We start from the raw sequence: 72,089 nt of genomic DNA, 5'->3' as shown, positions 1-72,089 counted from the left end.
CGGTTAACTTTTCTCATAGAAACACGCCATTATAATTTACTTTGTCAATTTAATATTAATCCTAAATATATTGTCTGTAAGAATTGTTTCAAGTATTGTTGAGGGGAATAAATGGTTATTTACTCAAACACGCATCCACCTTCGATTCATTGAAGTCCATCCATCTACCTACCTTATACTCACTCCCCTTACCAATAAATATAACGAAAGTTTTACGAGGGAGGAACATTTTTGTAGCAACAAGGAATTGACACTATAAAATAAACGCACCACATGGCCACAAACTTAACGTTTGTGTATGATTTCTGAGGAGGGTCTAGGAATTAAACTCGCAATTTCCTCCTTAATTTTGATGTATATTTTCACATATTCACGCTTATACAAGGGAATCTAATACTAATAATTACAACTAAATCCACTTCACTACGCCGTATCTTTCATCGCCACGAGTGTCAAAGGCTTTCCATTCGACGTCCCAAAGAACACTGATTGAATAGCGAATGCCTCGGAATTAGGAGCTGCTACCCGAGCCGGTCATATTTCCAGAACCCCGGCCACTCAGCTCCTTGACCGTGGCCTTGGTTCATTTTCATTCTGTGCTACCCGCATTTTTATCTACGATCCGCATCCTGTCCGTCGTTCAAAAGCGTACCTTAGCCGGTTCTTGGCTGAATTCTTTTTATTTTTCTTAAATTTATTTCGCCGATAGATCCTCCAATGAGGACCGTGGGATTTATAAAGTTTATAATGCTAGCTAACAGGAGCGGTGTTTGCGAATTTACAAGTCCAGTTGACTAATAGGCTTTAGGTCAAAGGTTAGGTGGTCTAGTGCAGTGCTCCGCAACCGGTGTGCCGCCAGACGATGCTAGGTGTGCCGCGGTGCAATTGCCAAAATTTCATATATGGCTGGTAATATATTTGAGCACCTGCATGAACTTAATAAAACAATGTAAGGTCAGAATGAAAATACATTGATGTGCTCTGATAAATTAGAAGAAGTCAAAAATAAAATGGTACTTTAGCAGAAGCAGTTAAGACAAGGATCTCTACAAATGTTCCATAGGAACTACCAGACCACTATTGAAAACAAGCAATTAAGTTTATATCCGTCTCAAAAACATTTAACTTTGCTGAAAAAGAAATTTTATCAGTTCTTTCATACAATAAATGCGACAGGATACGAAACCCTTTTGCAACCAATGCCGAAAATTCTATAGAAGCGCTTTTACTATAAATTCGAGATGAATTTGTTGAATTGATAAACGACGGGACGCTAAAACTGAAAATCGCCGATGTTCCATTGGCTGTTTTCTGGATTTCGGTTGATAAAAAATATCCTCGGATTTCCGACAAGACTATCGCAGTTCAGCTCCCATTTTCGAATCAAAAAAAGTCGATGCGGCGCTATTTTACTACGCTAGTATTAATATTTTTAAACATGTGATTGCAGGACACAATTTAATATTATTGTATCAATAATCGAGAAATAATTATTCCTAACCCGACAACTAACCTAAATTATATTAATAGAATATAACCATACAAAAAATCGCTAAACATAAAATCAATACCATTAATTTTACCTCGAACACTATTGAAAAACGCTATTTTAGAGTATCACACTGTCTTTACCCTTAGCGATAGGTAGGGGAGCCCGCCAAAGATCTTGGGCTAGGGTCCCCCTTCAGGGTGTGGAGTCCATATTTTGGTGCATAAATTGTTTTACGTATGGTGTGCCGCGGAATTCTGGGAAGACCTTTGGTGTGCCGTGCGTTGGAAAAGGTTGCGGAGCACTGGTCTAGTGCTCCAGAGAAGTCGTTGCTATTGAGGTTAATCAAATTTTCATGTGACGCTAATGATACAGTGTGTGCTTATTGTTCTTTATTTGGAAATCCTATTAGATTTTGACAACATGGCCAAGTGTGGTAATACGATACATCATGCATCCAAAGTTTAGGCAGTAAATGGATAAGGTACTCTTTTCTTATATATTTTTAGAAATCTGTTAGTTACTTTGGTACCAAATAAATAATATTAAAAGTAAGGTTCGCATGCATTGCTTCGGAGTAGCACAATAAACAAAATTAAAAGAGTATAATATGAAGGGAGGAACTCAACTAATATAACTTTCCAGAATAGATTCTGTGTTACATTTTGTTATGTAGAATCTCCAATTTAATTTTGAATATCTTATTGAAGATTTTAATAGGATGCATTTGGAATCAAGAAAGGCCTGCGACGACGCACGCAAATTGCAGTGTCATGTGTATTCAATTCAATTCATTTTATTTATTTTTTTACATATTGTGGACATTACAAATTATAAGTTTAAGACGTTCACAACATGACATAAAAAAAGAGATAAATAGTATGTTATTAAACAATAGAAATAAATGTACATACAAAAATATTAATTATATAGGTACATGGAAATACACCGGATGAGTTAAGCAGGGTCTTAAAATAGGGTCTATTTTAAAAATTTATAAAATAACGTCCACCTATACTCATCCTCACGTAGGTGGAATATATCAACACCCGAAGCAATTTCGTTGAACGTAGTTATCGCCCTCCCAATTGGCATTACCAGTGGCAGGTTGGTTCTGCACCTTGGGAGAATAATCAACTGATGTTGTGTATGAGCATCAAAACAGTCAGCAGAGGCCGTATTAAAATCATCTTTCCTGAGGGTTCACATCCTGGCATAATTAACTGTCTGAATACGACACAGCACATTAATCATCACTTTTTGATTGGAGTTTATTGATAGGTTAGAATAGTTCTGCTTTCGTAACATGTCTGTGTGGGGTCTGTGTAACCTAAAAATGAAATAAAAGTCAATACAAAGTAATTGTTTGTAATGTCATAGAGCGGAATGCACAATCTAAGATTTCGTTCCTAAGGATAAGTCGCCGAAAAGCATGACTTAACTATAGACAATCCTGAGTATAGAGTTAAGGAATCCTTAACCATAGACTACTTTTGTTATGAACACGCCCCCTTCTGTATTACCATTTACCACTGACAGCTGCTGTCAAAATAAATTCGCATGTCTATAACATAGTCCATACACTCAAATTCATTTGACAATGTATCTCAATATGGATATTGATAGTGTTAATTCGTTTGGCATGTACTTGCAGAATATTATTTTATTTTTATACGCCAGCCCGCAGAAATACAAAATACCAGATGAAGAATGACACTTGATGCTAGTGTTACCATGTTAAAAAAAAATCTTGTGGTGCCTGTGGAATCACGTATAATGACTTATAACGGAAACATAAGAGTATTATAATTAAATATTAATATGTATTTATAGTTATTGCATTTATAAAATGCAGTTGTCATATTTTTGTCATCGTTTAACGATTATAAAATAATTTACCTAATTTACCTAACGAGAATTTTTAAATATGGTATTATTTTCAATAAAAATGATCTTAACTAAGGACAGTGTTTCTGCATAGTGTTTTCTGCTAAGGAAATTTTAGTTATGACAAATGTTTCTGCATTCCGCTCATAGACTGCCATGCAGAACCGTACTTAGAAGTGTTAGTCCTTAAAATAGGCATCCATATTCAGGTGGCGGCGACGTCAGAGATTGCGGTGATTTTTTTGTGTATGCGCCTGATACATAATAATTTGTAATGCGCAAGAACACTGGCGGGTGACAGGAATTCTTGGAGGTGCTGTGAGGTGTCCATATATGGCCGATGAAGATATATTTGATGTCTTTTCAAACTATGGGCATAGTGTCAGAATTTTACATTCTCAATGTTATTTTACTTTTTGTTGAATAATAAAAAAATCAGTATATTATTCTATATTTATTTTGGTTAATGTATTTATAATGGTTTAATATACCTATTATAGTCTCAAAGTCCATTCTTTCTCATTTAATGTAGGTTTTAAAAAAAATCCACAATAAATATATATCAAATATTTTAAACATCTTTTAGGGTAAATATGAAGAGGCGGTACTCCTTTTTCTACAAGCGCTTGAGATCTACGAAGTGAAATTGAAACCAGACGATCCAAAACTCGCCGAGATCAAACGTGAATTGGGCATCACTTACCATAAACAGGTAAGTACTAACAATAATTATTATTGTACATTGATCTTAGATTGTCGTCAAATAAAATAAGGATATTAGGAAACTTTTTTGTTCTCAATTGCTGGAGTTAGGTGTCATTATTTGCGGTCATATATGAACGACACTGTCTTTGCAAAATTGTTGTGACCTTCCCACAAAATTAATATCCACTTTTCATGTCTGCGTGAGAGTTTACCTAAACGTCTTAAATTTTTAGGTCGAAGTCTTGGCCATTTTACAATACATTATCATTTAATGTAGGTATCCAAAAAAATCTACAATTAATATAATACAAATATTTTAAACATCTTTTAGGGTAAATATGAAAAGGCTATACGCCAGAAACGACAAGCGCTTGAGATCTATGAAATGAAATTGAAACAAGACGATTCAAAACTCGCCGAGATCAAACGTAGTTTGGCCATCACTTACCATGAACAGGTACTAACAATTATTATTATTGTACATTGATCTTAGATTGTTGTCAAATAAAATAAGGATATTAGGAAACTTTTTTGTTCTCAATTGCTGGAGTTAGGTCTCACTATTTGCGGTCATATATGAATGACACTGTCTTTTCAGTGTTGTTGTGATTTTTCAACTGACTTAATATCCACTTTTTATGTCTGCTTGAGAGTTTACTTAAACATCTTAAATTTTTAGGTCGAAGTCTTGGCCATTTTGCATTACATTATCATTTAATGTAGTTATTCAAAAAAAAATCTACAATTAATATAATACAAATATTTTAAACATCTTTTAGGGTAAATATGAAGAGGCGATAAGCCAGGAACGACAAGCGCTTGAGATCTTTGAAATAAAATTGAAACCAGACGATCCAAAACTTGCTGACATCATACATAGTTTGGGCATCACTTACCATGGACAGGTACTAACAATAATTATTATTGTACATTGATTTTAGATTGTCGTCAAATAAAATAAGGATATTAGGAAACTTTTTTGTTTTCAATTGCTGGAGTTAGGTCTCACTATTTGCGGTCATATTTAAATGACACTGTCTTTCCAGTGTTGTTGTGTTTTTCCAACTCACCTAATATCCACTTTTCATGTCTGCGTGAGAGTTTACCTAAACGTCTTAAATTTTTAGGTCGAAGTCTTGGCCATTTTGCAATAAATTATCATTTAATGTAGGTATTCAGAAAAATCTTACAATTTATATAATACAAATATTTTAAACATCTTTTAGGGTAAATATGAAGAGGCGATACGCCAGAAACGACAAGCGCTTGAGATCTATGAAATGAAATTGAAACCAGACGATCCAAAACTCGCTGACATCATACATAGTTTGGGCATTACTTACCATGGACAGGTACTAACAATATTTATTATTGTGCATTGATTTTGGATTGTCGTCAAATAAAATAAGGATATTAGGAAACCTTTTTTGTTCTCAATTGCTGGAGTTAGGTCTCACTATTTGCGGTCATATATGAATGACACTGTTTTTCCAGTGTTGTTGTGATTTTCCAACTCACCTAATATCCACTTTTCATGTCTGCGTGAGAGTTTACCTAAACGTCTTAAATTTTTAGGTCGAAGTCTTGGCCATTTTGCAATAAATTATCATTTAATGTAGGTATTCAGAAAAATCTACAATTAATATAATACAAATATTTTAAACATCTTTTAGGGTGAATATGAAGAGGCGACACGCCAGAAACGACAAGCGCTTGAGATCTATGAAATGAAATTGAAACCAGACGATCCAAAACTCGCTGACATCAAACATAGTTTGGGCATCACTTACCATAAACAGGTTCTAACAATAATTATTATTGTGCATTGATTTTAGATTGTCGTTAAATAAAATAAGGATATTAGGAAACTTTTTTGTTCTCAATTGCTGGAGTTAGGTGTCATTACTTGCCGTCATATATGAATGACACTGTCTTTGGAAAATTGTTGTGATTTTCCTACAAAATTATATCCACTTTTCATGTCTGCATGAGAGTTTCACCTAATTTTTTGGTCGAAGTCTTGACCATTTTGCAATAAATAATTGTCGTCGAAGGTAAAATCCAAAAGACTATCACATGTATCGCGTTCTATTTAGAGCCCTACTTGCAATTAGTGGGATCTTCGAAGCATATCAACTTCTTTATTTTATTCAATCCAACACGCATTTTGATGAAATCCCCTAAAATGTGGCGTCTTGTATGCAGCGCTCGAAATTTAAAGCACGTACAAATTAACGTAACATACACCAGAGATTCTCAACTGATTTGCGGAACCCTGAAATATCTTAAAGTGAAAAACTACAATGTTTTGAAATTTTAGGTAAGATATTGCGTCATAGTTAATATATCGAAAGTTTTACAAAGGAGGAACATTTAAGGAGGAGTTCTGAGGAAGGTCTAGGAATTAAACTCGCAATTTCTACTGCTACTCTTTTCTTATATATTTTTATAAATCTGTTAGTTACTTAGGTACCTAATAATTAATATTAAGAGTAAGGTTCGCATGCATTGCTTCGTTAGCACAATAAACAAAATTAAAAGAGTATAATATGAAGGGAGGACCTAATATAACTTTTCGGAATAGATTCTGTGTTATATTTTGTTTTGTAGAATCTCCAATTTAATTTTGTGTATCTTATTGAAGATTTTCATACGATGCATTTGGAATCAAGTAAGACCTGCGACGACGCACGCAAATTGCAGTATCATGTGTCTGAGCGTCAAAACAGTCAGGAGAGGCCGTATTACACTCTTGAGGGTTCACATCCTGGGATAATTAACTGTCTGAATACGACACAGCACATTAATCATCACTTTTTGATTGGAGTTTAGTGATAGATTAGAATAGTCCTGCTTTCGTAACATGTCTGTGTGGGGTTTCACCTAAAAATGAAATAAAGGTCAATACAAAGTTATTGTCTGTAATGTCATAGACTGCCATGCAGAACCGTACTTAGAAGTGTTAGTCCTTAAAAAATAGGCATCCATATTCAGGTGGCGGCGACGTCAGAGATTGCGGTGATTTCTTTGTGTGTGCGCCTGATACATAATAATTTTGTATGGCGAAAGAGCACTGGCGGGTGACATGAATTCTTGGAGGTGCTGTGAGGTGTCCATATAATATGGCCGATGATGTCTTTTCAAACTAATTATACAAAGCCATTTGTATAATTGTTTGTCAAATAATAAAATAAAATCAGTTTCTCAAAATCAATTCTGACACCCCGGCAAAGGGTGGGTGAAATGGCAGACACGTCGGTCATGACGCAGCAGTCATTACGCATGCTCTTTACCAAGACCTATTATTGACACACTGATGGTACGCGTGTCGGCGGTCATACCGTGTAAAATACACGGTCGCCTTCAATTCTTTGGTCTAGTTCAGTAAGTTGTAGGTTTTCAAGAGTGGGTCATTTGAAGGGGATAAGTTGGTAGAGCACGTTAGTGTGCGGCCACTGTTGACAGTTGAGTCCGTATGTATATGATGATGACAGGTGGTAAATGTGTTGGCACATAAAATCAGGATGACAGCTGATGATGAAATGATGAACGCACAAATTATTAGAAGCAATGGTCAATAGATTTATTTTATTTATTTTTGTTCAAGATAAAGTTTATAGACACAGAGAAAAATAAATAGTCCGACGATTTGCGTCACTTAATCGAGATTGAAAGTTTTATACGTAGACGAACACACATGGAACTTTGAAAGATTTCTATGCTTGGAGGGTAGACTGACCGGGTCGATTTCTATCGATACAAAATTGTTTGAAAAGTAAAACTGCAAAATTATCATTCGGGGAGTTGGTACACAGTGAGATACGCTGTCCACTTTTCCCAAGAAACGACCCCGTCTTACTAACTTCTCCCTGTTTTTCGACTCCTTGTATCTACTTAGATGGATTGGGCGCAAGATGTCGGACCTCCCTGATTGGACCATCAGCTAAGCGTACCTACGTGAAGAAACGTTGTTCATCAATTTTAGACTAGTTGTATGCCTCCGAAGTGCGACTTACGTCATCGGATTTTAAAAAAAAATATTATACTGGTCGCGTTACTTTACTAATTCGTTGAGAATTAATAGCGCGAAAAATCGCGTCGGGAATATTTTTTCCACAATAATAGGATTACTCCGAGCGCGGTGCATCATCCCGAATGCATTTCTTAGAAATTCCGCCCATAAGCTCACCCATCCAAGCGCGTCTAGGGCTGTTGACTGTACCCGATTCGTGTTCGGCAGGGGTATAAAATGCTGGGTTTGTCTTAGCGCACGAAGACTTTTTGAATACATTTCCTTTTACGAGATTTTATATACAGCAGATCACAAAAAAATAAAATAATACCTATTTCATGTAAAAATATTTATCAGAAAAACACTTTCGTAAGGAAATTCCGTGATACATAATATGAGATACTTATCAACCTTGAGCACCATAGACACATAGATTTAATTATACTTTCACATGGCAATATTGAGTAACACCGCTGAGAATAAAAAAATACCATCTGCTATGGAATCCACGACAGATACCAGGTATTACCCGGCGAACAACAAGTTGACAGAATTTATGATTGGAATAGACCTTATTCATGGCGGTCATCGTGTTCAATTTCACTTTTCATTATCAGTGTTTTTAATATTGGAATACCTGAAAGAACAGTTATTATTACTATAATCGAATACGGCACAGCCGTCGGCTTCGATTGGAAGTTATCAAAATTAACATTGGTAATCCAATAATACTCGGAAATAGTGATTTATTAACTTATTTTCATCTGGAAGAATTCTGGACAAATTTTTATCGCGCTCGGTAGACGAGTGCAAGCCAAAACAATTTCTTAATTGAGGGTGCTAGTTTTTGATACTACTTCTGTGAGATTGATTACAATAAAAAGTATCAAGAGATCCTCACTTTACAAAAGCCCCCGATTAAAAGTGATATTCTCTAGTTATATGCACGAAAGATTCATATTACAGACATCAATGAAGCAATGAAAATTCACCAAAAGAATGTAACCTATAATAATCATAAATTATCAGTTAGTTGAAAAATATATTAAAACCAAATGTAAAAAAAAACATAATAAAACATTTCACTTATAAAGTTTTCGTGTCCACAGAAATGAAGGAGAACCGGCAATGTTTCATCATCATCAGCCGGGGTCAATCCACTGCTGGATGAAGGCCTCCCCAAGCTTTCTCCAACTCTCTCGGTCCTGTGTCGTTCGCTGCCACGTATTTCCGCCGAATTTTACCAGTTCGTCAATCCAGCGGCTTTTAGGGCGACCCTGTGGCCGTTTCGTACCCCTTGGGTACCATTGGATGACGGCATTTGTCCAGCGGCCGTCCTTTCGGCGAGCAATGTGCCCCGCCCATCTCCATTTCAGCTGTTTGGCAACGTCTATTACATCGCGTACTCTTGTCTGCTTCCTAACCCATTCGTTTCTCTTGCGGTCCTTTCGCGTGATGCCCAACATGCACCTCTCCATGCCTCGCTGTGTGACTCTTAACCTTTGGACATCTCTCGTGTTAAGGGTCCACGTCTCGCAGCCATACGTGAGCACGGGTAGCACACATTGGTTGAACACCCTACGCTTAAGACATAATGGTAGGATTGGTAGGTCACTCTTGAAGATACTATTTAGACGTCCGAAAGCACTCCATCCCAGCTTTGTTCTTCGAGCAATTTCATCGTGCATGCTTCCGTCTATGGACACCTGCTGTCCGAGATAGACGTAGCTGCTGACTTGCTCGAGTTGGGTGCCAGAAATACAGATAATCGCAGGGTCCGAAAAACAGTTACTCATCACTTTTGTCTTTGAGACATTTATCTTAAGACCGACCGTTTGACTGACATCCGCGAGTTCTTGCATTCTACCTTGGAGGTCTTTCGGGTCTTGTGAGAGTATAACAATATCATCTGCAAAGCGCAGGTGACTGAGGTGCTCTCCATTAATTGGAACACCTTTTTCCTCCCAATCAAGTTTCCTAAATAAGTCCTCAAGAGTAGCGGTGAATAGTTTAGGTGAAATGGTATCACCTTGCCGGACACCTTTGTTAATGGGGAATTTACACGACCGTTTGTGGAGTTTCACGCATGCTGTGGCATCACTGTATATACTGTTCAATATGTTTATGTAGCGTCTGGAAATTCCTTGGTTGCTAAGGGCGTCTATGCAATGGCAATGCTAGGGCAATGTTTAATTAGCTTAAATTATTTTTATTTCGTTTCAAGCTTGCTTAGCCGAGAGCTGCCCGCGTTCTCAACGCTTTACGTTGCACGGTTACACTTGAAATTTCATCTCCCTGCGTTTTTTTTTGCAATGTGGGTACGTTGGAATGTGTCTTGCTTGGCCGCTAGCGTCGTAGCAGGGTGCGACCCTAAACATGTGATTTAGGTCCCAGGTATAGGTTCCAAAATACCCTTAGACCTTCGCCTGTTTTCTCCTGCCTCAATAACGAACGCAAAGTTAACTACGAGTCAACACTTTATAAACATTAAAATTACATTTCTGCGCCGTCGAAATTTTATATCGACCCTACTTACCTTTTCGCGTTACGTTATGGTTTTAAAACTAAAATTATTTGTTTAGGTTTCCTTTTGATACGTACTTTTTTTGTTTTGTTTTGAGTTACGATTATTAATATTAATCCCGCGTGACAAACCTTTTTATCTTATTTAACTAGTAATGGGTACATACAATTTACTGTTTTGAGAACGGGCGGATATAAACAGGAACAGGCTGCTTATCGGACATATGAGAACGGAAATGTGTCATGATTCGCTTCGCTTACTCACCCCGAAGGGGTCCTCCATACCTGAGGGTATCAATTCTATATTTGCCATGATTTATGTATTTTATAACGGTTTAATATACCCATCATTGTCTTTAGCGTCCAATGACTTAATAAAATAAAAATATTTCAAACATCTTTCAGGGTATATATGACCTGGCAGAACTCCACTTTCATCAAGCGCTAGAGATTTACGAAGTGAAATTTGGACCAGACTCTCCAGAAGTCGCCAAAATCAAACGCTGTGTGGTCATAAATTACTGTGAACAGGTACGAACAATGTACATACCTAGATCTTAGATTTTCTAAAATATCGGTAGCGAATCATGGCATCTTACAAAGGCTCAGAGCAACCGTATACTGACCTTAGAAACGGATGTTTGCGACGGATACTAGGTGTGCAGTGGAAAGACGTTAGGAGCAACGAGGAGATAAGAGAGCGCACCCTCTCATTACGCTGAGAGTAAAGAGCCGACGTTGGACCTGGCCTGGTCACGTGTTGCGGATGCCAGAAGAGAATTTTAACCTGGCTTGCCTGTTCTTCAAACCAAGCGGATTCCAGCATCCTGGAAGGCCGGTAAATACTATCTATTGAGTGTACAAGTTGACAGTTGACAAATATCCCAGACATGTAAGACATTATTTCCGTCTAGAAACTTCTGAAAAGATTTATCTATCAAACCACTATACAATTACTAAAATGTATGATGAATTTAACCAAAATTTCCAAATTTGTGCAAATAAAAATGCCGTTATGATTTTTAGATCGGTGCTTATTTAATAGCACAGGTTTTAAATTTAAGCAGCCCTATACAGATCCTTGTAAAAAGTGCGATGAATTTAAAATGAAAAAAAGATTTTTATCAAACGAGAACCAACGGCAAGATTTGTGTAATTACCATGATGAACATATTTACGAAGCTGCAATGGGATATGCATGCAAAAGACAGGATAACGAAGAAGCAGCTGGTGCTTTCTAATCCATTTATGACTACAAACATAGCTTATTTTAAAAGATTATTATCGACGTACAATCTGACAGTGCGAAATTGTAAAATTGATGAGGAAACTCAGTGTTTTATGTGGCATGAAGCAATTGCAGGTCGAGGTTTTTGGCATTTTCCAAATTTTTGAAAAACGAGGATGTGTTAGTTAAACGAGTGAATGACACAGATGGCCAAAAGATAGATTGGTTTAAAATAAAATGGTTGCAATACACATTATTTAATTATTTGGCATTGTACATTTTAAATACACCCTGGATGTTGTAGAATATTGTATTTAAGACGTAAGAAAAGAGGCAGACCATTGGGATTGGATAGCATTAACTTACCTCTATCGTATGATGGAACAGTTCCTATAAATACGTTAAAAAAACAGGATTTATTGTCAATCCTATCACTCATAGACGACGACTGCCATGCGTTTTACAGATCACTACCTACAATGGAAGAGGCTCCAGAGTTTGACGAGTTAGAAGATATAGATCCAACCAGTGATGATGTTTAATTTAAAACAATTGTAAACTTTATGTCTTTCGTGTTATACAATGTGATTTTTTTATTACAATACAATGATTTATGTTTGTCAGAACATGCAATGAACAACTTAAAAATACAATAAACAACTATGTAATTCGATCATTTGCCATGACATATCATGTTTTGCCACCTGGATATTAGATGGTAAAATATGACATGTCATGAAAGCCTGGAGATATTTGGAAAATTTTAGCATTTTTTCTATAGATACCTTAATTTAAAAAGTATCCCTCTGTAAACAACTATTTTATACACATTTAACAATAAACTTTCAAAATTAAAACTCTGATTTTTCCGAGCCCGTCAAAGTTTAAAATTGCTCTCCCGAACAATTTGGAAAAGGGGATATATTGGGTATTGCCATCTTACTACAGTATTAATGATTGTACTCTTGTAAATAATTATAGAATTATTCAGTTTCACTGAACTTTGGAGATTATAGCCGAAGTGGTTTTCATCCATATTGCCTATTCCCGAGGCATATTGGGAAATTCTAAACGTTGTTATTAAAATAAAAATTTATTTATTTTATTATAATGAAAATGAGGAATTATAAATTCAAAGCGTTTACGACATTTCATAAGAAATAAGTGTCAACAATATTTACTTAAATAAAAATACAAGCTAATATGAGTGAATAATTAGATAATAAAAATAAAAGTACATGGAAAGACACCGAGTGAAATGGGTTGATAGACCCTATCCTAAAAACTTTTCAAACAACGTCCACCTAACTCACTTACGTAAGTGGAATATATCAATATCCGAAGCGATTTGATTGATCATGGTTATTGACCTCCCAATTGGCATTACCAATGGCAGGTTAATTCTGCACCTTAAGAGAACAAACACCGGATGCTCTCGGTTTCTAAGATAATTATCATAAACACACAAGTCAATGCTACCTACCAATAATTGCAGAGTTTCCATATACGCCGCGTAACTATAAATCGGAAATATATGTAGCCAAATAAAGATCTCTTCTAAACTTCAGGCTACAATTAATAATATGTGTCGCTGAGTTTCAAAACCCGCTATAACACCTTTTTGAAATAATTGAGATATATATATCAATGGATTCGTTATTAAAATCTCTACATGAAAATTTTATTGTCTCTTTCAAAGTCCGCTACGATTGACTGTCATGTATGAAAGAAAATCAATGTGTCAATCAAATCACGCTATAACACTATGTGTTACATTCAAAATCCCCTATAACACAACTGACCAATAAGAAGCGAGAATCAGACGAAATTCAACATGGCCGCCAGTACATTTATGTTGGGAGTTGCGGTAGGAGTGCTGTTTTGTTGATTTGATATTCTTACGATTTATAGTTTTAAAATGTGTGACGAACTTATAAATATGGTTAAATCTACAGTTAATAAAGCTAGGAAGAGGTTGAGCTAGCCAAAATTTTGGAAAGTCAACGAAATACGCCGTAAACAGTAAGTTAAATTAGACATAAATGTGTTAAAAATGCGCGGGTCATCATCTGAATTTCCAGTGGCGTGTAACTCAATTATGAACTGGTTAAAAGTGTTCTTTTCTCTAATATTATATTTTTATAATTTATAATTATAAGTTTATTTTTCTGTATAAATTTCTATAAAAACCTTTTGATGGGTAATCGTTATCACCTTATCACTTATCACATATTCAGCAGTGGCAGTGTTATGTTATTTAGAATATTTTCAGTATGATTTTGTGAAGAAAACAGTTTGTTTGTCAAGCACGCCACTGTTTTAAAGAAAATATTTAGCTCTACAGTATTATTCAAATGGTTGCTCTGATATTAAATTTAATACTTTTCATAACATGTGAGCACCAAACCCCATAACATCGATTTATTGGTCAAGCACTAATGCGCTAACTAACTAAATGACGATAAACCATGTAAATTATTATATTTTGGAGCATTTTTCAATGGCGCCATTCACAAACCGCACTTGTATGTCATCAATAATGTAGGTACTGCGAAAAATATTATAATTTATTACACATAATAACTTAGTTACTTTATTATAAGTATAACAAATACTTTTCACATTCAAGTTCAAGTGGTGATGCTACTGGCTCAGCGCGGTGACAGATTATTTGACTCAATTATTTACATGTTATCGACTTATAAAAAATGTTATGAAAAATAAAGAAGGCAAACAATTAATTTACTCAAGTAAAATATAAAATGAATGAATGAAACATGTTTGCAGTCAAATTATGAGAATACCGCGTCACTCATATTTTTTAAAACCAATATATTTTATTTTATATTATTTTTGTGAGAACGAAAAAATAAGCTATACACACAGTGTTTTTATGTAAATTGCATTGCATTTTTAATTGAATTATTTTTACTGAACAATGAAAAATTGTAACATTTTTAATAATTTTTAATGTTTCCTAATTTTTAATTATGTCTTTATATGTAATATAGGAACAAGATGATAATGTTTTTTTTTCCATTTTAAACTGCTATTTTAGAATATTTACCTACTTATAATACTAATTTTAAATGAATAAATCGTTTATTAAATACAAATATGTAAATCTTTTTCATCCTACCACGCGCCACCAATGGAAGATTCTGACTTTAAGTTGTCAAAAGTTTCCCTAACAAAATACGCTATAACCTTCAATGGGTATTTCAAAAACCGCTATAACACTATGTTACTTACAAAACCCCCTATAACCAAACATTTAAGTCTTTTATTTAATCAGTGGCCTAGAATACAATATAAATAGATACTTATGCAAAATATTTCCAAAAATTATCTATCATTGGGCAAAAAAAGAAAAACATCGATAATCCCTTTATCCATAAACTGAGAAGTTTTTATTGATTTTCTCAACAAAACGAAAATGTGTTATAGGGGGTTTTGAAACTCAGCGACACATATATTAAGCCTACATTAGAGAAAGTTAGTCGGACAGAGCTACGGATAAAATTGTAATTATAATGGTAGTTGCTTTCCAGCCACAGAATAATGTGTGTCCGTAGTTTCGTTGGGTTGTAGATATCTGCCAGTAAATTGATAACGTAAAATTTCGTGGGGTAAATATTATGTATGTACACGTTGTCACTGAATAGTCTATTTCAAACTAAATAGGTAGGGTCGATTTTAATTCTTGATTCTATTCTTCTCAATATTTTGCATATAACAATTAATGTGGGAAACTTGCCTACTGTAAAGCTCGCACTATAAATAAATATATAAATAAATAATACAATTTGTTATTCACTCTTCCAGTTTTAAATATCCTCCAAGTGACACTTGTTAAAAACATAATTTATAGACAATTTTGACATTGCAGTCTCCGTATAGAATTTATTATGACATCTAATTTTTTGCTTTGAATAAAAATATATTAAAATCAAAATGTATTTCTTTTAGGGTCGTAGCTCAGGCAGTATTGGTAAAAATATTGCGACGGAGAGTGAAGGTGAAACAAGCCATTATGATATTCAACAAACCAGTGAAAATCCTCCGGAGGGATCTCCTGATGAGGAACCTCATCAGAATCCGCCTCATCCAGAGTCATCGGTGCATGATTTGCAACCGCAGCCTAGCGAAAAGGTAAGGACAGCTGAATATCCAAATGTACCTCCGGATAAAAATACCAGTGATGAGTTTCTTTTATTTTGTTAAGTGTTAATTCATGGTGGAACTGCATTGTATTGTTGTTTTAATTTAATGAAACGCGATTTTTTTTGTAGTACTTATTCCACTTTTAATGGTGGTAATTTAAAAGTGGAATAAGTACTAGTACAGAAAAATTGCGTTTCGTTTAATTAAAACAACAATACCAGTGATGAGGTATTCTCAATGATGAAATCTGCATTTGACAATAGAGAAAACGATCGGGGCAAGCGTGACGAATGCGAAATTTTTAGTGAATTAAGAAACTAATCTGCTATTCGACGCTAAAATTATGAATACGATGAACCTCGTAAAACCCCGTAACCGCTACTCTCGTCTCGCTAAGTAAAATGACAGTGTGTCCAGTCAATGAGTGCTCAAAAGATGGGTGTAGAGTGCATGGAATGCGTCACAATTTTTGACTTCAGGATTTTGTTAGGAGTAGTTAGTAGGTGAACATACTAAAAGTCCCCGCCCCTGAGAGGTGAGGCTAACGGGGAGAGGGGGTCGAAAGGTCCCATTTTTTAGTTTTAAGCTTATATCTTGAAAACGGTGCATATAAAAAAATGTTTCAAATAAAAATGAAAGCTAATTAAATTTCCTATAAAATTATTTCTGTACATATTTGTCGAATTCTCAACAGTTTCCGAGATTTACGTTATTGAAAATCGATAATTTTAGAAAAAATCATTTTTACCTCACTCTTTTTCTCTCACAATCGTTTCTCAGAAAAATTGTCTGAAACGAAGTTGTAGAGAATTAAATTTTTGTTTGCAAGATAGACGGGCTTAATACCTTCCACACAATGGGTGTGATCCAATGTGTTGGGAACCGTTGGGAATTCGACAAATATGTATAGAAACAATTTTATATATAATTGAATTAGCTTTCATTTCATTTGAAACATTTTTTTCTACATGGACCGTTTCCAAAATATAAGGGAAAAACTAAAAAATGGGACTTTTCGACCCCCCCCCGTTATCTCTCCTCCCAGGGGCGGGGACTTTTAGTATGTTTACCTACTAACTACTCCTAACAAAGTCCTGAAGTCAAAAATTGTGACGCATTCTATGCACTCTACAATATATTCATTGACTGGACTACCACTGGTTTCAGTGAAATTATTGTAGATGTACCCAAGTTTCAAACCACATTTCTTCGTATAGTATGTAAAGTTTTTGGGTTGTTATGACTTAATCTTTAAATAGACAGTTATATTATTATAATAAGTATAAATGCATACTCTAAGAAATTCGAGAAAAATACTAAATTCTATTAAAATAGTTGCTTTATGTACTTTTACATGCAAATACACAGTGGTTGAAATGGTTGTTGGTAGTAAAAAGCATTGTTTCATAATAAATTGGTACCTATTTTTTTATATTTACAAAGAACATGACAATCTAATATGTCTTTAATGTAGTAAGTATAATATAAGTGTAATAAATTTTAAATATATAATAATATAATCTAGGTATATTATAATATATATATATATAAAACAAAGTCGGGTTAGTTACACCATTTATAACGCAAGAACGGCTGGACCGATTTGTATGATCTTTGATTTGTTGGATTTGTCTCCGCTCCGAATAACAGAATAACCATTAAAACATCGGATAAATCACGGAAAAAATAAATTATGAAGAAAATTCATTTGCTCATATATTCTGTATGGAATGGCGAAGAATTGCGATTTGAACGATGAAGCTCGCGCATTCAAAAATAAAATAAAATAACAAAAAAATTAAATCCGTATACAACGCCATCTCTGATACATGACAGAAACAATAAATAAACAAACAAACAAAATAAAGAATGATAGTCGAAATGTCTAACTGTCAATGGTGGAGTATACCCAACATTTCGTGCTTCATGTCAACAGCTCAATTTGCTTGAAAACGATACTCATTGGGACATGACAATCGCTGAAGTAATTATTGTTTCTGCATCTCCAAGTCAGACACGCACATTATTTGCTATCATTATTTCGACATGCTTCCCATCGAATCCACATGAACTGTAAAACAAGTACAAGGATGACATGTCAGAAGACATTTTACATTGAATCCGTGTCAGTTCAGGGAATCCCGATCTCGGGGTGAATGAGTAGATACATAACCAGGCTTTGCTTTTGATCGAAGACATGTGTTACCTCATGTGCGGCAGTTTGTTAGTCAAGTTAGGAATGCCAACGCCACATCGTGGAATAAACGATCTTTCAATCTAGAATCGGAACGTGAACGTAAATATGATTGAGATGCATTGAACCAATCAGTTCGAACGAATGTACCACTGTTGAACCCCCAACAGAAGGAAGTGTACGATACGTTAATGAAGGCAATTGATGATGAAAATGGTGGCTTATTTTTCCTCGATGCGCCCGGTAGAACTGGGAAGACATTCCTCATGTTCATGATTTCGCCACTGTTCGTGCGAGATCCGAAATTGATGTAGCAGTTGCTTCTTCCGAGATAGCGGCCACGTTGCAAGAAGGATACTGAATGGTTCATTCAGCGTTGAAATTGGCGTTAAACCTTCAAACGACTCAAAAACCGACATGCAACATTGCGAAACACTCAGCAATGGCCAAAGGTTTGGAAGCAAGTAAAATCATCACCTGACATGAATGCACAATGGCGCACAAACGCGCATTGGAAGCACTCAATTGAACTATGAAAGATCTGCGATCAAGATGTTTTGGAGGCGCAATGATTCTACTATCTGGCGATTTCCGCCAAACACTACCAGTCATTCCAAGATCGACCGCTGCCGGTGAAATAAACCCTTGCCTCAAATCATCGACTCTGTGGCGCTATGTGAAGAAACTTCAGCTGACGACAAACATGCGTTGCATTGCTAAACGATCCATCTGCCGAAGATTTTTCAAAGCAATTGCTGACTATCGGTAACGGCCGTATTCCTGTCGACGAATTGAATGGATTGATTTCGTTTCCGCTGAATTTTTGCAATTTCGTCTCAACGAAGGACGACCTCATCAACAAAGTGTTCCCGAACATCATTGCTAACCACGATCAACAAATCACAAGGCCAATCCTTGAGTGTTTGTGGCCTGAATCTAGAAAGTGAATGTTTCTCTCACGGTCAATTGTACGTAGCATGATCACGTGTCGGCAAACCATCCACTTTGTTCGTTCTCGCACTTGAGAACAGAACAAAAAATGTCGTATAGTACAAGTTACTTCAATGAAGGGAATCGACCCGAATGCAACCCATCCACCAAATAGTTTAACAGAAATTAGTGCAACAATACTACGCGAATCATATCTATTCGCTTCAATAAAGCAAATGTCTTGCTGCAACGTTAATTACATTCATTTCAATGTAATTAAAATACTTTTCATTTTGATTTGATATTTGCACATTTATTGAACTTAATTAATTTTGAGTAGATATTCATAAAAACTGAATTAAATTCAGCTAATAAGTTAACACAAGATTTATTGATTCAGAGGCGGTACGAAGTTCGCCAGGTCAGCTAGTATTATATAATTCGTGGGTCGGGATGTGTAGTAGTCAGGTAAGTCACAAAATAGCAAACATGAGTTACAAAATATGCCAATATCTATATATATAAAACAAAGTCGGGTTAGTTACACCATTTATAACTCGAGAACGGCTGGACCGATTTTTACGATCTTTGATTTGTTGGATTTGTCTCGGCCCCGTATAGCAGAATAACTATTAAAACTTTGGAAAAATTCATGGAAAAGAAAATTATGAATAAAATTAATTTTCTCATACATTTTGACATTTTGAACAATGAATCTCGCGCATTCTAAAATAAAAGAAAATCTCAAAAAATTTAAATCCGTATACAACGCCATCTCTAATACATGACAGAAACCATAAACAAGAAACAAACAAACAAAAGAAAGAATGATAGTCGAAATGTCTAACTGTCAATGGTGTAGTGTGCCCAACATTTCGTGCTTCATGTCAACAGCTCAATTTGCTTGAAAACGATACGAGTTACACCATTTATAACTCAAGAACGGCTGGACCGATTTTTATGATCATTGATTTGTTGGATTTGTCTCCGCCCCGAATAGCAGATAACTATTAAAACATCGAAAAAATCACGGGAAAAAAATTGTGATGAAAATTCATTTTTTCATAGGTACATTTCGTATGGAGCGGCTCTTTTGATGATATCTTAAGGCCATGCATTAGTTGAGGCACGGTCTAAAAAGATCGTTGCTAGGCGATGCGCGGACTGCGGGTCGCGGGTGCAAATGACACCTGTGAAACGAAATATTATTTTTCATATAAATCCAACATACGTTCATTTTATGTTCTGTTTATTGTTCTATTAGTAACAATAATAATATATTCATTGACATGTTTTCTTTTTAAAGTAAATGGGTAAAGTTTTTAGTCATCTTTACACGATTTTAGAATTAATTGACCCGTCGCCATCACGCAGCAAAGTGACGTGCTTCTGGCTCGAGATTCTCTCAGTGAATGGCAGCGAGTCCAAAATTTCGTTACGCCTACAGTTGGAAATTATTTGGCGTTTCACTGATGCGTCACCTTAAGAGCTGATTGACTGATTTCGATGATTTTTTTTGTTCGTCATTTGTTCGTCGTTTGTTGTTCGTTTTGTACGTCAAAATCGAGACGGAGCGCTTCACTTTCATTCGGTTGAACCAAGCCAAACTGCGTTCTGAGGAGTATATTTATTTACGCGATGCAATCAGCACCGGAGGAGATGCAGCTAATATTGATCGATTGACTATTCTACTGGCGACGTACATTGGCAGCCCGCGTCATATACATGAATATGCGCAATATGGAATGACATAATACTCGTATTATGTTCGTCATTACGGTCGTCCAGATCTATTCATCATCTTTACGTGCAATCCGAAATGGATAGAAATTGTTCAATTGCTGCCCCCGGACAAACATCAAATGATCAGCACAACATCACCGCACGTGTCTTTAAACAAAAAATACTGTCGCTGATGAACTACATTGTTAATCATCGCGTCTTTGAGGATACTCAATGCTGGATGTATTCGATTGAATGGTAAAAACGAGGCTTACCGCATGCACACATTCTTATTTGGTTAGTTGAAAGAATTCGACTAGACCAAATAGATGACATCATATGTGACGAGATTCCTGATCCCTAAACCGATCCAGACCTGCATGATATTGTAATTACTAACATGATTCACGGACTGTGTGGCGCCATCAACCCCCAATCACCGTGCATGGTCGACGGCAAGTGTTACAAGCGTTATCCACAACATTTGACGGCGTAGACTATCACTGCGAACGATGGTTATCCACTATATCGGCGTCGATCACCCGATGGTAACGGTAGAGCTATCACAACGAAAGTGAAAGGAAAGGATATCGTGGTCGACAACACTTTGATTGTTCCGTATTTGCCACTTCTTTCCAAAAAATTCAAGGCGCATTGCAACGTATTGCAATTCAGTGAACTCCATCAAATACATCTGAAAATATGTCACCAAAGTCAGCGATATGGCGGTTTTTGGTTTCAAGCTCCCAATACCAACGATAAAATTACGCACTTTCAAGTTAGTCGATATGTGAGCTGCAATGAAGCGATTTGGCGTATTTTCTCATTCCCCATTCATGAACGTCATCACACCGTTGTACATTTGGCGGTGCATCTGGAGAATGGTCAACGAATTTATTTCAACGCATAGAATGTTGTTGAACGTGCTGAAACACCTCCAGCGACAACATTGACCAGTTTCTTTTCGATTTGCCAAAGCGATCCGTTTGCACGAACGTTGCTCTACTCTGAGATGCCACGTTATTACACTTGGAAAGCCTCGTCGAAAAAATTTCAATGTCGGAAGCAAGGCGATGCAGTTCCTGATCATACGGAAGTACGTTTTGCTGATGCTCTTGGTCGCATTTACACAGTTCATCCGAAGAATGACGAATGCTTCTACTTGCGGTTGTCGCCGGTGAATGTTCGTAGGCCGACATCATTTGAATCACTTCAAACTGTCAATGGTGTAGTGTGCCCAATATTCCGTGCTGCATGTCAACGGCTCAATTTGCTTGAAAACGATACTCATTGGGACATGACCATCACTGAAGTAATTATTGTTTCTGCATCTCCAAGTCAGACACGCACATTATTTGCTATCATTATTTCGACATGCTTCCCATCGAATCCACCTGAACTGTGATACAAGTACAAGGATGACATGTCAGAAGACATTTTACATTGAATTCGTGTCAGTTCAGGGAATCCCGATCTCGGGGTGAATGAGTAGATACATAACCAGGCTTTGCTTTTGATCGAAGACATGTGTTACCTCATGTGCGGCAGTTTGTTAGTCAAGTTAGGAATGCCAACGCCACATCGTGGAATAAACGACTCTTTCAATCTAGAATTGGAACGTGAACGTAAATATGATTGAGATGCATTGAACCAATCAGTTCGAACGAATGTACCACTGTTGAACCCCCAACAGAAGGAAGTGTACGATACGTTAATGAAGGCAATTGATGATGAAAATGGTGGCTTATTTTTCCTCGATGCGCCCGGTAGAACTGGGAAGACATTCCTCATGTTCATGATTTCGTCACTGTTCGTGCGAGATCCGAAATTGATGTAGCAGTTGCTTCTTCCGGGATAGCGGCCACGTTGCTAAAAGGATGCTGAACGGCTCATTCAGCGTTGAAATTGTCGTTCAACCTTCAAACGACTCAAAAACCGACATGCAACATTGCAAAACACTCCAAAGGTTTGGAAGCAAGTAAAATCATCACCTGGCATGAATTCACAATGGCGCACAAACGCGCATTGGAAGCACTCAATCGAACTATGAAAGATCTGCGATCAAGATGTTTTGGAGGCGCAATGATTCTACTATCTGGCGATTTCCGCCAAACACTACCAGTCATTCCAAGATCGACCACTGCCGATGAAATAAACCCTTGCCTCAAATCATCGACTCTGTGGCGCTATGTGAAGAAACTTCAGCTGACGACAAACATGCGTTGCATTGCTAAACGATCCATCTGCCGAAGATTTTTCAAAGCAATTGCTGACTATCGGTAACGGCCATATTCCTGTCGACGAATTGAATGGATTGATTTCGTTTCCGCTGAATTTTTGCAATTTCGTCTCAACGAAGGACGACCTCATCAACAAAGTGTTCCCGAACATCATTGCTAACCACGATCAACAAATCACAAGGCCAATCCTTGAGTGTTTGTGGCCCGAATCTAGAAAGTGAATGTTTCTCTCACGGTCAATTGTACGTAGCATGATCACGTGTCGGCAAACCATCCACTTTGTTCGTTCTCGCACTTGAGAACAAAACGAAAAATGTCGTATAGCACAAGTTACTTCAATGAAGGGAATCGACCCGAGTGCAACCCATCCACCAAATAGTTTAACAGAAAGTAGTGCAACAATACTACGCGAATCATATCTATTCGCTTCAATAAAGCAAATGCCTTGCTGCCACGTGAATTACATTCATTCCAATGTAATTAAAATACTTTTCATTTTGATTTGATTTTTGCACATTTATTGAACTTAATTAATTTTGAGTATTCATAAAAATTGAATTAAATTCAGCTAATAAGTTAACACAAGATTTCTTGATTCAGAGACGGTACGAAGTTTGCCGGGTCAGCTAGTACTAGGATAAAAATAATCTTTCGTTGTGTAGTCAGGTAAGTCGTACGTCTCAGCATTGGCGAGATGGATTTTCAGTCACAACTTTATTTTTATTTTAAGGGATGTGTACACAGTTAAGTCACATGAGTTGTCATATGAGTCAACATTTTGTATGACTTACCTTTCTACTCATATTTTGACATTAGTGTTGGCTTAACTTCATACGGCATACGCAGTGTTCATGTTGGTGAATATAACGTATGTTTTAAGATATTTTGATCATATAATGTTGAGAGGGCGCAAGTCACAATTTTTTTGAACATGGTTTTAAAAAAAGGCATGCAAGTTCTTTTTGTATACTTATTCAAGAAGATGCTACATGATGAAATATCTTAAATATAACTAAGAATAAACATAGCGAAGAAGATAGACTTATAAAAAATATACAAATACTCTTACCCATGGCCCCCACATCCTGAAGCCGGCCCCTAGGCCAGGATCATTGTCGCCCCCCCTACCTATCGCTAGGCTCTATAGTAACGTTTCTCAAATGGTATTCCAGGTAAAATTAAGGTTATTCAGTGTATCTTTAACGATTTTTTGTATTTTTCAATAAATTCATTTGTGTCATGAAGTTTTTGAATATCAACACACAGTATTCAAAATCTGAATCACACAATCACATATTTTAAAATGGTAATATTCTTAAAGTAAAATAGCGCCGCAGGCGACTTTTTACCGTTAAAGCAAATTTGTGATGTGTGTTTATCTCACTTATAATGTAGACGCGCCACGCGGGACCCCCCAGAACCCGGGCTCCCAGGCTAGAGCCCTGTCAGTCCTCCCCTTGTGGGGGCCATGCTCTTAACCCATCATATGAGAGTTACTCTAGAAGAAATTCTTGACAGAAAATACTTACCGCCTCATTTGACAATAAGTGAGATTTACTGTCAAATTTGAAGATTATTCGCTCTAATCTGATTTTATTCGTCAAAATAAAGATACTTGTCAAAAATACGATTGACTATGCGATATACAAATTAAAAATTCAACCAACGATGAAGAAAGAAATAAAATTGTGAGGAATTGAAAGGGCATTATGACAAAGCAGAATTTGCAAATTCAGCAAAGAGTTGTGATAGTGAATACAGCTTGCAAGATCCATCTTATCAAACTGTAACATTTGACATATAGTTATATCTGCCTATACCAGTCTTTGAAAGTTCTCTGGTCTTTTTCAAGTGACATCTATGGAGGTTAAATTTGATAGTGCATGATTGTGATTATCACCAGATATATTTCTATATATGGCATGAGGGTCTCGCTAATATAGGAACTAACGATATCGCTTCACGCCTGTTAAAATACTTAACCGAGGGATACATGATAATATTAAGCATTTTATCATGTATTCTGATACATATGCTGGTCAAAACATAAATAAATACGTAGCCGTAATGTGCATGATAGCAGTGAAACATGCTGAGACTAAACAAAATTGATCACAGATTTTTAGTCCTTGGATACACACATAATATGGAGTGCGATAGTGACCATAGCATGATTATTGAGAAGAAAAAAAGATATTTTGGATAACGATCGCACATCACAAAATTATTGCACAACCTGTAAAGTACTTATCTCAAAATGACAATTTGTGACTTAACTGACTTCACATCCCGACCCACGAATTATAAAATTATTATATAATGGTAATTATGTAATATAATTAATAATAACTATAATAAATTGTATGGAAATTATTTTTATATATCAATATACTGAATATTGCAAGCAGGAAATACCACACAAATATAAACAAGTACATAAGTTTGGCTAAAAAATAATTAATTTGAATATTTCATAGAGTTCACGTCGATATGACGTATTGTCTACTGGTCTATTCACAGAACAGATAAAAAAAATATTTCTGAGTTCCCTGGGTCTATTACTAAATAATAGCATACAAACGTCGTTTATTCCATCCGTTTGTTGGCTATTCTAAATCTAGCTCAAAACATGGTACGCATCATAGCGACTATAAGTTGGTAGTGATTTCGAGCAATTAGTTTCGCAAACGGTCGGGCAGATTCACATATTATTATCTCTGACTATATCTTTGTCAGTTTAGAAATTATAATAACTCGCTATGAACAGGTATGAATTTATTGTACATTGATCTTAGATTGTCGAAAAATAAAATAAGGATATTAGGAAACTTTTTTGTTGAAAATAATTATTACTCGAATTAAATCGAAGATCTTGGCATAAAAACAGCAAATGTCACAAAACACTTCTTTTTCAGGAGAGGGTAAAAACATAATATCTTGGTTGTCAAGAGAAATTTTTTTAATTTGACAATGAGGAATTATATAGGAACCTTATATGCACTATATGAATGTAAAAAATATATTAAATTTATTTCGGTTAAATAGATATTTAAAAAAGAATGAGTGTGACATTTGCTGTTTTTACACAATTTTTGGACATTTGTTGTTTTTATTGCAAAATTGAAAAGATCGAAATGTAAATAGTATGACTAAAACTATAATTTTATTAAATAAAATAAAGAATATATATCTGTACCTCAGAGGCAGACGGATGCAAATCCAAATACCCAATTGTTCAGGAGAGCCAAAAAACAATTTTTATTTTAAACGAATATTCATAACTTCTAAGAAAATATACATAGAATGATCATTATTTTTTTTATTCTAATTCAATTAAAGTACTTCTGGAATATGTAAGAAAGGAATAAATATAAAACAATTTAATATCTAAAAAAAATAAAATAAAAAACGTAGTGTGGATTTGCATCCTTCTGCCTCTAAAGATATTTTGTTAATGTGGATTTGTATCTTATTTACCTAACCAAAATAAAACAATTTATAAGTTAAAAAATTATAGGTATAAATAATACAAAGCAAAACAGATTTTTTTTAAATTTTTTATTATGTCATCATCATCATCACCAGCCTGAATCTATTCACTGCTGGATGAAGGCCTCGCTAATCTCCAAGCTGATTCCACTTGTCTCGTTCCTGTGCGTTGCGTTGCCAAGTTTTTCCGCAGAACTTTATCATTTCATCGATCCAGCGGCCTCTAGGTCTACCTTGCGGATATTTTTACCTCTTGGATACCACTGGATGACTAAATTTTTCCAACGATTGTCCTTTCTTCGAGCCATGTTCCAGCCCATTTCCATTTAAGGTTTTAAGCAAACTCTATCACATCATTAATTGTTGTCTGTTCCCTTATCCATTCATTCCTTTTTTTGTCGTTTTGCGTTTTGCCCAGCATGCACCTTTCCATACCACGTTGTGCTACTCTAAGTTTCTGGATCTCTCTTTTACTTAGGGTCAATTTTTCACACGCATGTGGTTACGGGAAGTACACACTGGTTGAACACTTTGCACTTTAGGCATTTTCGAAGAAATTATTAAGGCGGCCAAAAGCACTCCAGCCTAGCCTTACTCTGCGAACAATTTCATCAAATATACATCCATCTATAGACACTTATTGTGCCAGATAGATGTAGTTTTTCACCTGTTCGAGCTGAATACCATTGATGAGGATCTCTTTTTAGCCCGCAAAGCAGTTGAACGTGACTTTATTCTTTGATACATTTATTTTCAAGCCTACTTTGTTGCTTATTCCAGCGAGTTACTGCATTCTGCTTTGGAGGCCTTCTGAGTCTTGCAAACTACTATTTATTGTTATCGGCAAAGCGTAGATGACTCACGTATTCTCCATTTATGGGGACCCGTGTCATTCCAGTCAAGTTGTCTAAATAAGTCTTTAAATGTAGCTGTAAATAGTTCAGGTGAGATTGTATCACCTTGTCGGACTCCTTTGCTGATAGGAGTTTATGGAGATGTTGTTGCGCTACTGTATATATTATTGAAAATATTTATATAGCGCCCGGGGATTCCTTGATTTCTGAGTGCATCGAGTATTGAAAATTTCTTTATGGAATCGAACGCTTTCTCATAGTCTATAAAACCCATGGATAGCGGCAGCTTGTATTCCTGTTACCGTTCTGATTTCTCTGATGACTTGGATAATATGGTCCAGTGCTATATCCTCTTCTAAAGCTCGTTCTCCTGGCTGGTTCTTGTCTAGTACATATTGCAGACGGTTTGAGAGAATTTTATCTTAGTGGATTATTGGATTTGCATCCTTCTGCTTCTAAGGTAGGTATGGCAATTGCATCTTTATGCTATGCATATCTTGGACTAGGACTTTTATCTCTCTGCCACTAATAGATAAAGCCTTTAGCATGACGATTCTTAAAAAAACTCATTTTCCCCAAAAACGGAGTTGCATCCGTCTGCCTCTGAGGTACAGATATTTCTGTTATTTTTTAATCATAATACAACTTTTAATAAGGTTTGGACATATTATTTACCTATTAACAAACGACTTCAATGTATGTAAAAAATCAATAATTAAATATTTAAAAAAATGTTTTAATTATGTGCGGGTTAATAATGATTAGCTTCATATTATTATTATTGATAAAACACATTTTTTATTATCTACTTATTCCACTTTAAATAAATAAATCTGGACCGGTTTCGTCCGCCTCTGTTTTTCTGAACAGTTGAAAATGTCCCTCTAAGGCGGACGAAACCTGTCCAGATTTATTTAATAAAAGTGGAATAAGTACTAAAAAAATGTGTTTTATTAAATTAAATCATTAACACAATGGATTTCCACCATGAATTGATAGTTAACACGAAAAAAGAAAACCGATTAGCTTCGTCTGATACCTTCACTATCAGTAAATTAAACGATGCATTTATTGGGTTTTGTAAATATTGAGCTAATTTTAAAATATATTTTTTTTCGCTCCTTTAATTAATCCACCATTTTGTTGTTTTAAATGCAATCGTGACTTGCATTTGATTTTTCTTCACTACGTTAAATCTATCCCACAGCCCAGAGAGAAACTGAAATGTTCGCAAAACACTTCTCCCTTACTAGCCTGGTCTATTCTGTACATTATAACTAGCCTACAAATTTTTACCGAAAAATGCCAAAGTTTTAACCTATATTTGATATTAAAAAAATATTTTTTTCCGGTCTCTTTAGATTTTTTAATGAAGGGCCTAGAATTTTCCTTATTACATTCAATACCACCCTATTGAACTGAACTGAACTATCAACTGAACAATAATGAAAGTCACCGTTTTGGTAAAAACGTTGCTTGGTTTTGTTAATTTTTCTCTTTCGAGACCTTTCAGATGTCTATGCTAATAATATCCATGATAAAATATTAAAAAAATCATAAGAAAACGTTATAAAAAGCAATAATTAAACGAATCAAGGATAATTTGACAGCTCAGATACTAAATTGTATGGAATGTATACTAACATTACTGCCGCCTGGTGATAAAAGTGTAGAACTACTGGACCTTTGCTGTTTTCATACAAAAATGCCTGGACTATTGCGGTTTTTAGAAAAGTGGCATATTTTTGAGAGCAGATTTGAGGGACTTATGATTTTTTTTAAATATATCTTTGCACAGTTGTATGTAATCATACACAGGGAATATAGAAATGCAATAAAATGAAAATGGAAAAAAGTGGACATTTGATGTTTTTATGCCAAGAACTTCAATCTCAATATTTGCGATCATAATATGAATGACACTGTCTTTCCAGTAATGTTTTGATTTTTCCACAAACTTAATATCCACTTTTCATGTCTGTGTGAGAGTTTCAACTTAACGTTTTAAATTTTTAAGGTCGACCTATTGGCCATTTTGCGATATATTGTCGTCGAAGGTAAAAATCGAAAAGACTATCACATGTATCACGGTTTATGTGGAGCACTGCTTGCAATTTGTGTAATCCTCAAAGTATGTCATCTTTTGAGTACCTATGTCGACGCTTTGGCCACTAGTCAATATATTTTCCTTTTTGTTAAAAGGGTACACACAGTATTTTGAAATGTTAGGTTAAATATTGCGTCATAGTTAATATTGAATCACGAGAGTTTTACGAGGGAGGAACATTTTTGTAGCAAGAAGGAATGAAGGAATAAAAATGTGATATCAGTTGTTATTATATATTAAAGTTTATAAAATTTTCATTGTAACGCTATAGAGACAGCATGAGCTTAATGGGTTTTTTTGTTAATTCCATAAATTTTTACAATATGGAAGTTTGGTAATATGATATATTATCATGGATCCGAAGTGTAGGCAATAATGGGACACTATTTTAATATAGGTTTATAAAATTGATAGTTACTTACCTAATGATCAATAATAAAAGTAAATTCTATAAGCAATATTTTAGAGTGGTATATTTAACAAAATTTAAAGTGTATACAGTTAAGGGAAGAATTCGACTAATATAATTGTTATGTAGAATTTCCAAATTAATTTTGTATATCTTATTGAAGATTTTAATGGGATGAATTTCGAATCAAGTAACACCTATATCGATGTACACAAACTGAAGTGTCGTGTATCTGAGCCCTAACTCGGACATGATCAGTCGTAAAACATCACACATGACAGTTCAAATCCCGAGGCAATTAAATATGTGAAAACGATGCAGCATAATAATCACTTTTTTAATAATTGGAGTTAAGTGATATGTTAGAATATCTCTGCTGCATAAGTTGAAAAAGGCAACACTCATAACTTTGCGACTTTGAAATGTTGGTAGACCTATACATAATTCACGGAAAATTGACCACCGATTAAAATTGAGCGCTGAGGAAGGATTACCTACCTACCTAATGGATAAAAGAATAATCTATTAGTGTAACTCATTCAATTGGATGTGAACTAGAATTATTTCAAATTCTAAAAGAGACACTCGATCTAAACGTTATTTGAGGTGAATCAAAAGTCAATACAAAGTTCTCTGGCGGGCACATCTGAGATTCCATCGCTCCATACATAATGTTTGTCCTATTAGTAGCTAGTGAATTTACAGAAAGAGAAAGTGGCCCAAAACGACGCGATTTAAAATGTAGTCACGACACGTCTGACTAGATCGGGCTAAGTTATTATCAACTCTGGGTGGTGCTTATTGCCAAGATAATCTAGAATCTAGATGATTAGCATCATGCTCATTGTCATTAAATGGTCATTATTAAATGGCCATTATTGCGTTATTGGATTTTTCTTGCGGTGTATGCATGAGGAATAAATAGACCAGGTGGCACGTGGAGATGAGTATACACAAAATAAGTAATACAGTTTATTTTGTGATTCGTCTACCAGAGTTGATAGTTTCCACGAAAATTAATGATGCCAGCTCTGGAAGAGGTCGTGGTCCCCATTAATCACATCCGTAACTTTGTCTGCTGAGATAGTGAATGTGACAGACAGCCATGAAGTATGAACGTCTAATAATTGAAAGTAGCTTAAGTTTTAATTTACCACCAGATTTCCCAAATAAAATGTAAATTTTGATACCGGAGACCTTCTCGGCGAAGCCTTCCGAAAATTTTAACACTGGTTTACCATCTCATACAATATGACACTTTTTGTCACAATCTAGTAAATATATAAATTATACATTTTTATATTAAAATTAACAAAATCAAATTGACAACCTGTAAGTAATCATTTAAATAGAAATGAAATTTTGTATTCAATTTTAATAGTACCTATGCAATTTGTTTGTTCAATAGGGCACACTCAAGGAAGCGGGAATTCTACACAAACAAGTTGTTGACGAACGGAAATTCAGTTCAATCGACGGTAAGGAAAACAAAATACAATACATTATATTATAAGCTATGTGAGCAAGGGCCGTGGTGGAACTACATTGCTTAAGACCACGCAGTGTAGTGGGTCCGGTGGCCATGTGACCCATTTTTAAATAATTTTATAGTGTTAAATACAAGGTACCTACATTATCATATTACATCATGTCGAAACATTCATTAAGACACGCTCACGGAGCGAATGAACAATTCTATTTTTTGAGGTAATACCGATATTTCTTATACAATTACATTGTTTAATGTTACACTATTAAGGCTTGGATTCACTAGGGAAAAAAATGTATCGCAACATGACGCCCAACATTGAGTCTACGTGCCGGCGCAACGTTGCGCTCTGTTGCCCATCGTTGCACGCAACATATGAGGCTTTTCTACGTGATGCGAGACATGTTACACGATGTCGCTTCGCTTGTACCTTGTACTCACTAGGTGACAAAATGTCTCGCAACATGGCGCGCAGCATTGAGTCTACGAGCCGCCCCAACGTTGCGAACTGTTCCGTACGTTGTACGTAACATAGTGAGGCTTTTCTACATGATCCACGACATGTTGCATGTGTATGCTCCACGAGCGAGCGAAAGGGGGCAACCCATCGTCATTCGCGCGTAGGAATTGGCAAGTAGGGAATTTGTATGAATTTTCACGCAAACGGTGAAATAATAAAATTAATTTAATAACAATTAATATTAAAATATATCGAAACTCTAACGATGAAAAATAGTTATGTTAATTATATTATTAGCCGAGAAAAAAAAATCAATGCAAAAAACGTTTATTTTTATTTCGATTTTTTATGAATTATTTTGATTCATATTATTGTATATAAGAAATGAAAATGAAAATATAAAGAAATTATTATCGACCACTGTGTATTCGAAAATTAATATATCCATTATTGAATTTGATATTTTTTTTTCCATTACAGAAAAATAAACAAAATTTACTATTTTTAATTTTAGAAAAAAATATTTACTTGATAGATAATATTATTCAAAAAAAAAAATATAGTGATCAACATAACTCCGCGATACTCTAGTGCAAGTCTAACTTCTTTATTCATTTTAGAGTGATAACACCATCTTTAGGTAGGTACCTATAATTAGTTGGATTGCAATAACTTGCGATGTTATTTTTATCTCCGTAAAATAAAGAAATTAAAACGCCAATTTGCATAAGCTTACTATTTTTTATGGTAATGACAATGTTACCAACACAACTCAGCTTCACCGTTGAACGGAATGAGATGGGTGAATGGCTAACCATTCCTCTTAAAAACTATTATACTTACATCTGTTATAAACTATCTATATAATTACACCTCTGTGGAAGCCCATATGCGTAGGGGTGGAAATGGTAATTTCCATTCATATATAGATACCTACCCATATATTTATATATGGCACCCACCATGGCTTAGTTAGTATAGCACCTGGTAAGACACGGGTTCGATACCGCGGCTGGCATAGCATTGTGTTTTTTCAATTTTTGATCTAGTGCAAGGATCTAATGGATTAGGCGAATGGCTAACAAACATTTCTCGTAATATTAACTTCAATATTTCGTACAGTGTCTGTTAAATACTACCTCACTTTTTTAAATAGGTACATACATTACATACATACATAATAGGGACGTCATCTAACATAAGAAAGAGAACATATCATCAGGTATAGAATATAGATGCTTATTGCTTGGTATCTATATCAATACTTGCAAGTGTCGATAATATTAGGACCAATGTGTTAAAACTTTTTAATATTTTCTTGAAAAACAACAGAAAAAATGTTATTTTGAGACCCGTTTTCAAATATTGGGTAAAATTGGTGGTAAATTTAAAATAGATGTCGTTCGTTCACATCTCCGAAAACATTAATTATTCCGAGAGAAATATAACGAAAAATAATTGACTGCTAATAACTTAAATATTTATGAACAATGTAAAACATGTAACACAACAAGGTTCCAATGATTTCGGCGAATGGTTGATAACCATTCCTCGTAGATAACCGAGTTTCTTAATATAATCTATGTACCTAATATGTGGCAATATGTGGTTCGCGTACTATGTACGATATAAAAAATGTATATTGGTAGGTATAGCATAGCACATCCAAAATACTATAATTTTGAATATCGTATATAATAATAAGTAAGTAAATATTATTATATTTTCGACAAAATTATTTTGTCGCCAATAAATAATAAATTCCAGCTTCGCGGCTCTGCCCGACAATAGCTTACGTCATATATGTTATTACGGCGCCTACCTACTAATAAGATTTTTTTTTTCAAAATCACATACGCGATCAGTGCTTTGAAATATAATCATATTTTTTAATAAGTGGATGTATATAATATTATAATTAACATTTCAAAAAAATGCGGTTGTTCGTTACTAAACATTTAAAAGTTTTCGATTATTGTTTTTTTAGTAGTTCAGCATTTTTTAAAGGTTAATTTTTTATGTTGAAAATTCACTGTTTTTTGGAATACGGGATTTTTACATATTGTAAAATGAAAAAAAAAATCCGGCGTCTGGGTAGGAAATTATATACCTAGATCTTATTTGTCAGGCTACATCTTATTTATGTTCAATTGCATAATATTTTCGATATTTAACTTCGCGTGTACCGTACCTATAATAAAATGAACAGTTTATAAATTTACACTCGTTTACGTAGGCATGTGTAGTCAAGATCTTTCAACATGCATACATCATGTCAATTCACTTACACTAAAAACTTTGTGGAATCGCCATCAAGTGTTATGCCAAATCCCAAATCAAGATAAGTCTCCTCGTAAATAAATAAACATTTTAAACACTGTTTTAAAGTTGCATATTAATTGTTTGCAAATATTTGTATAAAAAAATCATACTAAGTAGGTATTTTAAACAAATGTGCATTTTTTTGTATTTCTGACAATACTATTACAGTAGTTATGTTACAATACTTATGAAACGGTTCCAAGGTCCGAACTCGGTAGGGTGAGATGTTGTGCAGAGCAATATAGAGACAGATTCTAACAGACCGGGAACTTATATTAGAGTGACAAGTCCAATGAATTATGATCTGTTTCTTATCATAATCTTATCACATCTTTCTCACAATCAAAATAATATCTTGAAAAGAATATAACGTAAATAATTATCATAATTGAGTCAGCTGCTAGGTAATATGGAGTTTGCGTCATCGGATATAGCTGACTATGTGAAAAAATGGATATCGCAGAAACAATCATTATCAGATCAGGTCAAACAGTATCAGAAATACATTACACTCAAATACGCAGTCTTACGAAAGGCAGCACTTCCCAAAGAGTGGCAAATCGAAGAAGTAACCCAAAATATAATTAAAAATACGTATTAATAATCGTATTGGGAAGTTTAGAATATCCGATCTATGATTAATGAATACATCACAGCTATATACAACAATACCGAAAAGCATTCATTCAATGCTTCAAAAGAGTGGGTCAGTAAGTATACTAAGACAGTGATCTCCCTTCCGGAATTCCGCGAGAATTAGAAAAAAAAATTGAAAAAAAATGCAAGACAGTGCATTATTGAAGCAGCGACGTTTTAGTTGGAAGGTAAATTTGTGTTGCAACCAGGAAACTATATACTAGGGTAGGGTGGTACAAGAGCGCGCTGTTTTGGGATTCAGAATTTGTGCAAATAAAACTATACATTTGAGGAAAATAAAAATAAGTTTATTTCAACTCTTTTTTATCTAGCTGTTAAATGGAAAAATACGAATCGTCTAACTCATTTTCATCTCATGTTATGTATTACAAAATTATTTTACTTGTTGCGTAATATTATGATAATTATACACTTCATAAAATAATGGTGATGGTGGCATGAATTTTTTTGACGACGACAGCAGAGACAAATATTTCGAGATGCCAGTCACCAAGTTAGACAATGATCCCCATATTAAAGATATTATTCCTATTGGGCAGTGATAGCAAGTGGAAGAGAATATGTGTTTGATAAAATAGTACCGGGTCATTGTTTTTAAAATCCTAAACCGACGCACTGACTGATTTTGAAGCTCCCTACGATGAAAAAAATCTAATTTTAATTTTTCAAATAAATCTATGCATTCAAACAATTCCTTATTATACAAACATTGTTTAATTGAAACAGTCTCCCTTTTTAAAATCTTAAGTTATAATTATTGATCGTCTCCGGAAATGCGTATACCTATATGCAGTTGGTCATATCACAGTTCACCGTGAGCTATTGTATCGGAAATAGATGCCTGTAACCTGTAACCAAACTTGATACAATATAATATTATTATAACTTAGATGTGGCAGATGACAACAAGCCGTTACGGCAAGTGGCGGAGGAGCGGGAAGACAACAAGGTGGACAGCCTCACCGTGATGGCCAACCGCAAGATCCAGGAGGCGCTTTACCACTACCAGGGGAAGCATACGGCGATGGAAATCCTCGCCGTGCTCAGGAGTCACAAGAAGATGGTTAATTCACCTTTCAATTAATACTTTTCAACGGGTCGGTCAAACTCCTCTCGGCGCGATTCTACGACATGCAAAATCTGTGGCGACTTAAAAACCCGTGTCACTCATGTGAACATGGTTATAGACCTCCCAATTGGCATAAACAATGTCAGGTTAGTTCTGCACCTTGGAAGAACAAACACCGGATGCCTTCGGTTTCTACGATAATTATCAGAAACATACAAGTCAATGCTACCAAGAATGGCAGAGTTTCCATATACCTACGCCGCGTATAAGTCGGAAAAATATGTAGCCATAAAGAACCCTTCAAAACTTCAGGCTACGGTATGTAAGCATACCTACGACAAAGTCAGGCGGACAGAGGGGAATGGGACGATTTGACACCGCGAACTGGCCTCCGGCGATTGGCCTCCGGTAATTGGCCGCCGGTACAATCGGACGCCGGCCCAATTGGGCGCCGACCCAATTCGACGCCGACCCAATTGGCCTCCGGGAGGATTGGACGCCGCACAGTTGAATTAAATGCGCAAAGAAATAGACGTACGTTACGATTTGTTGGAGTAAATAAACAAGTCAGTTTAATATGCTTCTATCTTCTCAGTAGTTGTACCTTATACATTTCGCGCTTGACACATTTTTAATATAGATTGAGATGAAGGCCAAAATCCCGAAAAATAAAAAAATACAAACATCAATAATTGCGCAATTTTTGTAAGAGAGACAAATCCCATTTTTTGCGGAAAATGGGTTTTCCGATTGCGAATTTTTTTTTCAGGAGAGACCATTTTGTAGAACGAATGGATTTTGCGTTTCTTGCAAAAATTGCGCAATTTACGATTGCGAAATTGTTGGTGTTTGTATTTTACATTTTTTTTATATTTCCACAAAAAATGGGTTTTTGTGTCTCTTGCAAAAATTGCGCAATTATTGATGTTTGTATTTTTTTATTTTTCGGGATTTCAGCATTCGGGATTTCGGCCTTCGGGATTTTGTCCGGCACCCAGTACCTAAGTAGTTTATCAATCAAACTACTAAAACATTTATACTTAGCAGATAACTTACTTAATATTTTGTTTGTAATTTAATACTATCTTAAAATACGCATGCATGTTTAAGCTTTATTATAATATTAAGTCGATAAAACGCTGAAATATAATGTTATTTTCATTCTTACATCTAACATTATTTTTAATATTTGTTGTAAATATAAATAAGTACCCATGTATAGACAATAAATTAATTGATTATGCACATCTTTAAGTTTTAACGAGGGAAGAATTATTTTATTTTAATAAACATCATAAGGCATAATAATTATTCTCAATCTATATTAAAAATGTGTCAAGCGCAAAATTTATAAGATACAACTACTGAGAAGATAGATGCATATTAAACTGACTTGCTTATTTACTCCAACAAATCGTAACGTACGTCTATTCCTTTGCGGATTTAATTCGACTGTGCGGCGTCCAATCCTCCCGGAGGCCAATTGGGTCGGCGTCAAATTGGGTCGGCGTCAAATTGGGTCGGCGTCTAATTGGGTCGGCGTCTAATTGGGCCGGCGTCCGATTGTACCGGCGGCCAATTACCGGAGGCCAATCGCCGGAGGCCAGTTCGCGGTGTCAAATCGTCCTAGACCCATAAATAATACAATTTGTTATTCACTCTTCCAATTTTAAATATCCTCCAAGTGACACTAGCTAAAAACATAATTTATAGACAATTTTGACATTGCAGTCTCTGTATAGAATTTATTATGACATCTAATTTTTTGCTTTGAATAAAAATATATTATAATCAAAATGTAATTGTTTTAGGATCATAGCACAGGCAGTATTGGTGACAATATTGCGACGGAGGGTGAAGGTGAAACAAGCCATTATGATATTCAACAAACCAGTCTAAATCCTCCGGAGGGATCTCCTGATGAGGAACCTCTTCCGAATCGTCATCATCCAGAGTCATCGGTGCATGATTTGCAACCGCAGCCGAGCGAAAAGGTAAGGACAGCTGAATATCCAAATGTACCTCCAGATAAAAATATCAGTCATGAGGTATTCACAATAATGAAATCTGCATTTGACAATAGAGAAAACGAACGGCGCAAGCGTATCAAATACGAAATTTGTACTGAACTAAGAAACATATTGCTACTCGACGCTAAAATTACTATATACCTACTAGAGACTATTGACTATATTTTTGACAATTTAGGAATTGTCAAAGTGGTTTTTGGCGAGGAACCTTTGACATCTGTCGCCTCGCCGCTGCACAGCGATTTTTATTAATTAGCCTATTCAAAATTAATTACGATGTACACCAAGAAGAATATAATATCTTGCCGGTATATCGCGACCTATTAATATCATAGGATGGCCACCGCATGACTCTGTATACAATTGAAGGTTTGATGACTTAAAACACGTATAAATGGTTACTATTGATAAAAAAACACCTAAATATAATGCATACTGATATGAGGTTTGACAATGTTAACACATTACGATTTCAAGTAGGTATTAGCGAAACATTATTTAAAGACGATGTGTATGCATAGACAAGCTAAAAGTTCGACTAGGGCTCCTAATTAACCGGAGAAAAAATATTACCCGGTCAGCGGTTATTTTACGAAGAACTAACCGGGTAACTGGTTTAAACCGTCGTATTTAAAATGAATTTTATGTTTTTTCGATACTATTTTTGAACATTTTTTCTCTTTGACTCTACAACTATACGTGGATCTTAACCACCTCCCGATTAATGAAATATAGCATAGTACTAGCAGTATCAACCGGTAATGCCCGGGAGTGGAATGGTTTAATGTTTGAAAATTAAAAAATCTAAATTTAATACGTAGAGTGCAAAGGATTGAATTTAAAAAACACGGGAACGCGATGGAAGTGTTTACGCCAAATCATCAGATTATCTATATGCAATCTGTCAGAGCTGAAAATTGCACATAGTGTGAATCTCGCTGAGGCTTTTTAAATTAGATTCATTAGACAATGTGGCAGCACTGCATCGCCCGCGCCATGCCGGCTCCCTATCGATTAGCAATTCTAATAACATAATTATTTGCATCTAACTTTGCCATTTGACATCCGATCGAGCTGAAATAAGCGCCAATATTTTTTAAATGTGCATGTAATTTACAACGACATTTTCAATAAAAAATGGGGGTCTCAGCATTAACTTCCGCATTTCAAGGACCTGTACACAGCGGCCTTTTACCGCAAAATCCGTAAAACTGTCCCCTGGGTGCAACGAGTTATTAAACCTGAAATTCGAGCGCATCGAGCAAATTTGTTTTCACAGAAATATCGGAAAAGTATGGTCATATCTAGATGAACAAAGTGTCATACGTTGAATTATTGGTATTTGCAGTAGGAATATGTATTATTAATTAAAATTGGTCGAAGAAGATAATTTATATCTGATCTGTTTTTAGAATAATATTATGTTCATTGTGCTAGAATGTTACATACTCAATTTATTGTTGTAAATTATTCGTTAAATAATAAAAAAAAAGTTTATTATATTTATTCGTGTAATCTGTGTTTATTATCCTATTTTTGCCACGATATATATTTACTTTATGATGGTTTAATATATTATTGTCTCAAAATTCATTTTTACTACAGTTATTATTCTACAGTTTTTAACAAAGATGTGTTAAACACCTTTCAGGGTAAATATGAAGAGGCGGAACTTCTCTATCAAGTGCTAGAGATCTTCAAACTGAAATTTGGAACAGACGATCTGAATGTTGCCCAGGTCGAAATCCATTTGGCCTTAACTTACTTCAATCAGGTACATACAAACAAACGTACATTAATCTTAGATTGTCGTAAAATAAAGCAAGAATTTAAAGAAATCTTTTTTGATCTTAATTTCTCGAATTAGTATTTCCGGTCATATGACACTGTCTTTGCGGTATTTTTGTGGTTTCCCCGCAAATTTTATACCTACTTCTCATATCTGTCAATAGTTTTCAACGAGAGTTGTCAACAGATCGGTCAATAGTTTTGTTCCCTACTCTGATAGAATAATGCTATTACAACTCAAATCATGGATGGGTAATGTTAATATAATACAGGTGTACGCTCCAACTGCCGACAAAGATGACGATGTTATAGAAGAATTCTATCAACAGATAAATGAAATTCTAAAATCGACGAAAGATAATGAAGTTACCTTAATTATAGAAGATTTCAACGCAAAGATTGGTAAAGGTAAAAGTGGAGAGTTAGTAGGAGAATTTGGTCCAGGACAAAGAAATGATCGAGGAGAAAGATTACTACAATTTTGCCAGGAAGAGAGTATGGTTGTTTGTTACACATTATTAAAACTTCCAGCAAGGCGATTGTATACATGGAAATCCCCACAAGATAATGGCAATAACATTGTAAGAAATCAAATAGACTATATATTAATTCGCAATTGTTACAGAAATAGCGTAACATCTACTAAAACTTATCCAGGTACTGACATCTCATCTGACCACAATCCTGTTGTAGCTACAGTAAAAATTAGATTAAAAAGATTACTGAGAGAACCACGCGCAACCCAACGTGTTGACATTAATCAACTGAAGGATCCCGAAGTCAAACGACAAGTAAAAAGTGCACTGAACACAGAAATAGAACAAATAAAAACTTCAGTCATTACATCCTCTGACATAACAGACAAGTGGGACAGGATAAAAGATGTGTTCTCCTCTATATCTAATAATCAATTAGAATATAAAAGAACAGCTAAGAAGCAAAAATGGATGACAGATGAGATTCTGTCTTTAATGGACGAAAGAAGAAAATGGAAAAATAAAAATGAAACTCAATTTAGGAGAATTCATAATACCATAAAAAGTAAAATTCGTACAGCTAAAGAAGAATGGATGTCCGACCAATGCAAAGAAATTGAAAATCTCCAACGAAAATACGATTCCTTTAATATGCACAAGAAGATAAAGGAAACATTGGGAATTACGAAAGGAACCTCATCAACTATCTTGAAAGACGAAGATGGGCGTATTATATTAGATATAGAAAAGAAGCTGACTCGTTGGAAGACATATATTGAAAATCTGTTTGATGATGATAGGGGACTTATTGGTTATACTTTTAATGAATGTGAACAAGCCCCATGCATAAATAGGGCAGAAATAATAAACGCAATACGAAATTCTAAAAATGGTATAGCTGTCGGCCCTGATAATATTTACAACGAAATGATAAAATTATTAGAAGAAGATCAATTAGAAATTCTCGTTGATTTGTTTGATAAAATTTACAAAACGGGCATAATTTCCGATGATTGGTTGAAATCGACATTCATCACTCTACCAAAAAAGGCGAATGCAAAGGAGTGCAGTGAGTTCAGAACAATAAGTTTGATGAGCCACATGTTAAAAGTCTTATTAAAAATCATCCATAATAGGATTTTTCGAAAATGCGAAGAAGACATGGATGACACACAATTTGGCTTCAGAAGTGGTTTGAGCACTCGCGAAGCACTTTTCAGCTTGAATGTTCTAGTGCAAAGATGCATAGATATTAATGTTGATGTTTATATGTGTTTCATCGATTACAAGAAAGCATTCGATACTGTTAGACATCCTAAACTTCTCGAACTCTTACAGGAGAAAGGCATCGATGCAAAAAACATTCAACTGATAGCTAACTTATATTGGAATCAAACAGCGAATATCAAGATTGAAAACGAAATCAGTGGAGAGGTAAAAATTTGTCGCGGTGTAAGACAGGGTTGTATATTGTCACCTTTGCTATTTAACATGTACTCGGAAGCTATTTTCAAGGAAGCCTTACAAGGTGAATCGGTGGCTATTATGGTTAATGGCAAACATATTAACAATATACGATATGTCGATGATACTGTGCTGATTCCTGATAGTTTAAAGAGTTTACATCAACTAGTAGAAAAGGTTAATGAGGTCAGTAATTCTTATGGTTTAAAAATGAACCTCAAGAAAACAAAACTATTACTAGTATCAAAAACAGCGACACCAGACACCAACACAAATTTTGTCATTAACAGCGAACCAATCGAACGTGTGACCCATTATAAATATTTAGGTACATGGGTCAATGAGAAATGGGACCAGTCTCAGGAAATAAAAACTAGAATTGAGATCGCAAGGAGCGCCTTTCTCAAAATGAGACGCCTCCTTAGCAATCGAGATCTTAACCTAGGTCTGAGACTGCGTATGGTACGTTGTTATGTGCTCTTAATTCTTTTCTATGGTATGGAAGTATGGACGCTAAACCAAGAGATGTCACGGAGACTTGAAGCTTTCGAGATGTGGCTGTATAGACGCATCCTCAAAATTCCTTGGACTGACCGGGTGACAAATGTTGAAGTTCTCAATCGAATGGGGAAGGACCGAGAAGTTCTACGTAGTATCAAAACCAGGAAACTACAATACCTCGGCCACATTATGAGAGGACAAAAATACAGCATTCAACAACTTGTCATTCAAGGAAAGATCAATGGGAAGCGTAGCAGAGGACGGCGCCGCATTTCGTGGCTTAAGAATCTCCGTGATTGGTACGAGTGCAGCTCCACCTTACTGTTCCGGGTAGCAGACGACAAAGATAAGATCGCCTTGATGGTGGCCGACCTCCGCTAGGGGATGGCACAATAAGAAGAATATCTGTACAATAGTTTTACCTAAACTGTTACTGTCGACATTATGACCAATGTTCAATTGAGCGCTGACGTGTTATAAGGTGTAATTTTAATTCCTGAGTTTTTGGTTTACCTTTTATTCAGTATCTACTGAGAATAAAGGAAATCAACGCCGGATTTGTTTTGGTCACAATATGCGTTTATTATTAGACAGAAATAGGTACAGAGGTTCCAATGATGGAAAGGTTTAATATAAATGGTACAGTGTGCTGGTATATAAGGTTCTTTTTACGTAAACCTTACCTTATATTTACTTAGTATAATTTAACGTATTCGCCGGTGTTGACAACCACTGATTGGAACCTTAGGGCATGCCCCCTACAAGAGGGGCGCTGACAGCGCTTTAGCCTGGGGGCCCGTGCTTAGGGGGGGTCCCGGCGTTGAAGGTCGAGCATTTCTTGTGGTGAATGCACGCTACTGATCACATCCAAATACATGACATTTGAAAGGGATGAACTTCTTTAGTTAAATTATTAACTTAAATTGTTCCTGAATCATTCTAGGCATAACTTTGAAGTACCTACATCATGCACCCACAAAAAGGGGCTGGCAGGGCTCTCGTCTGGGGGCAGGCCGACCAGTCAATACAGTTACAGTAGTAAAAAAAGTCACCTGTGGTGCTATTTTTTTTCTTCAAAATATTTACATTTTTAAATATGCTGCCGTACGGTGCAACTTGCTATGATGTGATGGTTGATATTCACGGGTAGTATTGTATGTTATAATTGTTTTTAATGTTTTTCCTGAGTAGTGATGTCCCTAGACAAAATTCCGCCCCATTTTTTTTATAAAATATTTTTTATCATCCGTGCTCGAGCTGGTCACCAAGGACGGAAGTAAACTAGACATCGCAAGCCCGACAAAAATACAGTCATGTTAAACCTTTTATGTCAATTAATACGTTTTGTTTCCAACCACTTAATAATGCCAGTGAATTTATTTAAAAATCCAAAAAAACACTAAAAATACCTTCATTTTACTTCATGGAAGCGCGGGGTTCCGCGGAATACCATTTGGGGAACACTATTGTAGAACATTACACTGCCCTTAACCTTAGAAATAGGTAGGGTAGTCTGCCAAACATCCTGGCCTAGGGGCCCGCTTCAGAATGTGGGGGCCATGCCTTAGGGTTTCGACTTCCCAAAACCACCTTCCAACACTCGAACTGACTCTGTCGAAGGGGGGGGGGGGTGAAGCCTTATGGTATTCTGCAAGGGAAGTTTATATGGGCAAGTTGCCTTATCTAAGCGTTAGACAGAATAATATGGCAGTTAAGTAGTGATTTCTGCCAGAATTCTATTAATTTTTAGACGAATGTCGGAAAGTCGTAGAGGACTCGAGCCGTGTCTGGTTAATCGTATCGGTTCTTACGCCAACCTGAGATAAGCCGAGAACTGTATTCTCTTAAGTTAATTCACGTCATTTAAAAAAAAAAACTAGCGGGATAATAATTCTAGTATTAAAAGGTCGTCTGATTCGTGTGACACGAAACGTAGCTTTTTCCCAATTTGTTTAATATTATTATTTGTATTTATTATAATTAGATTACAAGAGGCTTGAATACAGAGAGAACATAAAAAAAAGAAAAACAAATAATTCTATGTATCGTATGTGCCGTTCTTATCCCAGATATTATTAATAATGTTCTAGAACAGTGGTTCTCATGTGCGGCCACCAGCGCTTTACAGAATACTATTTCAAAAATTTATTGAAATTTGTTGAATACACGTGACTTGTCTTAAATTTATTTCCACGCTCAAATGATCCATAACGTGTTCTTGTGATGAGATCATGTGTGAAATAGTCCAAATAATAAAAATAAAAAAACCGTTTTAATAATACCACGGTTGAAAAATTTTGGTCGAAGTTATACGTTGACCAAGAATGAAGTCAATTCAAAGAATTGACAACAGTTGCTTTATTAATTTTGTCAATTTTTCCTGCTACTGTTTACTGTGAAAGATTCAGTGTAATGCACTTAATAATAAAAACATATTATATCGAAGCCAGTTGAGAGATGTAAACTCAAAAGCAACCATGCGGCTCGCATTGGAAAACATGAGTATTGAGGAATTTACATTTGCATTATTTAAAAATAAATAGATATGTACTAAAATGTTCAAATGTCTTTTATTAAATGGACTTGTCTATAAATAAATTGATCCATTTTTTTAGAAAATAAAATTTAGCTTTAATTTTTTCAATCAAAATTAAAGTGAAATTTGGTGCGGCCACTAGACGTCTCCATATACTTAACTGTTATTGTCAATTATGCGGCCACAGTTAAATTCCATGAGATAACCACTGTTGTAGAAGGTTTCGTTGATTGTGTAATGCGTGACATGATTTATTCGGGACACAGAATACACAGTGTTGATATTATTGGTTGTGTATTATAGATAACAAGTTTGGATGTACACGGCACTGATACAGGACTATAACATTCGTTTTTAAGTTGAAGTTTAAAGGTTTACATTGTGAATTAGGTTTGAGATTGAACGTTATGTGGAGCTGCGCGCATAATGTGACCAGCGCTCGAAATGGAAAATTTTATGAACAGGAACGATTGATAATTTTCTAAAAATATTAACATAGTTACTTATCAGAATATATGTAAGTTTTTTTTTAAATACGTGTATTCATTTTTTTTGTTATATGGCCTATCTTGCTCTCACGGTCAAAAGAATTTTTCCACGAGACAGCAATAGTTTTGGTGATGGCGCCAGTGCGCTCCGGTCATTTCGAGCCCTGAATGTGACTGTATTGTTGAAGATCGACAATTCAAACGATTTGATTGACTGTCATTTCTTGTTCGTATTATTATCTATGCCAGGGTTTCCCAAACTTTTTCTGCAATGGAACACTTCGCAAACCCGGAAATTTTAATGGAACACTTAACTTATTTTTTAGATTGATTCCTACTAGTGAAAATTTAAAAAAAATTAATGATTGATAATTTTGAGTCCTTGAATTGCATATCTTCTTGATCTCAGGCACAATATTGGTAAGTTGCATTCTAATATCTGGTGTGGCGTCGAGTCTGTTCCTGCACTTTGACTTCGTTGCAGCATAAAAAGAAAATCCCGCTTCGGATAAATAGGTAGTAGAAAACGGAAGTAAAACAATCATGGCCCCCACATCCTGAAGCGGGCCCTCAGGCTAGGATCTTTGGCGGGCCCCCTACCCATCTCTAATGTTAAAGGCAGTGTGACACATCACATTAACATTTTTCAAATTTTGTTAGCTCAAATTAAGGGCACTTATTCAGTGTATTATTAACTATTTTTCTATTTTTAATACTTACGTATAATTTCATTATGGAGTTGTCGAGTATCAATATGCAATAATCAAAAATTACATCGTTCAATTATATAATTTAAAATTAACAAATGTTAATAGCTATGAAGGACCTATAATAGCGCCGCAAGCGACTTTTTTAAACTATTAAAGCAAATTTGTGATGTGTGTTTATCTTACTTATCTGATCAACCCGCCACGTGCCCCTAGGCTAAAGCCCTGTCAGCTCCCTATGAAAACAGTAATAGCTTGTTTTAAAAAATTGGGGTACTCTCTGACAAACTCGCCCAGAAATCATTTAAAGGCTGATTTTCAAATCAGAGTCACTAATTAAATCAATAAGATTTTCATAGTCACTTGCGCTTAAGCCTACTGGTTTAGCTGTCACGGAATATAAGATTCCAAACCCAGGAATCGTCCTTACTAGTTTTCAGAAAATATTGCAAAAGTTTATAAAACCTTTCCAAATTGTCGCGGAACACCTATTCAGGTTCGGCGGAACATAGTTTGAGAAACCCTGATCTATGCTATATAAAATATGAGCATAGATAATAATGCGTCTGTTGTAGGATGAGTAAACCTCTACAGATATAATCAGGTTTAAGGTGATGTCTTTACCTACCAGAGGCACCAAGCGGAAAAATATGAAGCTTGCAATTTGAGACATTTTTTTGATAATTTCAACTGTGTTGATTAATAAATATGTAATCTGAAAACATTAAAAAGAAAAATATATTTAGTTTTATGTCAAAGATGAACTTACAATAATTGTAAAAATATGTTATGAAATGTGAATTTTTCAAAGGACCCCATCTTATTATCACATATATTTTACAGTCATATTTATTATTAAAATTTAGTTTATTACGTTTTCTATTCTAATTGCTATTCTAAAGAGATTTGTGACTAATTCATAGTTTTAATATTTTTATATTTATTTTAAAAAACATCGAATTTCATAAAAATGTGTATAAATTGAAATTCTTTTTCTTGCGGGACACACTTTGTGAACCCCTGCCCTAGATATAATATCTGAGGTGTCTCCAATAAATATGTTCATTATGTCAGAATGTTATATTAAAAAAAAATTTTTAACTATTCGTTGAATAATAAAAAAATAGTTGATTATTATTCTATACTTTCCATGATTTGTACGAGTATTTTATGGTGATATTATATATTATTGTCTCAAGGTATTTTTTTCTCATTTAATGTACTTATCCAAAAATTTATGCAATTGATAATATAATAAAAATGTTTTAATTAACTTTAAGGGTAAATATGAAGAAACGGAACGTCACTATCTACGAGCACTAGACATCTACAATGTGAAATTGAGACCAGACGATCCAAAAATCGCCGAGACTGAAAGCAATCTGGCCGAATCTTTCTTCGAACAGGTACTAACCAAATTTACATTAATCTTAGATTGCCGTAAAATTAAATAAGAATATTTTAGTAATCTTTTTTGATCTCAGTTGCTCGAAGTAGGTCTCAGTATTTGCGTATATGATTATGACACTGTCTTTACAGTATTGTAGTGATTTCCCCACAAACTTTATACGTAACCACTTCTCATAATTATCTGTAGGAGAGTTTTACCAAAACTGTTACGGTCGACGTATTGGCCACTATTCAATGTATTGTTGTCGAAGATAAAATCGAAAGATCACCACGCATCAATTCTATGACTGATTTTAGCTGTTTCGAGGCCCCTTTTAGATTTGCGTCTAATCGATTGCGACATATGTGTTAAAGAAAATCACCGCTGCTATCACTAAACATGTTAATAATGTATAAGTAGACCAAGGTCACAGGAGTTTTGATCAAACCTCAATGAGTAGCAACCCATTTAACTCAAGAAGTATAAAGCCCTTGAATGTCTTCAAATATCACTAATATTGAATACGCGTGTCGCTTACGTACTTTAACTTTAATGCATATTATGATACGTCATATCAATCCCTCAAAAAAAACGCCAAAATACATATTACTTCATAGTTAATGGTTTAATATAATATTATTGTCTCAAAGTTCAATCATTCATTAAATGTGTACTTAAACAACTTTCAGGGTAAATATGAAGATGCGGAACGCCACTATCTACGAGCGCTAGACATTTACAAAGTGAGATTGGGACCAGACGATCCAGAAGCCGCTATAACCAAAAACCATTTGGCCTTATGTTACCATAAACAAGTACAAACAATTATTATTGATGCACATTGATCTTAGATTGTCGTAAAATAAAATAAGAATATAAAAAAAAATATGATCTCAATTAGGTACTCGAATTAGGTCTCAGTATTTGCGCCCATATATGACATTCTCTTTCCAGTATTGTTGTGATTTCCTAGAGAAACTTTATAATATAATATATCTGAGGTGTCTTCGAACTATGTCCATTGTTTCATAATGTTTAATTATCAATTTTCGTGAATTATTCGTTGAATAATAAAAAAAACAGTTTATTTTTGTATATTACTCGTATTTTACATGATATCTGTATTTTATAATGGTTAAATATAGTAATATCTCAAAGTCCATTCTTTCTAATTTAATTTACTCAAAATATTATGCTACAATAAATATAACAAACATGTTTTAAATAACTTTCAGGCTAAATATGTAAAAGCGGAACGTCACTATCGACGAGCGCTTGAGATTTACAAAGTGAAATTGGGACCAGACGATCCAAAAGTCGCCGAGACTGAAAAAAAATTGGCAGAATCTTTCTTCGATCAGGTACAAATAAAATGTAAACCGATCTTAGATTGTCGAAAAATAAAATAAGGATGTTAAAAAATGTTTTTTGATCTCTATTGCTCGAATTATTAGGTCTCAGTATTTGCTGTCATATATTATGACACTGTCATTCCAGTATTGATGTGATTTCCCAACAAACTTTATATCAAATTTTTCTCACTTGGTCACTGAGTAAAATTTTATTACTTATAGGTACGTACTCAATTTGTGTTAAACACGCATATTTTTAGGATTTTGCTATAATTTAATAATAGGATGAATGATTTCAGCGGTTCCGAGGCCCTACTAATTTTTATGTCAAACCTACGTCATCTGTAAAAGAAAATAGCCACTGATATCACTGAACAGATAATAGTAGATAAATGTCAAACCCATTGGCCATATACCAACATTTTCAAAGCAGTTTTGGTTTGTGACTACGCGTGTCGTTCACGTGGTAAACTTGAATGCAATTATTATGATACCTATCAGGAGCGCACACAAAAAGGTGTGAGAGGGATTTTGGGTCCGACCCCTTCCGCCCAAAAATGGACAAAAAAAAACAAATTACTTCATGGTAAATGGCATATTAGTTGTTTTTCTTCGTCAGGACGACCTCATGATTGAGGATCTTGACTCGGATGATTTTACTCTCAAACAGACTTCTCAACGAGTTAGCCTAATTACTTTTGGCATTCTACAACACACAAAGTCTGTGACCACTTACAGCAGTGACGTCCCTAGACAAAATGCCGCCCCATTTTTTACAGTATTTTTTATCATCCTATCATGTGATTCCAATATTTAAGAAAAGTCTTGTATGGTTACATTACTAACGAAATCTAATTTTATTTATATGCCATCTCTGCTTCAATACCATTACCATACCATTTTTGTGTGCGCGACTGATACATTATAATATATAACGCAAGAAGACTAGTGAGCGACTGGGATTCTTATGCCGGGTCCACATTGGCAACATGTCGCGCGACAGCCTCGTTAAATTTTACGATAATTATCATAATTGCTTAAGAAATTTTATGATAATTATCATAATTATCGTAAAATTTAACGAGGTTGTCGCGCGACATGTTGCCAATGTGGACCCGGCATTAGAGATGCCATAGTCCATATGCTTCAGCTAAGGGACGGACATGGCCAAAAATATATGTCTGAGGTGTCTTCAAAATTTGTTCATTGTCTCGGAATTCTCAACTTTTGTGAATTATTAGTTGAATAACAAAGAAAAATAGTATATTATTCTTTATTTGCCAGGATATTATATGTATTTTGTGATGGTTTAATATAATATTATTGTTTCATAGTCCATTCTTTTTTTAATTAATAAAAATTCCACACGTAATACAACAAAAATGTTTTAAACAACTTTCAGGGTAAATATGAAGAAGCGGAACGCCACTATAGACTAGCGCTTAAGATCTACGAAGTGAAATTGAGGACAGACGACACACATGTCGCCGATATAAAAAACAATTTGGCATCAGCATGCCGTCGACAGGTATGTGAATTTTTGATCTTAGATTGTCGTAAAATATAATATGGATAAAAATACATCTTTTGTGATCTCAATTGCTTGAATTAGGTCTCAGTATTTGCGGTCCTATAAGACACTGTATTTCCAGTATTGTGATTTCTCCACAAACTTTATATCCACTTCTCATGTATATTTCCAAACTCATGTTTCACCTAAACTGTTACGGTCGACGTTTTGGCCACTCTTTAATATATTGTAGTCGAAAGTAAAACCGAAAAGACCGTCACATGTACCTATTGCGTTTTTTTTAGATCTCTACTTGTAATTTGTGTGATCCTCGAAGTATTTCAACATTCTCATTTTAATCATGATTTTAGTTAATCCAACACATATGCACATAAAATTCCCTAAAAATCGGAGTCCTGTATGGAACGCTCAAAATTACCAGTGCATAGATATCAACGTAGCAAAGAGCCAGTGATTCCCAACTGATCCACGGAACCTTAGGACTCCGCAAAAATTCGTAATATCTTGCGAAAAAGGGACAACTTTTAACCTTTTTGGTTTTTGGGTTCTTACAGAGTTTAACGTGAAACACTGCAGTATTTGGACTACAGTGATTAGGTTAGATATAGCGTCATAGTTAATACTGAAAGAACGAATATTTTACTAGTGAGGAATATTTTTGTAGTAACAAGGAATGCAGAAATAAAAATGTGATGTCAGCTGTTATTATTATCTAATAAAAATTGTAATATTTTCATGGTAACGTTATCTTTCGTAATTTTGTAAGTTTTTATAGTCGTTACCTACATCTTGACGTGCTTCTTGTTTTTTGTTAAACCATTAGTTTTTGACAATGTGGAAGTATGGTAATATTATAATATATCATGTATCCGAAGTATAGGCAATAAATGGAATACTTTTTTAATGTAATATATTTTTATAAAATTGATAGTTACTTAAGTACGTAATAATTAATAATAAGAGTAAGATTCGCATGCATTGTTTCGGAATGGAACATTTCACAAAATTAAAAAAAAAATAAAGAAGTAATTCGACCAAGTCTGGAGTATTTCGTTTACCTCTTATTCAGTACCTGCCTAATGGACAATAGAATACAATACATTAGTGTAACTTGTTCACTTGGGTGTGAACTCGAATTTTCACGTTTTTTGAGGTGAAACAAAAGTTAAAACAAAGTCATTATTTGTAATATCATAGAGCACCATGCAGAACCATACTTAGCTGGGTAAGACCCTTAGATAGGCATCTATATTAAATTTAGAAGGCGGTGACACCTGAGATTGTGTCGCCTACAGACTGTATTCATACAAATAGTGTTCGTCCTACAGAGTACGTACCTAGCGAATTTACAGAAAAAGGCAGTGGCCCCGGGCGAAGCCATATAAAATACTACGATTTTCTCAGTACATCTTAAACTAATTACAAATTAATACTATCAACCGAGGGTACTTGAAATTCGAATTACAATTCTGTTTGGGTCATTTTTGCGACGCAGGTTTCACCTGTCTAATCATAATAAATGCCTAATTATAATTGCCCACAATATATTTTAATGTATATATTATTTACTTATTCCATAATAGACCATATTTAAAAAATATTATTATTTTAATGACCGTACGTACTCGTACTTAGGTACCATATTTTCGCAATGAAAAACTTCGAAGGAAAATGATTCAGTGTATGTATATCATAATTAAAAATGATGTGTTCAATTTTATTGTGTTACATAATAATATCAGTTAAATGTTAAACTTTACTAATATCATTCTATATATCTGCCTACCGACCAATGTTCCCTCTAAGGTCTAAGGTGTGCGCGCGCACACGCGCACACCTCTCTAAATGTGTCCACACATGTTTTCATCCCCCGCACAGTCCTCATACAAAAATATTCTAAAAGAAAGCAACAAATCAAGTGAACAATACGATTGCTTGCACAGTTACATAATATGTATATTATAGTACAATTATACTTATTAATTAGGTATAGAAAACTTATCCCCTAAAAATGTCAAAAAGGAGTGGATGTGATATTTCAAATGCGATCATTAAGAAGAAATCCTGCGATAAATTTTAATTGGAATGGCTATCTGGAATCGTCAAAACAGAAATGCCATCTTCAATGCATTCGCAAAAAGTAAGAATTGGTAATATTATATTTGTTTATTCGGAAATGATATGATTGTCAAATGCATCATATGCTTTGCAGCAATCATGCAAGAAGAATAATAATTCACGTCTGGAAAGAAGTGGATCAAAATAATGACGGAAACACCCGAAGAGCGAAAGAATAGGATTGAGGATCGCTCAGCACAAAAAATCTGGTTGCGATCTAGTCAAAGTGTTAATTGATAATGTACTATTGGCTATAAAAATAAATGATTCTATGCTTTCTGTACAAGATATTCATAATCATATTGTATATAAATACACATAATATATTCCCGAAAACTGGCGAAGTAAAAATTCTGCTTTCGAATTTGTCGAATGTATTATGCAGTAAAAGATTTTTTTTGACGAATTACGGAATTCTGCAAGTTTAGTATTTAATATATTTTATCAACGAATACATCGAATTTTTTTCTTTGTTTCATATTTTTTTATTTACTTACTTCAAAAATTATCGTTTGTGCTATTATATAAAATCACTGAAATTAATAAATACATTCAAATATAAGTTTTATTGAAAAATTGCATGTGTGTGTTTATGGGGGGGGGGGGGTAAATTTACCGCACCGGGTACGCACGCCACTGCTCAGGTGCGTTGATGATCCGCACACACAATAGTTAAATTAGAGGGAACGTTGCTACCGACATGATATCTATAAAAAAGCATCTGCTTACTCAAAATAAGCAAATAGCCTTATTTTTTGAGTAAGTGCACGTGGGATATTATGGACCACGTAAGTAGGTTGGATTTCGGAAAATTCCATTTGCATTCCAAAAAGGTTTATTCATGGTCTGATAGTCTACCTTTCAGCAAAGATATTAACGATTAAGTATCTGTTAATTATTGTAGGGTAGTAAACAATTAATTTAATAGGTAGGGATTATTTTATTTTTCCCATGCCACCTGGCGCAGTGATTATGTATTTATCTATAACTATATTGTTTGTTCGTAAATAAACCTATTATGCGCTCAGCCGATTCACTGCGTAAAATTAGCCGGTTTTCGGTTAGATTAGAAATGTGCGGTTACTTGGTTGACCCGATTCGGCTTAAAACGGATTGGAAGCTATATTATAATATCAGAGTTGTTTTTAATAATTAATTGTGTTCATTATATTATTATCAGAATGTTACATTCTCAAATTTTGTGAACTATTCGTTGAATAATAATAATATTTTTTTTATTATTCTATATTTTGCATGATAATGTGTATTTTATGATTGTTTAATTCCGTGGTCAAAAGGAGAAGTTGTATATGTCACAAAAGTGTAATTTTATTTTATTTTATTACATATATATTTTTAATGGAATTTTTGTTTTATACATATAAAAAAATATTGTAATCTGCATTTATTATTTTTTGCATTTTTATTAGTAGGTAATTTGTCTAAAAATTGGCATATACCTATTCTCCTGAATGAAATTCGAGCACTTAGCTGACATAATACTATTATTATCAAGTTTTTTGCATAATTTGGTATGGACTAGGACTTAATAAATGTGGAATAGATAGTTTATAAGAAGGTATTTATGTGTCATTAAAGTTTTAATTTATTCGCGAAGTAACAATGCAATATTTTAAGTGAAACAAACAAATAAGATTATTACATCTTACAGTTACAGTTTTTATATGACTAAAAATAATGAAACTTGAAATGATATTTTATATTTTACTGTTTTACACATTTGAAATATTCAGAAGAAATATAAAATTTAACACTTTAAAGTACCTACATATCCACTACATAATATCCATCCGTTTTAACGTAAAATTTTAATCTTATTAATCTAATGGCTTCTTTTCAAAATCTGGATCGAATATAACTAATTTTTCTAAATACAGTTTCTGTATTATTATTTGTCTTGAAATAAATCATTCCAAATTCTTTTCTGAAGGTATTGAAACCATTTCGGTAGCTGAATTGGATCTATTTTATCTCACATTTGAAATATTTTACAGGAGTAGTTTTTGAAACATCCTATTTATGTTATTTATTGTTTACATAGACACATTTATATATCATTATTTTCATAAACAGTCCTACTAAAATATGATGTATAGGTACATTTCTATACAAGTGATAAGTAAGTAAGTAGGTTGTTTCAAAGAGCTCCCTTCTAAATTATTTCAAATGTGAGTTATAATAGTTCTGCATTCAGCTGACGATTTTATTTCAAACCATGAATATTTCTGTCCTTCCGTATCAACTTTGCGGTTTTGGAAAGGTACCCTCAATAAACAAGAAAATTCATAAAATTAATCGTGATCTATAACATAAAGATGGATATTTTTCCCCGCTGATCTTACTAGTTGACACCATTCTCGTGGGTGTTATATCAGTATGCCTTCTTTGTTGTTACGTTCATTTCTTTTTTTCTCTCTATTATTGAGTGGACATTGTTACACTCCATGTGACTGTTCCCAGGTACCTATCAAAAATCTGTGGTCAATTGATTTGACTGTTGGTTATTGAGATATAATATATAAAAACAAAAAACATGGAAGTCACATGGCTATTCCTGTTTTGTCCCCCGGAAGTGTCAGAAAAAATATCAGTAAATACAAATTTAATATACAGGTATAATACTGTTTGAAAAATGAAACAAACAGGTGCAATTTACCCACTATGTAACTCCATGAATGCCTATCATAACAGTTAGTAGTAGATGGTTAATTTGAATGTACAAAGTAGGCATTTATAGAAGGCAACATTAAATGTTAACATCATGTTTGGTAGGCACAGCCGGAGATCTAATGAAAAACCCCTTTTGGTTGGATCCAAGTTGGCTTCCTCTTTACCTAACTTTTTTGTATCATAAGCAACTTGAGCGGATTTATGATATTTTTTAATTCTGCTAAAAAATGAAGATATTTATTTTTACCTTTTTGTATAATAATCATTGCAATAACTTACTATTACAAAAACGTCAATAATATGTCAACGTAAAGTAGAATTTACGTTTATTATGATACGTTTTATGTGTTGAAATATCACTCATAACAGTCATAACTTATGATTTTACCGGAAAAAAAACACTGACGTCACAAAGAAAGAGAATAGGTCCAAGTGTATATAATTTCATTGTAATGGAAATTGTTTGACAAAAGTGCATCAGACTGGCATTTTTATGCTTTCTCTATAGGCACTGTCCAACCCATTTGGGTATATGTCGCTGATTCAAACTGCACTGCAGTATTAATTCACGCCGCAGCGAATTGGGAGTAGAGTTATAAGTCACATAACACTATTTTCTTAACAGCTTTCTGTATATTTCTGTACATATACCATATTATTATTTAAATAACGAAAACGGGTATGTGCAATTTTTTTTCATGACTTGTGATTATTCTTCTGCATAGAACGATTGACGTTTTAGACATCTGCATACTTAACTCATTTTCGGATTTTTGATGATATATACCACTTCTGCTTGCACGGAATATTAATTAGCATTTTTTATTTTATTCAACGAATTACTTAACGGCCCACGTGCTCGTCGTAGGTCAAAATTGAGTTTTTATTGTATTTTCAAACCATAATCCTGGACACTCCTTAAACGTTCTAGATAATATATTTATATAATTTTGAAGCCTTATTATCTTTTATAGTTATTTTAAACATTTGGTGACTGCATAAAGTATTTTTGTTACATAAAATAGTATTCTTTTAAACCTCTCGCTATAATGTTTTAGAATATAGTCATATTTCGGTACATAACTGTGCAGTGGTGTTAAGATTTTTTACATTTATTAATTTTTAAACGCATTTATAAAACCATTAGTATAATTTATTACGAGATAATTTTTGTAAAATATTCACGATAAAAAAATATATTGATAATCTCTGTGATCCCAAATTTGACAAGAATTAGGCATTTTATTATTCAAAAAATCGGCAAGATTAACACATTTGAAGATAATTCTAAAGATACTTATTATAAGCTATGTCTTTGATCATTCAAGGGTGATAAACATTTTATGAATAATGATTGCTTTATAATAATTATTGACCAAAGAATAAGGTAGTGTTTTTTTGAAATACGCCAATTCTTTTGTCATTCCCCAGTGGTTAAGCTACAACATACGGCCGTAGCCATAAATTGACAAACTATAATTGAAGTAGGGAGTAAAATGATATTAACGCGCGTGTTTGAACATGTACCGTTTAAAAAAAAATAAAAAAAATTCGGTTAGGTACATGTTCAAACACGCGCGTTAACATAATTTTACTCCCAACTTTAATTATAGTTTTTCAATTTATGGCTACGGCCGTATGTTGTATCTTAACCACTAGGGAATGACAAAAGAAATGGCGTATTTCAAAAAAACACTACCTTATTCTTAGGTCAATAATTATTATAAAGCAATCATTATTCATAAAATGCTTATCACACTTGAATGGTCAAAGACATAGCTTTTAATAAATATCTTTAGAATCATCTTCAAATGTGTTAATCTTGCCGTTTTTTGAATAATAAAATGCCTAATTCTTGTCAAATTTGGGATCACAGAGATTATCAATATAATTTTTTATCGTGAATATTTTACAAAAATTATCTCGTAATAAATTATACTAATGGTTTTATAGATGCGTTTAAAAATTAATAAATGTAAAAAATCTTAACACCACTGCACAGTTATGTACCGAAATATGACTATATTCTAAAACATTAGAGCGAGAGGTTTAAAAGAATACTATTTTATGTAACAAAAATAGTTTATGCAGTCATCAAATGTTTAAAATAACTATAAAGGATAATAAGGCTTCAAAATTATATAAATAGATTATCTACAACGTTTAAGGAGTGTCCAGGATCATGGTTTGAAAATACAATAAAAACTCAATTTTGACCTTCGACGAGCATGTCCCCCCTTAATTTGGTTATGTTACTGCTGGGTGTCATAATATATTAGAAAGAAAGTATTAGAAAGTTCAAGTAAGTTACAACAACAAAAAAACTTGGATAATAAAATACCTACTTTGATTTTAAATGCAAAAGCCGATTGCCAATAGTAACTCGATTTAAAAAGCTCTTTAGAAAGTATTGTAAGAGCCCTTAGTCAAAATTCGTCAAAATTAGATAAGATGCCTAAACCATTGTGGTCAAATTACGTGGGCGCGAATCCCGAGAGACGCAGGTTCGATCTTGCTGGGGGTCGTATTTTTTTCATAAAAGATTTTTTCTATTGCTTATATATTTCTCAGAAGTGTTTTCACATCATATATGTTTAATTGTCTTAAAGTCCTTTCTTTCACAGTTTTTTTCAAAATATGTTACTCGTACAATCAATAATATAATAAAAATGTTGTAAACAACTTTCAGGGTAAATATGACGAAGCGGAACGACATTATCGACGAGCACTAGAAATCTACGAAGTGAAATTGAGTTCAGATGATCCAAAAGACGCCGAAACTGAAAACAATTTCGCTGAATCTTTCTTCGAACAGGTACAAACACAATAAATAATGTACATTGATCTTAGATTGTCGTAAAATAAAATAAGGATGTAAAGAAATCTTTTTTGATCTCAGTTGCTCGAATTGGGTCTCAGTATTTGCGGTCACATGTGACAATGTCTTTCCAGTATTGTGATTTCCCCACAAACTTTATATCCACTTCTCATTTCTGTGCGAGAGTTTCGCCAAAACTGTTACGGTTGACGGTTTGACCACTGTTCAATGTATTATTACCGCGGCTCTCGTGGTGCAGTAGGTAAGGCGCTGGCCTTCCTCCCGAGAGTTCTGGGTTCAATTCCCGTTCATGACAAAAACATTTATGTGTTTTTCTCAAAGCCCGGGTGTTTGTGACTGTTCAAAATTACTAACTACCACCTTGTACGAAAAAGCAAGGACACGGTTATTAAAAATTCTAAAAAAAATATATATTATTGTCGTTGTAGATAAAATCGAAAAACCCATCATGTGTCAATGGTATGAATGTTTTTAACTGTTTCGAGGCCCTTTTTAGGTTTTATGTCAAATCCATCACTTCATTGGTGTCGAAGAAAATCGCCGCTGTTACCACTTGACAGATTAACAATATACAAATAGACCAACATTTTCACAGCAGTTTTGGATAATGCCTTAATGAGGGGCAACCCATTTAAATCAGGAAATTTAAAATCCTTCAATATCTTAAAATATTGCTAATATTGAATACGCGTGTCGTTTACGTTCATCAATCCCTGAAAAACGCCAAAATACAAATTACTTCATAGTTAATGGTTTAATTAATATTATTGTCTCAAAGTTCATTCAAATTCATTTAATGTGTTCAAAAATATTTTAAACAATTTCAGGGTAAATACGAAGATGCGGAACGCCACCATCGACGAGCGCTAGAAATTTACAAAGAGAAATTGGGACAAGACGATCCAGACGTCGCCATGACCAAAAACTATTTGGCCTTATGTTACATTAAACAAGTAAGTACAAACAAATGCACATTGAACTAAGATTATCATAAAATAAAATAAGCATATTATAAAGAAATCTTCTATGCTCTCAATTACTCGAATTAGGTCTAAGTATTTTCGCCCATATATATAATATGACTCCTTTCCTTAATTTTTGTGATTTGCCCACAAACTTTATAAAATATATCTGAGGTATCTTCAAATTATGTTCCATGTGTAAAAATGTTACATTCTCGATTAATTATCGTGAATTATTCGTTGAATAGTAAGAAAAATAGTTTATCATTGTATATTATTTTACATGATATGTGTATTTTATGATGGTTAAATATGTTATTATCTCAAACTCCATTTTTTCTCATTTAATGTACTCAAAAATGCTTCAATTAATAATATTCTTATTGACAAAAATGTTTTAAACAACTTTCAGGGTAAATATGAAGATGCGGAACGTCTCTATCAGGGAGCGCTAGAGATCTACAAAGTGAAATTGGGACCAGACCATCCAAAAGTCGCCGAGACCGAAAACAATTTGGCCAAATCTTTCTTCGAACAGGTACAAACAAGTAAATTGATCTTAGATTGTCTTAAAATAAAATAAGGATGTAAAGACATATTTTTTGATCTCAATTACCCGAATTAGGTCTCAGTATTTACTGTCGTAATATATGATACTGTCTTTCCTTTATTGTTGTGATTTTCCACCAATATTGATATCTACTTCTCGACAGTTTCACCCAAACTTTTAAGGTCGACGTTGTGGCCGCTGTTCAATATAATTTTATTGCCTTTGAAGGTAAAATCAAAAAGACCACCACATATATCGCGTCTTCTTTCGAGCTATAAGTAGTTAAAAGTTATGTGATCCTCGAAGTATTTCAACATCGTGATTATAATTTTGGTTTTTTTTTATCCAACACGTTTGCAGATTAAGCCAGTAAAGTGCGGATTTCTGTTTTTTGCGCTCGAAATGGACAGAATATAGATATCAACGTAGCATAGAATATAAGGGTTACAATGTGTAAGTTATACATAATATTATGCAGTTCACTATTTACACCTCTTAGTGAGCCGTGAGGTATACATAGTCCAGTCGTTTCAAAAAGTCACTGTCGTGCGCTAAAATCGATTTGCAGTTGTGTTGGTGTTCTTTGGTAGTATTGAAACAGGGTGTGCATGACCTATATTACGGTAAATAAGACATATTATTTTTATCACTTATTGTTTTAATAAATTATGGAATAAAATTGTGTACATTAGAACATAGGTAGGTATTTATTATTTACTTATACTGATAGTTACAATTCAATGAAAACGTCGTGTATTAATATTTTATTTAGTTGAGATTGAGAATAAACAATGTTTCAGAATTTATGAATTAGCCTTAACGATCTCATTATCGTTATTTAACAGATTGGTTATAAATTTATAGAGAACTACAAAATTAAAGACAATTATAATACCAGGAAAACATAATTTCGTTGGCAATGTCATTTCATTATACTCGTACATATAATTAGGACTTCGTCGCATTCGCTTCACGTAATTCTACCTTTAAATTATTTTTTTCAATACTGCATGAATGTTTTTCACTGTTGCAACAGTTTTTATGAAAGTATTGAATACACCGTCGAATTACAGATTTATCAAAATCATGAATATTTATTTTTTATTTTTAACTACTGATACAGAGAAGAATGGGTGGAGAACTCACATGTATGCTGGCAGCGTTCTTCACGAGTATCACCTTGATTGAGGGTTGTGTGGACATCAGGACATATAATTCAAGATAAAACACGTCTTTCATTTGACAATTTCCCTGCGCAGGGACGTTTAATTACATTAACTTTCCAGACATTGGTTGGGTTACATTATTAATTACACTTAAAGGAGTCTTAGATTTAGCTATCGCGCAGTCACTATGTGGGAGCACGTGTTTGAACACATTGGCCAAACGGGCGCGAAAACGTTTTGTCGAGGACGCGACGCGTGGGCGTGTGCGGTGGTTATAGGGATTATTATTAACACAATAACGGGGAAAGAGATTCACTAACTTATCATATTGAGACAAGCGTGGCCAGGCCACGCCGAGCGCGTGATCCTAGACACCTACCACTCTCCCGGGAGAATTTGTACTGCCGGCAATTATCTACGACGGATCTATGGGTGATGAGACAAGAGGGAGGGGCAAAGGGATGAAACAAAATTACGGTAAATTTTTGTTTGTCTCTCGGCAAGTTACCATTTCCTAGTAGCTGGGCTTAGGTACTCGCCCTTTTCGCCGCTGTTGAAATGTGCCATGATGATATTATTTCGTAAATCAGGGGTAGTGAACCCTAATTCGAAGGCGTTTGATTAGGTGGTGGATTTGTGATTTGAAACTGCGGGCCAGGGGTTTTTTCGTCTGGTGACACTACCTACCTTCTTTTTAAGACTAAAAAATCCCAGAAATTTATTTTTCTCTTAATACGCGCCAAACAGTTTTCAAACCAACTCCTGATGCATCCGAACTTCTATCACAACACTACGTTCACTACACATTTCGTTTTTATTTTTTATATATGTATAATATATCAGTGGTTTCCAAACTATATGTCACTAGGCCTCCCTTTAAAAAAATCTAATCTTGGCGCCTCCCCTATCCTTTATTTCATTAAATAATACAGACACCTTTTTAAATATTCAACAATGTACTAATACAATAATGTTTTTTTTTTAAATAAACAAAGTTTTACTACTTATATTATAGTAATTTGTTTTCCATGCGATGAATGTGCTTGTTTATTAGCACAATCAATTTCAAATTCATCATCGTTCATTGACAAATGGATTCTATCATGGGCTCTACATCCTGAAGCGGGCCCCCAGTCCAGGATCTTTGGCGGACTCACCTACCTATCGCTGAGGTTAAAGGCAGTGTGGTGCTCAAATGATCAAATGTAGTGTTTCCTAAATTATACACGGGAGTTATCATTTAAGTATATCAATCATCATATAGGTATCACGTCAAATTGCAACGCACAACCACATATTTATAATATTTAATAGCCCTGAACAAAGCAGCGCTTTAATTTTTTTACTTTTAATAAAATAATGTGATTAGCAAACTAACCAAGAACTCAGTAAATAGATTTTCGTTTGCTTCAATATAATATCTGACGTAGAAATCATGTAAAAGTCGAAACAAGACGAATTTTTAATTTTTATTACAAAAGCTCCAATTTTAAGAACTAGAATAAAATTATCGTTCCTAAAAATATTTGCTTCAAATTTCAACATTATGGTTTGACCCTTTTATTTCATTTTTTCACGAGATTCACAATAGTAGGTATAGAAGTGAGGTTTTATAAAATTATTCTTCATATTTTCAGACAGGTTTCCAAACAACTTTCTATAGGACTGTTTTTTATGTAGTTTATAACTAGTGGCCATTTTATAAACTATGAATTTTCAAGCTGCGAACCTGTGGCTACATTAATTGTGTTAAACTGTTCGTGTCTCCCCTTGCAACACTTCGCGCGCCCCAGTTTGGAAATCGCTGCTGTAGAGAGTGTAGACTATGAAATGTTTCTGCGAATTTCTACCATCGAATCTTAAATCTCAATAACAATAGAAAATCCGCCCTTTACGCCCCCCACTGCATGTCTTGGTGATTGGTAATAATTATTGCAAGCTGTGCTAACTAGGGTTTTATTACAAGCGTCAATGCAAACACTGAAACAATATCAATACAAATGCGAAGCACTTTTGCCGTACAACAATGACTCTGTAAAACGTCTTCCCTATACTTGAAACATGCGTTCGTATAACGTATTATTTTAATCAAATGAGGAATAAAGTTGTTCGTTAAACATTTCACCGTGGAGTATATTAATTGTACGTATGTTACAAAACGCGGCGATAGTTTGCAAATAGTAATATTCCAATTAGATTTTATGAGATGTCTTTATTGGTTTTAAATGATTTAATGTTTAACCCTTTGGCTGCTACGATGTTGTGCAAAATCCGGTCGAAGATTGCTACCAATAATTGTCGATAAATTAAAGTATTGTATTATTTTTAGACACCTTACCACTCTTATTGATTCTGCGAAATCGGAATATTATGAAAACACGTTTTGTAATTAGTTTATCGTTTTGAATAGATAATGAGGCTATTAGATATTCCCCGCTTCGTCTGCCTTTAAAATTAATTGAAATTCTCTTTCTCGCTTTATCATACTGACGACCACGTGTGCGAGCGAAACGAACTATCGAGTTTTTATTTTTAACAGCTATTGAAAACAATTGGTTGTGAAAAAGGTCTTCATGGTGTTTGCTTATCGGAACATTTAAAATATTGCAAATGATTTTTATTTCATTATTTTTTTTATAAATGAAATTGTTTTTATATAGTATAAATCCACTTTAATTTAATAGAAAACCTACGGTCCCTTCAGGGAGTCACGATCCGTGTATTTTACTTTAGTAAATTAGAAATAAGTAAGTTAGTATTAATTAAGTTAGTATAATCTTTAGTATTTTTAGGGAAACACTGTTCTAAAATACTTTTCCCACTGTTTCAAATGTATAATATGAAATAAAAAATTGTCATTCCACCCAGAATTTGACTGTAAACAAATAAAAAACGAAATTTGTTTATATTGTAAAGTGAAATTTGTATTTGAAATTAATGCTTTTATTATAAAAATGCTGATGCGATGAAAAAAAATAGAATTGTTATAAGTTCTAACCCTACCCAGTCTCAAAACATATATAAATCAAGTTATATTACACAACAATAAAACTAAATATATCAAAAATGTTTCATACCGCTGAAGCAGTAGTATGTTCCAAAATTAACTTAACATTTCAGGCATCAAATGCAAAACGACGATCGTTGTGGCCAATATCAAAAACAACGATATATCGTTGCGTAGCAGTCTAAGGGTTAAACTATATAAATATAATTATATGATTGTATTTATAATCTTCTTACCTGCCTATTTTCTTTTGTGTATCTCTTGTATTACGATGGTTTTATTTCTACGTAGGTACTTTAAAGCGTTATATTTTGACATGGATAATGTAGGTTCACCGAAATTAAAACTTCAATATATTATATTGCCACCCCGGGAAAGAGCCGGTAAAGTGACAGACACGTCGGTCAGGACGCAGCAGTTACCACGCTTGCGCTTTACCATGAGCTAATGTTGAGACACTGATTGTACGCGTTTCGGCAGTCGTACCGTGCAAAATACACAGCCCCATTCAATTCTTCGGTATAGCTCAGTAAGTGTAGGTTTTCAAGAGTGGGTCTTTTGAAGGGATGAAGTTGGTAGAGCACGTCAGTGTGCGGTAAAGGTTGACAGTTGAGTCCATATAATATGTGTGATGGTGACTGTTGGTAAGTGTGTTGACACGAAAAATCAGGATGACAGGATGATAAAATGACGAACGCACCAATTAATAGACGCAATGGTCAAAAGATTTTTCTCTCGTCTTACTAACTTCCTTCTCTCTTTGTCGACCCCTTGTATCCTGATGGTTTAGGCGCGAGCTGTCCCACCTCCCTGATTGGTTAATCAGATCAGGCAAAGAAACATTGTCCATCAATTTTAGACTAGTTGTGGGTATGCCCCCGAAGTGGGACTTACGTCATTCGATTTAAAAAAAATTAACATACTGGACACGTCATTACTTTACTAATTCGATTAAAAGTAATAGCGCGAAAGTCTATTTTTAGAAATACTATTTTTCTACAATAATAAGATTACTCTGAGCGCGTCGCGTGGTCACGAAGGCATTTCTCAGAAATTCTGTCCCCAAACTCACCCATACAAGTACGTCTAGGGGATGGCGGCTATATCTGCTTTGCGTTCGGCAGGGGTATAAAATGCTGGGTTTTCCTTAGTGCACGAAGACTTCGTGAATACACTTCCTTTTACGAAATTTTATATACAGCGGATCACAAACAAAATAAATTAATACCTAGGTATCACATGTAAAAATATTTATCAGAAAAACACTTTCGTAAGGAAATTCCGTGATAAATAATATGAGATACTTATCAGCCTTAAGCACCATAGACACATACATTTAATTATACTTTCACATGCCAATATTGAGTAACACGTTTGAGAAGAAAAAAAATACCATCTGCTATAGAATCTACCACAGATACTATTCTCCGGCGAACAAGTTGACAGAATTTACGATTGGGAATAGACTTAATTCACGAAGGTCATCGTGTTCAATTTCACTTTTCATCAACAGTGTTACTAATATTGGAATACCTACAAGAATAGTTATTATTACTATAATTGAATACATAAGAGCCATCGGCTTCGATTGGAAGTTATTAAAATTAATATTGGTAATCAACAACGGAAATTCACGGATAGAATATTATCTATAATAATCATTAAATTATCAGTTAGTTGCAAAATATATTAAAACCAAATGTAAACATAAAATTTGTTTGTAAGAATATCTGTTGCGTTTAGTTAGGTTTGGATATTTCAAAACAATACCTACTGCCCTGCAGATGCCTAATATTGTTTCTTTCGAACAAGATTCTCAGAATTACTGTAGCTCACAACTATCTGGCTAGAATGTGAGCCGAGCGACCCTTAGTAGGTACGGGCCGAGGGTCCCGCTGCCGGCGAGAATGACAGAGAGAGACAGCTATAAAACCTGAAAAAGGCCATAATTACGACACGAGGTAGATGTTCGATATCGGGCAGGTCAGTAAGACGGGGTCCTTGGTTGGCAGAGGTGAACAGGAGTCTCACTGTGTACCGACTCCGCGAATTATAATTTTGTTATTTTACCTACTTTTCAAAAAAAAAAAATTGTATCGATAGGAATTGACTCGATCAGTCAGATCTTCCACGCGTAGGAATCTATAAAACTTCTACGCCGTAGCATCTGTGTGTGTTCATCTACATATAAAACTTTTTACGGTTAAGTGACGCGAATCATCGGACTAGGTATTTTTTTTACGGTTAGACAAGGCGCCCAAACTAATTGACTAAATAATTTCAAAACGCTATCTGCGGGTTGTGTACTAGACTGACTCAATATAAATAAACAAATGTAGCCATGGGAAACTCCTGCAGATAAAAATAAATAAACTTGTGTATAAACTTAATTAATGTTCCACAAACTTTTGTTCAAATACCTACCAAGCGTTCACTGTGTTTATTAATTAATTTAATAAATAAATAATTTTATAATCGTTTAGTGGCCAACCTTTAATCTCGAATGTGTATGTAGTTATAAACTATAAAACTTAATTGTGTTCTTTTGTATTGTAAATTGTAATTGTAATGTGAACAATAACCATTAAATAATCTTTTGACCATTGCGTCTATTAATTGGTGTGTTCATCATTTTATCATCAACCGACATCCTGATTTTTCCGTGTTAACGCACTTACCAACTGTCACCATCACACATATTAAATGGACTCAATTGTCAACAGTGACTGCAGACTGACGTGCTCTACCAACTTAACCCCTTCAAATGACCCACTATTAAAAACCTACACCCACTGAGCTAGACCGAAGAGTTGAAGGGGCCGTGTATTTTGCACGGTACGACCGCAGATACGCGTACCATCAGTGTCTCAACATTAGGTCGTGGTAAAGAGCAAGCGTGGCGACTGCTGCGTCCTGACCGACGTGTCTGCCACTTTATCTGCCCTTTCCCGGGGTGTCAGTAGTAATAAATCATTTTATTAAATTGATAGTTAGGTTCGTACCTAATAATTAATAATAAGAGGAAGTTTCGTATGCGTTTCGGAGTGGCAAATTTGACAAAATTAAAAAAGTATAAAATTAAGGGAGGAATTCTACTAATATAATATTTCGGAGTAGATTCTCTATTATCTTGAATCTGCAATTGATTTTGTTTGTTCAATTGGAGAATTTAATTGTATGCATTTGGAATCAAGTAAGACCTGCGTCGACGCATGCATACTGCAGTGTCGCGTATTTGATTCCTAAAGGAACGCTCTACAGTTTACATCCGAGTAAATTGACTGACTGAATACGTTACACAGCATATTTATCAACTTTTTTTTGAGTTAAGTGATATAATAGAATTATAGCCCTGCTGCACAAACTGAAAAAGATAATACTGGTAACTTTGCTACTAATATTAGTAAACCTATAAAATAGTGAAGGAATATTAACCAGCACTTTTTTGAGTATTTTTTGAGGACAAAAGTATTAATAATCGATTGGTGTAACTTATTCAATTGGATGTAAACTCGAATTATTTACGATTCTCAAAAAAAAGACACTCGAATTCATAAACATTATTTGAGGTGAAACAAAAGTCAATACAAAGTTATTGTTTGGAATGCCATGAACAACCATAGTTAGAAGTGTTAGTCCCTAAGATAGGCATCCATATTTAGGAGGCGGCGCATCTGAGATTGCATCGAGTTTTGTGTGTGCGCGCAAGAATGGCGGACGACAAGGATTATTGAAGGTGCCGTGTGGTATCCATATGCTCCAGCTAAGGGACAGACATAGGCAAAGAATATATATATTTATGTCTCTTCAAATTATGTTAATTGTGTCATATTTTACATATTTTTATAAATGACATGGCATCGGTAATTAAAAATGCTAGGTTTTTGTTGTTTGCTGATGACTTGAAACTCTTCTTGGAAGTTGTCACCTTGGACGATTGTCGTCAATTCCAACTTGATACAGATAATATATTAGATTGGGGCAGGCGTAACAAACTGGACTTCAATATTGATAAATGCAATGTTTTATCGTTTACTAAAGCCTTACGAGTATTGTTTTTCCAGTATTCGATGCATGAAAAAGTTCTCTCGCGAATATCATCTGTAAGGGATCTTGGCATTACGTTTGACAGTAAACTGACGTTTAATAGTCATATAGATACCATTTGTAAAAAGGTGCTAAAAATGTTGGGCCTTGTCTTGCGTACTTCCTGGGTCTTTTCGGATGTTACGGTACTAAAAAATGTCTATAATTCCTTAGTTAGAAGCAGACTTGAGAGTGGGTCTATCGTTTGGGCCCCGCATCGGTTGAAGTACGGTCTTATGGTGGAGAAAGTCGGAAAGAAATTTTTGAGACTCCTTTACTTTCGGCTGTATGGATATTATCCGTGGCTCTTTCCGACTGACTTTTCTTAGGTGTACCATCATAATGTAGCTTAAAATTTAGAAGGGATCTTTATTTAGCTACATATTTTTTCCGACTTATTCGCGGTGTAAATATGAACTCTGCCATTCTTGGTGGTGTTGGCCTCTGTGTCTCTGATAATTACCGTAGGAATCGAGGGCATCCGTTGTTTGTTCTCCCAAGGTGCAGAACTAACCTGCCATTAGTGATGCCAATTGGGAGAGCAATAAACTCGTTTAATGAAATCGCTTTGAATATTGATATATTCCACTTAGGTGACGGTGAATTTAGGTGGACGTTGTTTTATAAGTTTTTAACATAGGGTCTATCAAAGTTCACTATGTGTGCTTCCATCTACTTTTACTTTTATTTTTGTTATTTTATTTTATTTATTTTCTTATTTTATTTCTTATTTTATTACTTATTGTATTATAACTCACATTTACCTGTATTTTTATTTTAAAAAATGTTTAACATAAAACAAAAAACTAAAATAATAACAAAAAACACTTATTTTATGTCATGTCGTGAGCGCTTTGAATTTATAATTTGTTATTCATTATATGTAAAATAAAGAAATTTGAATTTGAATTAAAATAATGTTACATTTTGAATTTTGGTGAATTTTTCGTTAAATAATAAAAAAAATATTCACTATTCTATAATATTTGCCATGATATATTATGTATTTTATGATGATTTAATATAGTATTGTCTCAAAGCCCATACTTTCTTATTTATTGTATTCAAAAAATGCTACAATTAATATAATAAAAATGTTTTAAACAACTCTCAGGGTAAATATCAAGAGGCGGAACTCCATTATCAACAAGCTCTAGAGATTTACGAAGTGAAATTGAGAAGAGACGATACAAATGTCGCCCATATCAAAAACAATTTGGCCTCAACTTGCCGCCGACAGGTACAAACAAAATAATGTATATTGATCTTAGATTGCCGTAAAATAAAATAAGGATATAAAGAAATCTTTTTTTTCAATTACTTGATTCAGCTATCAGTATTTGCTGTCATACTGATATATGACACTGTATTTCCAGTATTGATATGATTATTTCACCACACATTTTAAATCCACTTTTCATATTGTCTAAGGCTTCGGCCACATAGGCAGGTGCTTCACTAGTCCTGAGCTAGATGCTATGCTTGTCTACTAAAAATATTACTGCGGCACTGCACGCTACGTGCAAATTCATTTGACATTTGGGAGCGCTCAAGTCAACAACGATATGTCACTCTCAAAACTAACCAGAAAGCTACTTCTCACAGAGAATTTAAGTTTAAAATTTTGAAAGTTTCAATTTCGAACTTGTTGCGTGCGTACTGTCAATTATTTATCCCATGCGTCATTATTTATAACCTCAAAATATACGGTGTTTGACGATTGTCATACTGAAGCACTGATTGCAAAATCCATAGACAATGGCAAAATCACTAGGTGACACAATAAAAATAACCCGTTTGTTCGCCGGTAGACTCACGAGGCGACTCATAATCACGTAGCGAGTCGTGCAGTGTGGCCATTGCGATTGATAGTGTGCGTTTGTTCACTAGGATAGTATGTTACCTAGAACGTAGCCACCAAGCAAGACTCCGTGCAACAGGGATTCTTGTAAGTTCAGTGTGGTGTCCATATTATGCTCCAGCGAAGGGACTGACATGTCCAAAGAAGTTAATATATCTAGGGCTTTCAATTAACCGCGGGGGGTAAATACCACCCGGTTAGCGGTTTTTTCTTTCAAATAACTAACCGGTTAACCGGTTTAAGCCAACAAGATTTAAAAAATATTTTGCATGTTTAAATATTGTTGATCTACCTAAATAATAACATTTAGAAACATCTCAAAAATATACCTTTTATAAGAAAATATGGGTCCGGACAGTACGTAAACCTGCAACCAATTTTGTTCAATGTGCTTTACGATTTTAGCTACTGCGGCCTAAGTACCTATTTAAGACAAAATTAACTTGTCACGCAAGTAACTGAAGTGTTTCTCAAATCTCGATAACATTGGCTAACGGCTTTTCGATTTGAATCATGGTATTTATAATATTATGTACCTACGTACTTACTTATGTACCATGATTCATAACCGGCGTCACGGTTCTTTCCAAATTTCAATTTTAACGTTGGTACTTACACGTAATTTGACACTTAATGTAACAATTTATTTAACACTTTTTTTTATTCAATGATAAATAATAATCATCAAAAAACATTGTATAAAAATATGATTTTACTATTAAATAATAAATATAATAACATTTATTACCTACTTAGTTAACTTTGAATATTATTAAAATTAATTATTATAACGAATGATGGGTAAATAATGATAAACGTCATGATGAAAAAATAATAAAAGATAATGTATGACCATATAGCTATAATATCTATATTATGTACAAAATAGAAATAACAGACCAAATGTCATTGCCTACATCCATTATAAAATAAAATATTAGTACTTACTTATATATTTTTTATAAAGCTCATAACCACATTATGCAGTGAAAATAAAGCATCTGAAACTATGTAATTACAAATTAATACTATCGACAGAGGGTACTTCTAATTGATTTAAGTATTGTTTTATTCAGCTTGAGTCGTTTTTTACAACCCAGGTTTCACCTTTCTGTCCACATATTTTAGTGTAGGTATATACCTATTATTAATTTCTTATTACATAAAAGTTCATATTTTAACCAAGCTAAGTATGTGGGATTTCGGGAAAATCCATGTGTATTTCCAAAAAATACTACTTTTCAGCAAAAATAATCTATTAATTGTAAAGTAGTAAACAAATTTGCGTAAGAATCAGAGTATGGACCTAATAGGTTGGGCAAGTGGTTGACATCCATTTCTCGTAAAAACAAAATATGTCAATACAAACCTCGACTCTGTGGAGATCCATATGATCCTATTAGGATCGGACATGGTCGGATAAAAAACAAATTTAGTAGGTAGGAAATATTTTATTTTCCCATGCCGCCTGGCGCAGAGATTATAATGTTTTTTTTATATATATAAATTTATTGTTTGTTCGTACAAAATGCTACCTACTAAGAATTCCGCCGGTAAACTACGAGAAATTACCCGGTTTTTGCTTAGTTCAGAAAAACCCGGTTGGCCCGGTTCGGTTTAAGTCGGATTGTAAGCACTAGAGCAGGGATGGCGAACTCTTTTACGTTCGCGTGCCAAATTTCCCAAATAATATTTTTCGACTGTGACGTGTCAAGCAGTTTTTCATGGTGAAAAAAAAAGTTTTTAAAAGTTTTTAAAAAAATCTATCTTTCACAGTATTTCCAGCCGAAGGCATATCTTTTATTCTTTGAATATTTTTTTCTTGTTTTGAATTCTTCAAAAAGATCGTGGAAGCATTTAAACAACTCTTCTTTCTTATTATATTCTCCATCACTAAACGGTTTTCCATTTTTAGAGATTATGTTTGTGGCAAAATAACGAGCAATATTATTATATTTGAATGACTGCCGATAATTAATTTCATGAGATTTGTTGGTTGAATATTATCATTTTTAATTGCCCGGTCCTAAGGACCGACCCATGAAATTGTATATTCACATTAAACGTAATGATTATTATTGAAAAAGATTTGCCTGCTATTTTTTATACAATGCGATTTGTCATTTATGCATAAACTTCATCGTTTCCGTTTACGCATAGATTGGTAAACATAATATGAAAAACCGATTAAACTACGCGTTGCTATGTCATCAATATTTTTTAATATTATATATAAAAAAATACTTTCTATACATATATAAAATAGTAATTTCTTTTCTCTTCAAAATGAAACATTCGCGTGCCATGCAAAATCATCTTCATGTGCCATAGGTTCGCCATACATGCACTAGAGTCTAGATATATCTGAGGTATCTCCAATAAATATGTTCATTATGTCAGAATGATACAATTTCAATTATTGTGAACTATTCGTTGAATAATAAAAAAAATAGTTGATTACTCTATACTTTCCACGACATATTGTGTATTTTATGATGGTTTAATGTAATATAATTGTCTCAGTCCATTCTTTGTCATGAAATGCTGCTATTAATATAATAAACATATTTTAAACAACTTCCAGGGTAAATATGAA

This window comes from Rhyacophila brunnea, unplaced genomic scaffold, assembly GCF_057557595.1.
Source record: "Rhyacophila brunnea isolate RB1 unplaced genomic scaffold, BYU_Rbru_1.0 scaffold_8, whole genome shotgun sequence".
Lineage (NCBI taxonomy): Eukaryota > Metazoa > Arthropoda > Insecta > Trichoptera > Rhyacophilidae > Rhyacophila > Rhyacophila brunnea.
Note: the sequence above shows the minus strand (reverse complement) of the source record.